At 40.9% G+C, this 72,089-nt stretch overlaps 1 long non-coding RNA gene across 1 annotated transcript; it reads right to left on the bottom strand.

Annotated features, from left to right (window-relative positions):
* Positions 1-24,655: 24,655 nt before the first annotated feature.
* LOC117509850 lies at positions 24,656-48,417 on the bottom strand. Its single transcript, XR_004560563.1, has 3 exons — positions 48,342-48,417; positions 28,851-28,854; positions 24,656-24,666 (listed from the first exon to the last, which is right to left on the bottom strand). It is a non-coding gene; the product is annotated as an uncharacterized LOC117509850 (long non-coding RNA).
* Between the last annotated feature and the right edge of the window lie 23,672 nt (positions 48,418-72,089).

The following is a 72,089-nucleotide window of genomic DNA, read 5'->3' as shown; positions in this document are numbered from 1 at the left end:
ATGCCCCCTGGACGCCTCGCTGGAGAGGTGTTCCGGGCATGTCCCATTGGGAGGAGGCCCCCGGGGAAGACCCAGGACACACTGGAGGGACTACATCTCTCGGCTGGCTTGGGAACGCCTTGGGGTTCCCCCGGAGGAGCTGGGGGAGGTGTGTGTGGATCGGGAGGTCTGGGCGGCTTTGCTTGAGCTGCTGCCCCCCCGACCCGACTCCGGATAAAGCGGAAGAAAATGGATGGATGGTTGCACCAAGCTTGTGACATCATATTCAAGAAGACTTGAGGCTGTAATTGCTGACAAAGGTGCATCAACAAAGTATCAACCAAAGGGTGTGAATAATTATGTACATGATTTCTTACCTTTTATTTTGAATAAATTTGCAAAAAAAAAAAAAAAATCATGTTGTCATTATGGGATGTTGTGGGGAGAATTTTATGGGAAAAAAATTAATTTACTCCATTTTGGAATAAGGCTGTAACATTACATAATGTGGAAAAAGTGAAGTGCTGCGAATACTTTCCGGATGCACTGTACACCCTTTGACCCTGATTCTTTTAGTCCTAATTACAGGATCACAGTAAGACAGAAGTAGTAAGTCCGACATGGGCCCTAAGGCCCATCAGTGCTTGTCCTCTGATACTGTTGTGTGACATCAATAAGAATATATGACTCCCCTCGGATGGGACACCAGTCCATCACAGGTTGTCTCCCCAGCCAAGACCATAATCCATTTACAGCTGGGTGGACTGAGACATTGCAGACAAAGGCTTTGTCCAAACATCCATTTTGACTCAAATCAGATCTTACTGACTGACTGTCCACATTTGATACAATAAAGGACAACATTTGATTTCTGTGTCCTTTTTGCAGGCCTCATCTGTTGTGTAATCCACATTGTTCCCAGAATTACAGAGGAATTTTCTACAGCTGCAGTTTTTCTCATGCACTTCATGACGCAGAGAATGCATTTGGAATCGTCTCAAGGGCAATTATTTGTAATATTTACATTGTAATGGCTTGGTCAAACAGCTGCATTTTCATTCCTTCTTATGAATGTTTATTATAGATAACATCTCGTCATAATCATTCAGATGAGCTGTGCTGAGGCAATGACTCGCACTGACCCGCAGTGTTTTTGAATAGATTATACAATGTTCACGTGTAGTGAAAATGAATGCATGCATTTCAAAATTTTCTTTGCGCACTTGCACACAGCAACAGTTTACAACAAGTTTACTCTCTGGCACGCCGGATTGCGTGCCAGTGCAGGGATCAAATATGTACAAGTGTCAAGGTACCTTAACTATGTTATGAACTTTTGTGCTGAATTATAATTTAAAATAATATTTCAGTTTGTGCAATTTTTAAGCACATCAATTTTAGGGTGATTCTTTAACTACGGGCACTATTGACCTTGTAAATGTAATTTCCACCACACCATTGCCTTACAATATAAAGCGCCTTGGGGCAACTGTTTGTTGTGATTTGGCGCTATATACATGTGCTCTGATGTCACTGTTCATCTCCACAGAAACTACCCAAACAATCTTTCATACAAACTGTTTAAAGGGACATTATAGTGTTGTGGTGGAAACTACGGCAATAGTGTAGGACAACTACATTTTGTTTAAAAAAATCACAACAGTTGTATGACATTGAATACCCCAATTATGTTTTGATTATTTTACTGATATTTTATTCAGAGATATTTTAAAACATTAGAAAAAACGTTTTTTTTACAAAGTCTGGGTGTGGGACAAGCACAAAACAGCAATATTTGCATATAATGATGCTGAAAAAAGGTGAAAAAGTCATCATAGACTACTAGAACAAATTTCTTAAAACACTTTCATTGTAAAGATAACTATAAAAGTGTGAAATTTCCCCTTTTTTCTGTTTTTCATACACTATGATCAAAGGACATATACTCAACAAAAATATAAACGCAACACTTTTGGTTTTGCTCCCATTTTGTATGAGATGAACTCAAAGATCTAAAACTTTTTCCACATACACAATATCACCATTTCCCTCAAATATTGTTCACAAACCAGTCTAAATCTGTGATAGTGAGCACTTCTCCTTTGCTGAGATAATCCATCCCACCTCACAGGTGTGCCATATCAAGATGCTGATTAGACACCATGATTAGTGCACAGGTGTGCCTTAGACTGCCCACAATAAAAGGCCACTCTGAAAGGTGCAGTTTTGTTTTATTGGGGGGGGGATACCAGTCAGTATCTGGTGTGACCACCATTTGCCTCATGCAGTGCAACACATCTCCTTCGCATCATCCGTGAAGAGAACACCTCTCCAATGTGCCAAACGCCAGCGAATGTGAGCATTTGCCCACTCAAGTCGGTTACGACGACGAATTGGAGTCAGGTCAAGACCCCGATGAGGACGACAAGCATGCAGATGAGCTTCGCAGAGACAGTTTCTGACAGTTTGTGCAGAAATTCTTTGGTTATGCAAACCGATTGTTTCAGCAGCTGTCCGAGTGGCTGGTCTCAGACGATCTTGGAGGTGAACATGCTGGATGTGGAGGTCCTGGGCTGGTGTGGTTACATGTGGTCTGCGGTTGTGAGGCTGCTTGGATGTACTGCCAAATTCTCTGAAACGACTTTGGAGACGGCTTATGGTAGAGAAATGAACATTCAATACACGAGCAACAGCTCTGGTTGACATTCCTGCTGTCAACATGCCAATTGCACGCTCCCTCAAATCTTGCGACATCTGTGGCATTGTGCTGTGTGATAAAACTGCACCTTTCAGAGTGGCCTTTTATTGTGGGCAGTCTAAGGCACACCTGTGCACTAATCATGGTGTCTAATCAGCATCTTGATATGGCACACCTGTGAGGTGGGATGGATTATCTCAGCAAAGGAGAAGTGCTCACTATCACAGATTTAGACTGGTTTGTGAACAATATTTGAGGGAAATGGTGATATTGTGTATGTGGAAAAAGTTTTAGATCTTTGAGTTCATCTCATACAAAATGGGAGCAAAACCAAAAGTGTTGCGTTTATATTTTTGTTGAGTAATAAGTGCCCATAGTCTAAGATTCACCCTTTAATGTTGTTTAATCACATGTGTCCAGATATTACTTACATGCTAATGTGCACATAATGAAGTTTTCTAACCAAGAGACTGTTGTTTTGGAGAAAAGTATTGTGTTTCTATTGCCAAAGGTTTGACAACAAATAATCAAGAGAGGACAAAGCCTTACACCCCAAAAAAGACTGCGAGCCCATATTACATACTATATCAAACACCAAAAGGAACACTGGGGCCAAGAGGACATTTGGCATAATCACGGTCATTTCCTGCACCCTGGCTGATTCTGTGTATGGAGTCTGTCAGTCTGGGTCCATGTAGATACTGCAGACATGCAGTTAACACACACGTCCATCCAGCCTGCAGCAGACCTCTAATCCATCTGCTGCAGAAGATGAACAATAAACTCCTTCTTCTGCCCGTCACTGTCCAGATGTACTTTATCTCAATCTGTCCACTCTGAACAAAGACAAAAAACACCAGAACAAGACATATCAGTCAGCATTGAGCATCCGTGACTCCTTCCACAGATGAATGGATAATGTCAAAGGGATGACCTTTCTGTCCCTCGTCTTATTCCCTTTATCTACCTCCTGTGGCTACAGTCCCAACAATACTCATCTGTTCCTGATAAGACTGATAAGCAATCAAAACCATAGTGACAGATGCCACAGGGACAGAGGGTTTTTTATACCTCATTGATTCCTTTTGATTTTACCCAGAGCGTATCTGCCCGACTCATGAACAGAGACATATTTTAGATCTTCTGTTGTCTGACGGTTTGTCTGTCTCTATTAATGAAATCTGTACAACTGTGTGTATCACTGATCATCACCTGTGTTGTTCACCTTGATGCTTCCATGTTCGGTGGACAAACCAATTGCCCCCGAGTGCCACCGGCGCACTATTAACCCTTCAACTGCCACACAGTTTTCTGCTATTTGTAATGATTCTTTGTTGTGTACACTTGATGGAAAATTTGCTCTCAGTGCCGATGAGACTCTGTCTGAATTCAACCCTACGTGCACGGAGATCTTGGACTGTGTCACTCCTCTTAGGCCAAGGTGCACTAAACCGTTCTCACAGCCATGGTTACATGAATCAACGCACACCCTCAGATTTGCTTGTAGATGTGCTGAAAGAAAATGGAAGAAAGATCATTTCATTGTATCTCAACAAATTCTTCATGGTTGTCTGTCTGATTATCAGAGAGCTGTTAAAGTTGCCAAAACGGCCTACTTCTCCACTTTAGTCACAAATAATAGCCATATGCCTCAGGTCTTGTTCAATGTTGAACTCTCTTATTAATCCTAGTCATGTCTCCTCTCTTGCGCCAACGCCTACCATTTGTAATAAATCTTTCCATTTTTTTTATCAAAAAGGTGTCTGCCCTCGGACCATTCCACCTCATCTCCTCAGAGAAGCTTTTGGCTCAGTTGAAGCTAGTATTCTGTTGCTGATCAACACCAGTCTGTGTCCCTCTAGCCCTTAAACATGCTGTGGTGAAACCTTTAATCAAAATGAAAAATCTTGATCCTCCATCTTTTTAAATTTTAGGCCAATATTTCAGCGTCTCTTTTTATCTAAGCAAGTCCTTTTGGCCTGGCCTATATGTATGAGGGCTGTCAATAAAGTATAGGTCCTTTTTATTTTTTTCAAAAACTATATGGATTTCATTCATATGTTTTTACGTCAGACATGCTTGAACCCTCATTTTTCCACGCCTGTCGGTGACGTCATTCGCCTTTGAGCACTCCTTGTGGGAGGAGTCGTCCAGCCCCTCATCGGAATTCCTTTGTCTGAGAAGTTGCTGAGAGACTGGTGCTTTGTTTGATCAAAATTTTTTCTAAACCTGTGAGACACATCAAAGTGGACACGGTTCGAAAAATTAAGCTGGTTTTCGGTGAAAATTTTAACAGCTGATGAGAGATTTTGAGGTGATACTGTCGCTTTAAGGACTTCCCACGGTGCGAGACGTCGCGCAGCACTCCCAGGCGCCGTCGTCAGCCTGTTTCAAGCTGAAAACCTCCACATTTCAGGCTCTATTGATCCAGGATGTCGTGAGAGAACAGAGAAGTTTCAGAAGAAGTCAGTTTCAGCATTTTATCCGGATATTCCACTGTTAAAGGAGATTTTTTTAATGAAAGACGTGTGGACGGATTGCAGCGTCGGCTCACAGCCGCCGCGCCGCGCCGCCACAGGAAAAACACCTCCGTTGGAAGCCTTAAGGACAAGTTGGAACATGTCCAGCTGTTAAACAATTTCTCATATACTCACTCCACTGAAAGCCATCAAAAGCCGCCTGGATTTTACAAATGGTTATCAACACGGAGGTGTTTTTCCTGTGCCGCCGCACCGCGCCGGCTGCGTCCCGACGCGCGGACCCGTCCGCACGTCTTTCATTAAAAAAATCTCCTTTAACAGTGGAATATCCGGATAAAATGCTGAATCCGACTTCTTCTGAAACTTCTCTGTTCTCTGGATGTCCTTAAAGCGACAGTATCACCTCAAAATCTCTCATCAGCCGTTAAAATTTTCACCGAAAACCAGCTTAATTTTTCGAACCATGTCCACTTCGATGTGTCTCACAGGTTTAGAAAAAATTTTGATCAAACAAAGCGCCAGTCTCTCAGCAACTTCTCAGACAAAGGAATTCCGACGAGGGGCTGGATGACTCCTCCCACAAGGAGTGCTCACAGGCGAATGACGTCACCAACAGGCGTGGAAAAACTCACGCATGCGCACGAGGGTTCAAGCATGTCTGACGTAAAAACATATGAATGAAATCCATATAGTTTTTGAAAAAAATAAAAAGGACCTATACTTTATTGACAGCCCTCGTATGTCTCTGAGCTACTGCTTCATTATACACCAACCAGAGCCTTATGGTCTTCTGACCAATTGCTGTTGTAAGTGCCAAAAACTAGACTAAAAACTAGAGGTAACAGGGCCTTTGCAGCCAGGCATTGGAACAGTCTCCCCTTCCATATTTGATTGCCCCTGACCCTAGAGACTTTTAAATCCTCCCTAAAAACCCACTTCTTCTCTCTGGTGTTTCCAAAATGACCAAATGCATCTCTAGGTTTTATTGTCTGTATTGCCTGCTGTAATTTTATTGTTATTTTAAATTTATTTATTTACTTATTATTGGGCATAACCTGGTGCCCACTTTGTACAGTAATTTGGTCGACTGCTGTCATTTTAAATGTGCTTTATAAATAAAGTTTGAGTTGAGTTGAGTTAATGGGCTAAAGATGTGGTTCTCTGTTTTCTGTTTACTTAGTTACTCTAAACCCGAATTCCCTATTTGGGTTTACAGTGTAGATATAGACTCAGTTTTTATATGGTGTGTGTGTGTGTGTGTGTGTGTGTGTGTGTGTGTGTGTGTGTGTGTGTGTGTGTGTGTGTGTGTGTGTGTGTGTGTGTGTGTGTGTGTGTGTGTGTGTGTGTGTGTGTGTGTGTGTGTGTGTGTGTGTTTGCATGTCCACAGAAGATATATATGAAACCATTCAGTGGATTTGCTTTATATTTGGTTTGAGGGTAACATCAAAATGTTGGGTTGATATCACTTTTATGGACTTAAAAAACTTTTTAAAAGTTATTGAGCTCTTTGTCCAGGATCTCAGCAACCATTTTTATAATTGTATTTAGATTTGCTATTCTGTTCATATCGATCCATGCTGTGATATTATATAACGGCTGAGTGGATCCTTGTCACTTGATTGGTGCTTTATATGTCACATGACATGGATTAATTCATCCCATTTGTGTTGCATTGCATTTAGAGTGCGGCTTGTTTCCATTTGGAGTCAAATTTGGTTCTATACGTTTGGTACCATTGCACTCTCACATGCACGCGTGCACACGTGTGTGTGTTCCTGTGCGTGCACGAGTACATGCGCGCCCACACTTGCTCGTGCATGCACATGCACACGCACCCACAAAACAAAGCCACTGTGCTGCCTGGAAGCTGTTAGCAGGAAGAAAGAGCAAAAGCTGGACTCATTTCTGAAGTAATTTTTTTCACTGCACTGAGGACATACACAGTCTTTTTTTTTTATTGTACACGCACAAGTGCTGACCAGGTTGCGCGTGTGTGCGCATGCATGCGGGGGACAACGACTCTCCCGAGACAATTTGATTGAGCTAACTGACGCTGCTAATTCTTGTAAGATATACACGCACACAAACACAAAACAAATCCACTGTGCTGTCTGTTAGCAGGAAGAAAGAAAGAAAACCTGGACTCATTTTTGACGTGATTTTTTTTCGCTGCACTGAGGACGTACATAGTCGACCGAGCCGGTTGCATGTGCGCTAGTGCGGTTGACAGGATGATTTGATTGAGCTCACTGATGCTGCTACACACACACACACACACACAAAATCCACTCTGCTGTAAGCTGTGTGGATGCATGAAGACCTGTTCACATGAAACGCTGATGTGATTTTTGGCTGGACTGAGGAAGTACACAGTCTTTTTTTTTTTTTTTAATGGAAGTCCGAAGTCAGTGCACAGCATCACTGGACTACACGTTACAGTGGAAGACCAAAATGTAAGTCCCTTTTCTGTTGTTTATAAATTAATAAGATATCAAATGACAAGGATCTATTTTAGCTGTTATATAAAACAAATAATTAATGTTTTTACATTCTTTCAATGGAACGAATATTTAATGCAGTGAAAGCTGGAACATACCATTCAACTCGGCTTAGCAGGAACATAACATTCAACTTGGCTTTGCCTCGTTGAATGGTATGTTCCACCTCATGAAATATTTGTACCATTGAACTCATAAACATTTATTATTTGTATAATATAGTATAAACTCTCATTTTTTAAACTCATATATTGTTGCTGCGACTGAAACATTTGTGCTTTATTTAATTGCTTGCATTTATATATATGTTTAATGGTTGTCTTGTTGTCATCTATCTTGTCTATTAGGACTTGTGCTGCTGCCTAAAGTTTAATAATAAAAATAATAACATTCAAACTGGACATGCTGTCTTTTTATGGACTACATATTTTAATAACTAAGACTGTAATTTTGGTCATGTTTAATGAGGTTAATTAAGGACACAGACTTGTGGCTGTGTTGATCCGGGACATCGTGTGACCCAGAGAAATTGCGGAAGAGGTGGGCATAGCCATTTTTAGGCACATTCGGGACATGTTGACATGCCCAGCTCTCCACAATTTTGCGGATACTCACTGAAAGCTGTCTGAATCTTCTGAATGGTGGAAGACATGTCCCGTGAGACTTCCAACACGGACTTGCTTTTGTTCTCCGCCATTGTGGCTTCGTCCCGACGCGCGAATTCTGCCGTACATCTTTCATTACAAAATCTCCTTTAACAGTGGAATGTGCCTAAAAATGGCTATGCCCACCTCTTCCGCAATTTCTCTGGGTCACACGACGTCCCGGATCAACACAGCCTTCACTTTGGAAATGATCTGGTCATTTCAGCCTGTCGATGGCCGCTCAGAGCGCGGTGCGCCCTCAGCCGCTGTGGGCTGTCTTTAATCCGGTTGTAATGGTCCTTAATCCTTGTGATGCCCATAGAATCTTCACCGAAAGCCATCTGAATTTTCCGAAGGGTTTCCACCTAGCTGTCTCTTGCAGTTTCTGAAAAAATTTGATGCAGCGCTGCTCCAATCGTTCAGACATTTTCCTGACAATGAAAATCCGACGAGGGGGGAGGACCAGTGCTAACTCAAAGCCTGCTAACAGGCAAATGACTCAACCGACAGGCGTGAAAAAACTCACGCATGCGCACAAAGGTTCAAGCTTAGCTGATGCAAGTGCACATGATTCAAATCCATATAGTTTTTGCAAAAAATAAAAAGGTCCGTTACTTTTCTAACAGACCTCGTAAATAAATAAATAAATAAATAAATATCTTGTCTCATGGTTTTAAAAAAACTGGCAGCTCTGGTTGACAGAATAATTCTGTAAAAAATTCAGTAAAAATATGAAATTACTTTGCAGAGCAACCTGTACATTTTTACAGTGTAAATCTGTTGTCATTTGCTTTTTAAACCAATATATCCAGCATCATTTTATTATTATTATTATTATTATTGCTAAATTAACACTGTCATGCTTTTTTTAGAATAATTGTTTCCCCGTATTCAATGTGATTTTATTATGCTGCTCTCATTCTGCTCAGGGACGCCACAGGAGTCTGGTTTTTCTAACATACATTCAACTTTATCAGAAGAATGGGCCCTTTAACAGCCTTGAACCTGAAATATTTTGTTTGGGAGACATGCACGCTCAGTGTCTGTGCCACTCTGCTGTCACACAACAGGGATGACTCTGAATATACAATGAATTGTATATCATATTGCCATATTAACATATTTTTATTGCATTTCTACAAAGTATGTTTATATGAGAAGATGTGAAATAATTAATGTTTGTTGAATAAAATGGATAATGCAGTTCATTACATTTTCAGTCTAATTCTCACCATGTGACAGTTAGTGTTTGCTTCCCGAACACAATATCCCCAGTTCAAGACCATTGTTGCCATGGTGACTTTGAAAAGTTACCTTATTAGTTACTTTATACAATTAATTTATACAGTTGCTTCATTAGCAGCTGCAGACAACTTGTTGTCAGCTGCTGAATGTAACTAATAACACAAATAATCTAACTTGGTTATTTTTAAGATTGAGTACTCAGAAAAGTAACTATTAGACACTTTGCTGATTACTTTGCTGATTACTCAGTCTTAAGAGTAACCACATTAGATTACTAGTTACCTTATTAGTTACATTACTTATTGGTTACAAGTTGTCGGCAGCTGCTAATAAAGTAACTACATAAAGCTGCTAATGAAGTAACTGTATAAAGTAACTGTATAAAATATTGAAAAAGTAACTAATAGAGTAACGTTTCAAAGTAACTGTGGCAACACTCCTCAAGACCTACCCAATTCTCATTGTTCCAATTCAAAAATTCTTGCAAATTACAATATTTTTATACTGTAAAATTTACAAGATTTTCTGTCAGTGGATTTACATATTTTTACTGTATATTTACAGAATTAGTCTGGCAACCACAGCTGCCAGTTTTGTTTTGTCTTTTTCCTATAAAAACAACATTTTTTTTTCCTTTTGACTGTGAAATAGAATATCATACAACTTGTTCATCAGAAGTGAAAATGCGAAGGGAAACAGCATCATGGCCGGTGTCACCAACCGAACAGTCCCCCTAAAAAAACGGTCCCCCCGATGACGCGATTCACGGATTAACACCTCTTTTCTGCTTCAAACTTCATTCCAGTCACCATCTATCTCAGCAACAGATATCTGAAGCTTTTGTACAACTATCATTTCCACATAAATTCAGCATTATTTCATTATAAAAGGCGGCGGAAGCAATCAGAGCGCCGCGGCTAAATGAGCAGCTAGCTGATGCGGTCACTGCACGTCGAACATTTCAAAGCGTCATAGAATTTCACCACATTTCTGCTTAAAACGGCCTCGTTTCTGCTTAAAACTGACTTTAGAATGATTTAAGAGGTTTTACCTTTATCATCTGATGGTTAATAATCCCATTAATCCATTTGATTGCTTTGGGTGAAGAGACTCCGTCTCAGATGTGCTGCTGTGGTCCAAAATGATGCATGTGCAGATGCAAAAGGCGGACCGATTTTTACAGGTGGACCGTTCGGTCTGCGACACCGGCGATGACATATTACAGTCTGCAACTGCACCACTAGATGACTCTAAATCGTACATCCTTCTGCTTTAAGCTCAAAATGAGACACATTTTGTCCTTGTGTGGTGAAGGTCAGCACATCTGGTCTTTGTCTCTTTGATATCAAACTGTGCAGCACACTCAGCTCTTATCATAAAGGCATTTTCAAGGGTTGAGTAAGACTCTTCAGAGGGGAAGAAAGACACTCCGGCTTTGCTTTGAACTTGAGATAACATGGTCTCCACATGGGGAGTGTTAAGGAACTTCTGCATGTTCACATCAAAGTCTAGCGAACACATGGCTGAATGAGTGCAGCACACTTAATAAAATGCTTTTCTAAGGCAGGGATCTCAAAGCAAACATGACTAAAAAAAACTCTTTCCAGTGTTTCAGCAGCAGATGTTAAACATCAGAGTACTCACATTCAAAGCCAATCATGAATTTGCTCTGTTACCATATTTCCTGATTGCAAATATCCTTTCGATCTCAAATTCCCAACATCTTTATGTTAATGTTTCATGGACACTGTGAGGGCAAACTTCTTAGTTATGCTTTGGGAGTAAAAAAAAAACCTCACTTGTGCAGTGAAGTGGTCTGATTTTTCCATTAGGCTTCAGACTTTGGGGCAAGCAAGACCTGATTTACACATCCTCTACACTCCTACCACTCCCCTACTTGACAGGAGCAGCTGCACTTCATGACAGATAGTCCATGTCATCTCCAGAATTCCTGCAGCGCTGCCCTGCTCTAGGCATTTCTGTCAGCACTCAATATGACGTTCTAATTTTACCGAAGCTGGCACGCACGGTCCACTTGGTATATGTTTAATGATACAGATGCACTGTTTGGACTCTGTATGAAGACCTACAAAACTGATGCAATCAGAAACATTCTGCTTCTTCTGATTGACATTTTCAAGGAAAAAAATGATGCCTGTGTTTTTCATCAGTCATATACAACTTCCAAAACAAAACCATGCACAACCAACGCCGGTCCGCCAAGGTCTTGTTAAGGCCATGCAATGAGGAGCACAGCCCTCTGGGTAATACAACTGGGGTTGTGCTGGATAGATACTCAAGACTTGGCGCCATTCCAGCACTGGACACTGTGCAGCGTATCAATGACAAAAACAGACAGGCAACAAGCGCTGATGCATAAAACATGAGCCTGGGAAAGTTTATACAACTCAGTCAGTTATCATTTTTAAATTTCAGAAAGCAGGTTGCTGCAAGCGACTGTAATGTAAATTAGCGTCTGAGTCCATCTAGTATGTCAGTAGCGGCACAAAGTGAAACATTGATACGGTGTGTCACGCTCAGGGAAGTCAGAGTAACGTTTCAGTTACTGAGGTTAAAAAAAACCTGTGTTTAATGATATTTTGTGAAAGATGACTTTGCTAAAGGAGCCTTAACTATAAGACAAACACTTTTAAACAACCATGCCGTCAAACTACTGTGCAGTCCACAAAGATACAGCATTTTTGTATAAATTCACACAAGGCAAGGCAGTTGTTTTGTTTGAGGCCATATGGGACTCATTTGGGGGGAGGGGGGGCCCTGGCATCAATTCCAGGCAGGGTTTTGATGTTGAGATAGGCACGGTACACATTTCAGTCAACATGAAACTCTTCCAAGATAAATGTGTCACTGTCATCATAATAGTGATGAAAATTCCAAACTCCGTTTCAAAATCAAGAACCGTAAAGACCCCACCCCCTGCACCCCAAATCCCACAACTCAAAAGAAATAATTGATTAGCTTGGTGCATATTTTCCATGGCACACACATAAAATAAAATGTTTTAATGTTGTTTTGTCTATAAAGTGAAGACTCGATTTTTCAGCAACTGGGTTCCATTTTTAAAAAGTGTAAAGCAAAATTATAGCTATATGGTTATGGTGGATTTCCTCAGTTCAACTTAACAGGCATATTTTTTTGTTTTCTGGTACTCTGTCCAGCTGGGACCTGATTAGTTGTGGGGCCTATTTAAGATCAATCTACTGTAAGCTACAGCAGGGTTCTAGAGGTTAAACCCCTAAACGGCTTGGGTGTACCCGCTTCTTCTTCAGTCATATTAAAGCTTTGGAAAACTGCTCTAAAAATGCATATACAGATGCCTTCTTGAACAAGAGTATATTTTGAGCTAACGTCTGACTTGTTGCAACAGGGCGTGAACTCTGTTTACCACTGTAGCTTAGTGGATAAGGAGCTGGTCCGTTAATTTGTAGATCTGGGTTTGATTCCCACTTATGTTAGCTGTCTTTGTCCTTGCATGACACAGTGGATCCACATTATCTGAGCCCACCCAGCTGTACCTTTGGCTGACTGGGATCCTAAACTCTCATCTCCTTGACACTATGGAATCTGGCGATAAGTACAGTGTCAATGGGTGTGAGGGACTATGTAGAACTTCCTTCCTTCTTCTATGTAATGTCCTATATAGGCCCTGAGGCCTGCTGGTGCCAGTGCTTACCTCTGGATTCTATAGCATCAAGTGGATGAGAGTCTTCCACCCCCCAGACGAGACGCCAGTCAGACACAGGTTACTTCCCCAGCCAAGGCCAGTACCCATTAACAGCTGGGCAAACTAAGACAATGTGTCCTTGGACATAATACTTAATCTACAGGTAAATTCAAATTCAAATAAAAAAAACTTTATTTGTCCCCAAGGGGCAATTCAAACAGCAAGAGCAGCAATATTTCAAACAACCAACAACAACAAAAAAATGAATGAATAAATAAAACTAAAATAATACCACAATGAATAAATATCAATACAGTTATAAGTGTTTCAGAAGTAAAATAGTTATATCATAAGCAAATTATTTGGGGGTTGCAAACAAAATTCACTCCTGCCAGGGAAAAAAAAGGAGAAGGATTAAGAGAAGGTGAAGAGGTGAATAACCCTGGGAAAAAAATGTTACTCTTCTGCTTTGACCGTTGGGGTTTTACATAATTATTGTATGGCCTTGCCTTACAATATAAAGCGCCTTGGGGCAACTGTTTGTTGTGATTTGGCGCTATATAAAAAAAAATTGATTGATTGATTGATTGATTGCTCTGCCGAAGTCGGCACCCTGAGGGGAGCCACTCAAATGCGGTGTGCAGAACATGTGATGGATCCTGCATAATCTTTTTAGCCAACCTAAGTGCTTTCTGATCATAAATGGTCAAAAGGGATCTAATGGGAAGTCCAATCATTTTGGTGCAGACTCTGGCTATACTCTGTAAACCAGGGCTGGGCAACTTGTTCCAGAAAAGGCCATGGTTTTCTTTGCAGCCACTGATTCCACCAGGTGATTTCACTGATTAACTGCTTCCATCTGCTCAAAGTGATATTAATCAGTGAAATCACCTGGTGGAGTCAGTGGCTGCAAAGAAAACCTGCACCCTCTTGGCCCTTTCTGGAACAAATTGCCCACCCCTGCTCTAAACCAAAGGAATTGAGTTTCCTTAGGAGATTCTGCCGCTGATGGCACTTCCTGAGAATCTCCTCTGTATTGCAAGAGAATTTCAGCAGGCTGTCGAAGATAATGCCCAGGTATTTATACTCCTCCACCAACTCCGCTGGCTTCCCGTGAATTAAAGTGATGGATGCTGCAGCCAGCTCTCTCTGTTGATTAGAAAAATCACCACCATCTCTTTGGTCTTACTCACATTTAGCTCAAGATATGAGCTATCACACCACTCCACAAAATCCTGTAGAGCTGGTCCATGCTGCTGTGAGGGACCTGAGAGCAGGGATAAGAGAACTGTATCATCAGCATACTTCACTAGGTGGCACTGAGGCAGTGCAGATCTGCAGTCATCGGTATAAAGGATGAAGAGCAGAGGTGAGAGCACACAGCCCTGAGGGGAGCCCGTCGAGGTGTACCGGAGGTTGGAGAAGAAGTTATTAACCTGGACTCTCTTGACCTCTTGGTTAGAAAATTCAATATCCACAGGACGAGCTGATCGTCCAGATGATAAAAGCAGGTAAGTTTATTAGCCAGGATATGAGGCTGCATTGTATTGAATGCAGTTGAAAAGTCTGCAAACAAAAGTCTGGCTGATGTATTAGGCTTCTCCAGATGTTGATGTACAGTATCGATGAATGCTTTTGCATCGTCCACCCCTCTTCCTGCACAGTAAGCAAACTGTAATGAATCCATCAGGTCATCAGTCACTGTGACGATGTGTTGTTTTACGACCCTTTCCATGGCCTTCACCACCAAGGAAGTGAGGGCCACAGGCCTGAGGTCGTTCAGAGTATTAATGATACTTTTCTTTGGAATGGGAATAACTGTGGAATGCTTCCACAGCTGAGGGACTGTACTGATGTCTGTGGATCTCTGGAACAGGATTTGAAACACTCCCCCCAGCTGCTCGGCACAGAACTTTAAGACGCAGCCACTGCGGTTGTCTGGGCCAGGAGAACTTCTGCCTGGTCTTCCTGAGCGCTTTCACCACCTCCTCTGTTTTAAAAATGAGTGCGTAGTCACCAGCTTTCAATGATGACATTACCTCTGCCAACAGGGTGGAGTTATCAGACTCATACCTGGTGTAAAAGGAGTTAAGGTCATCAGGGAGAGATATTGAGCTGCTGCCCGCCACCTGGATGCTTTTGAAATTGGTGGCAGCAACATTCACAGCAGCCCTGATTTTAAGGTTCCTGACTGAAATTTTTGTCCACCTTGCTTTTATATTTCAGCTTGGCAGTTTTTATGGCACACTTAACTTCCCTATTGACCTCCTTCTTTTCAATCTCTGAACCAGTGAAGAAAATCCTTTTTCTTAAGGATTTCCTTCAGTTCCTTAGTGATCCAAGGTTTATTATTAGGGAAGATGGTGACTGTTTTAGAGGGGATGATATTGTCCACACAAAAGTTGATATATGATGAAACAGTATCCACTTGCTCCTCCAAGTCCTTAGAAGGGACCAGGAGGCTGTTCCAATCTGTGGACTCCAAGCAGCCCTGCAATGCAAGGATGCTGTCACTAGTCCACTGCATGATGTTTTTAATAACTTTCCTCCTCCCCCTCCTTATGACAGGTATGTAAGCTGGAGCAAGCAGGATGGTAAGATGATCAGCATTGCCTAAAGGGGGGAGGGGGATGGATCTAAAGGCATCTGGAACAGAACCATAGCATTTATCCAGTGTCTTCCCCTGGCGCGTGGTGCAAGTGATGTACTGCTGAAAACTTTTGTGTGATTTCTCAAGAAAGCAGTGATTAAAATCACCCAAAATTAATTTTGGAGAGTCTGGTGAGATGTGTTCCAGCCTGTTTAATGAGCCTGTAATATGTTCAATGGCTGTGGCTGCATTTGCTCTGGGGTGAATACCGTATTTTCCGGACTATAAGTCGCACTTTTTTACATGTTTTGGCCGGGGGTGCGACCTATACTCCGGTGCGACTTATAAATGAAAAATATACCGGTAGGATCTCAATTAATTTACTGTAACAAAACAATTTTACGTGACAGAGTCGATCTATGTTTTAAAATGGCCACCAGAAAAGGAAATGCAATGCATCATGGACACTGTAGTATGGCGGCCGTCCTATAAGTCACGCTGGTCGCGATAACCAATCAGAGAACAGAACGTTGGACGCGTATTCCTCACCTCACCCACAGCGTGTGAAGCTGACGAATACGGTGCTTGCTGTTATTCCGGCATGGCGAACAAAACAGCTTCAACCCTTGGATATCAGTGTGAGCAGAGTGTTTAAGTTGACGCTGAGAGCTGCATGGGAGCACCGGGTGAGCGACGGTGGAGGATTAGCGTGTGCACTTGGAAGGAGCTGGCGTCGAAGATTGTGAATAGCGTTTGAAGCAGACGAACATGGTGTTTATTCCGGGACGGCTAACAAAACAGCTTCAACCCTTGGATATCAGTGTGAGCAGAGTTGACGCTGAGAGCTGCATGGGAGCACTGAGCGACGGCGGAGGATTAGCGTCTCCACTTGGAAGGAGCTGGATCGACAATGCTGGGTGGTCATGAGCTGCGCAGGTAGGTGCTGCATGGTTCGGCTCGCAATGTGGTCCGCAAAATACAAACATATCTGTAGGTAAAATGCAGCTCACGAGAGGGCACTCAAGGCTTGTGTGACTGTTCCTGCGACTTCTGACTACCATAGAAAAAAATTTCAACGTTACTGATAACTTAACAAGACAACGGAGAAGGCCCGAAAAAATGCCACCAAAAAGAAAATCATACTCTGCAGATTGTAAGTTACGACTGGTGAAATATGCATCTGAAAACGGTAGCCGTCACAATATTATCATCTGAACTTTTCATGTTAAGTTAACATACCTGTATGTCCATGGGACTTATAGTCCAGTGCAACTTATTTATGGTTTATTTTTCTTTATAATGGATAAAGTGGCTGGTGCGACTTATACTCCGGTGCGACTTATAGTCCGGAAAATACGGTATAAACCAAAATGATAAAAACTGATAAAACCATGAGCAGGTCTATATACTGGCAGGTCAGCTCCTTATCCACTCAGCTACCTGCTCTATTGTTTACTTTTATTATCTGGACACCAGTTGGTGCTGTGAAGCACTCTATAAATACATGTTGATTGATTGATTGATTGATTGATATTTACAGTTTTTGCCAATTGCTTACACAGATCTTGCAAAATCTGGCTCAGTGTCAAACCTCTATACACAAGCAAGATAAGACACAACACTTTTAAAACACCTCGCAGCTCTGTCAAAATGAAACCCTACAATCAAAACCTAACAATCCCTTCTAAAAATATAATTCTAGCAACAAAATGATACACACCTGCACCATTTTGAAACACTTTCAAATCAACAGCAACACATTGATGTGTTTTACACAAAACACTGTCAAAATATGTTTATTTACTTTTTCCTCAAACAAGAGCTCAAAGTTACAGTATTTAGCAACAAAAGTGTTATTTCCCTGTTTTGTGTTTGTTTGTTTTATGTTTTTTTTTTTGCAAAGAAATAGAAATTTCTTACAAATACTCAAAGAAAGACAGAGTGCTGTACAGTTCAAATTCAACACACAAATCAAAACAATGAAAACAAATTTTTACAGTACTGTAGTTTACATACATGTACAGTAACATTAGAATGATGTTGCACTTGACAGCACTATCCACTGTGTGACGGCTGAGGTTTGGGTGGACCCTTTGTCCAGCTTCCCTCATTGTCAACAGATCTGACATGCAAAATTGTAGAAGAAATGACAATTATAGATGATGTTATAGAAATTTTAACAGTGGAAATTGTACAGGAAACATCTAAAAATATTCTAATCAGTTGTATATACAGAGCACCAGATTCTTGTGTTGTGAAATTTACAGATAAAATAATAGAATTATTCCATCAAATCAAAAATAAACCACTCTTTATGTGTGGAGACTTTAATGTTAATGTGGAAAGTTCCACTTGCCAAAGAGTAAGTGATTTTGTGAATTCAATGAACAGCTTGGGCTTATTCCCTTTGATAACAAAACCAACCAGAATTACATCACAAAGTGCAACTGTAATTGATAATATATTCACAAATAGAACAGATGAAATTATTAAGAATGGGATATTGATGACAGATCTCAATGATCATTTACCAGTTTTTTCAATATTTAAATATAAAAATAGGCATAAAAAACTGATATAAACTTTAAAAGAGATACGTCAGAAAAAGCCTTAGAGGCATTAAATTATGACCTTAATAATCAAAATTGGGAAGAAGTTTATGTCAGTGATGTTAATGTAGCATATAGTTCATTTATGAAAATATTGATGAAATCATATAATAAAATTGTAAATTAATAAAAACTAGTAAGAAAAGAGTAGATAAACCATGGCTGACCAAGGGAATAAAAAACGCTTGTGTAAAGAAAAACTATTTATACAGGTGCTTTTTAAAAATGCAAACAAAGGAAACAGAATACAGATACAAAAAATATAAAAATAAACTATTGACAATAATTAGGAAACAAAAAAAAAGATTATTATAGTGAACAATTGAATAAGAGTAAAGATAATATGAGGGCAACATGGGGAATTATAAAAAGGGTGATGGAAAGTGATGGAGTGAAATCAACTTTTCCGAACTACCTTGTCAAGGAAAATAAAGAGATATATGACATAAAAGAAGTTGTAAATGAGTTTAATGATTATTTTTCGAAGGTGGGATCAAATCTGGTGGGAAATAAACCAATAGTAGAAGATAAATTAAATACTATTGTAAATACGGTCAATAGTATTTTCCTTGACAATGTGGAAAAAGATGAAATAAGGAATATTGTAAAAAACTGTGTAAGCAAAAGATCAACTGACTATGAAGATTTAGACATGATGACTGTAAAAAGTATAATAGAAACTGTTATTGAACCATTCACTTACATTTGTAATCTGTCTCTGTCAACAAGAATTTTTCCAGAAGAAATGAAAATTGCCAAGGTAGTCCCATTATATAAAAATGGAGACAAATATAACGTTTCAAATTACAGGCCAGTGTCATTGCTTCCACAGTTTTCTAAAATTATGGAAAAGGTTTTTGTGACAAGGTTGGATAAATTCATTGAGAAACATCATATTTTAAAGAATGCTCAGTATGGATTTAGAGCTATGGCAATTATGGAATTAACAGAGAAAATATCAACAGCAATAGATAAGGATTATTTTGTAAATGTTTTTATTGATTTGAAAAAAGCTTTTGATGTTATCGATCATTCAAGATTGCTTCATAAGTTACAACAATATGGAATAAGAGGGATTGCACATCAATGGGTAAAACGCTACTTAGAAAATAGAAAACAGTTTGTTCAGATAAATGATACTAAATAAGAATTGTGTAATATTATGTGTGGAGTACCACAAGGATCGGTACTTGGACCTAAACTGTTCATTTTGTATATTAATGATTTTGTGAATGTGTCAAAGGTACTTGGTAGCATTTTATTTGCTGACGATACAACATTATTTTACTCTGGATCAGATATACAGGAAGTAGTACAGGTGATAAATACAGAGTTGGAAAAAGTTAAATATTGGTTTGATACAAACAGATTGTCACTTAATCTTAATAAAACAAACTTCATATTGTTTAATGACAGAGTTAAAAAAAATGAGGTGTCAATAAAAATAGATGGAATGGACATTCAAAGGGTAAAAGAAACGAAATTTCTAGGAGTTATGATTGATGAGGATTTTGCATGGAAGTCACATATAAACTACATAAAAGGAAAGATAGCGAAAGCCATTGCTGTTTTGCATAAAGTTAAATATTCATTAAATAATTATGGATTATTAACATTGTACAATTCATTGATTGTTCCATATTTGACTTATTGTGTAGAAATCTGGGGATCAACATGAATAACTTATACACAACCTTTATTTATTTTGCAGAAAAGAGCTTTAAAAGTGATTAGCAACAGTCGATTTAGAGATCCATCTAATCCATTGTTCATTAAGTATAGGGTACTTAAATTTCATAATTTAGTTGATTTGAAATTATTACAAACAATGTACAAAGCGAATAACAATACCTTACCAATAAACATTCAAAATATGTTTGAAAAAAGAGTAAGTAGTTATAATTTGAAGGGTATAGAAGTCTTTAACAAACCAAGATACAGAACCAAGATAAAGGAACGGAGTATTGCAGTCAATGGTGTAAAATTATGGAACAACCTCAGCAAAGAAATCAAAGAATCAAGGTCACTTAAATTATTTAAAAAACATATTAAACTTGATGTATTTCAAAAGTATGAAACTATGAAATAGGTCAGTGGACTGTGACAAAGCTAAAACATAAGCTGTTAATAATGTTTAGAATGTTTGAAGTTTAAAATGTAATCTGTTAGGGGTGTAATCTTATAAATAATGGTTAAAATTAGGAAATAAGTTGGTGGCATGTGACAAAATCATAGAAATGTAATTAATCGTGTGTCGATTGATGATGCTTTGTGAGACTGTATTGTAAAAAAGGGGGCAGAGTATATAAGACTTGTTCTTCTAAACTGCTCCTTTTCATTCAGTGGTTTGTGCTGTTTTGTTGATTCTGCTTTTCTGTTTTTTATTTTCTTTTAAATAAATGAAATAAATGAAATGAAATGAAAAATCAAATCAAATCAAATCAATTTTATTTATATAGCGCCAAATCACAACAAACAGTTTCCCCAAGGCGCTTTATATTGTAAGGCAAAGCCATACAATAATTACGGAAAAACCCCAACGGTCAAAACAACCCCCTGTGAGCAAGCACTTGGCGACAGTGGGAAGGAAAAACTCCCTTTTAACAGGAAGAAACCTCCAGCAGAACCAGGCTCAGGGAGGGGCAGTCTTCTGCTGGGACTGGTTGGGGCTGAGGGGAGAGAACCAGGAAAAAGACATGCTGTGGAAGAGAGCAGAGATCAATCACTAATGATTAAATGCAGAGTGGTGCATACAGAGCAAAAAGAGAAAGAAACACTCAGTGCATCATGGGAACCCCCCAGCAGTCTAAGTCTATAGCAGCATAACTAAGGGATGGTTCAGGGTCACCTGATCCAGCCCTAACTATAAGCTTTAGCAAAAAGGAAAGTTTTAAGCCTAATCTTAAAAGTAGAGAGGGTGTCTGTCTCCCTGATCTGAATTGGGAGCTGGTTCCACAGGAGAGGAGCCTGAAAGCTGAAGGCTCTGCCTCCCATTCTACTCTTAAAAACCCTAGGAACTACAAGTAAGCCTGCAGTCTGAGAGCGAAGCGCTCTATTGGGGTGATATGGTACTATGAGGTCCCTAAGATAAGATGGGACCTGATTATTCAAAACCTTATAAGTAAGAAGAAGAATTTTAAATTCTATTCTGGAATTAACAGGAAGCCAATGAAGAGAAGCCAATATGGGTGAGATATGCTCTCTCCTTCTAGTCCCCATCAGTACTCTAGCTGCAGCATTTTGAATTAACTGAAGGCTTTTCAGGGGCTTTTAGGACAACCTGATAATAATGAATTACAATAGTCCAGCCTAGAGGAAATAAATGCATGAATTAGTTTTTCAGCATCACTCTGAGACAAGACCTTTCTAATTTTAGAGATATTGCGCAAATGCAAAAAAGCAGTCCTACATATTTGCTTAATATGCGCATTGAAGAACATATCCTGATCAGAAATGACTCCAAGATTTCTCACAGTATTACTGGAGGTCAGGGTAATGCCATCCAGTAAGGATCTGGTTAGACACCATGTTTCTAAGATTTGTGGGGCCAAGTACAATAACTTCAGTTTTATCTGAATTTAAAAGCAGGAAATTAGAGGTCATCCATGTCTTTATGTCTGAAAGACATTCTTGCAGTTTAACTAATTGGTGTGTGTCCTCTGGCTTCATGGATAGATAAAGCTGGGTATCATCTGCGTAACAATGAAAATTTAAGCTTATGCTTTCTAATAATACTGCCTAAGGGAAGCATGTATAAAGTGAATAAAATTGGTCCTGGCACAGAACCTTGTGGAACTCCATAATTAACCTTAGTCTGTGAAGAAGATTCCCCATTTACATGAACAAATTGTAATCTATTAGATAAATATGATTCAAACCACTGCAGCGCAGTGCCTTTAATACCTATGGCATGCTGTAATCTCTGTAATAAGATTTTATGGTCAACAGTATCAAAAGCAGAACTGAGGTCTAACAGAACAAGCACAGAGATGAGTCCACTGTCTGAAGCCATAAGAAGATCATTTGTAACCTTCACTAATGCTGTTTCTGTACTATGATGAATTCTGAAACCTGACTGAAACTCTTCAAATAGACCATTCCTCTGCAGATGATCAGTTAGCTGTTTTACAACTACCCTTTCAAGAATTTTTGAGAGAAAAGGAAGGTTGGAGATTGGCCTATAATTAGCTAAGATAGCTGGGTCAAGTGATGGCTTTTTAAGTAATGGTTTAATTACTGCCACCTTAAAAGCCTGTGGTACATAGCCAACTAATAAAGATAGATTGATCATATTTAAGATCGAAGCATTAATTAATGGTAGGGCTTCCTTGAGCAGCCTGGTAGGAATGGGGTCTAATAAACATGTTGATGGTTTGGAGGAAGTAACTAATGAAAATAACTCAGACAGAACAATCGAAGAGAAAGAGGCATCGAGGGCCGAGACACTGCAGGTTTTCCATGCAACCATTCACCTCAGCAGGTGGGTTGCTGAGGAGCTTCTCCTCTGAACATAAACACCTGGTTGTCAATGAAATCACCTGCTGAGACAACTGATCATTAATGAAATCACCTGCTGAGGTGACTGGTTGCACGGAAAACCTGCAGTGTCTCGGCCCTTTATGGCACATGATTGCCCACCCCCAGCCAAAGATAACGATATGTCTTTGGGATGGTTATGAGTAATTTTTTCTCTAATAGTTAAAAAAATGAAAAATGAAAAATTGTGAGGCCGTGGTTGATTACATGGTCCACCAAAGTTGCTCGAATTTCATCTGAAACATTTCTCCTTCTTGCTCTTCCTTGCCTTTGTCATGTCCACATATCTGTCTTTGTCTTCCTCTGCCTCTTTCTCTGGGTGTTACCGCCTCCATGATTGCAGATTTGACAAAATGTCTTACCTGAGCTCTATTTGTAGTACCAAAGGTCAGACTGATTAGTGGTGAGTTTTCTGTGCGAGTGTTTTCAGATGTGTGCATAAGTACCAGATGTGTTTTGCATTTTTATTAAAAGTGTTTTCCCAACGATAAGGTATTTTATCTTTGAGTTCAGTGTCTACTGTGTGTAATGTTCTGCAATAAATGTGCTGTAGAATTGCAAGCAAAGTGCAAAGCAGAAAATGTGTTTAAGGTATTGTCACATTGTGTTTTAGCTATTATTGCAAGAAGTTTTGGATTTGACGTTTTAGTCTAAGCATTCAATTTTTGGGTGTAAGCAGTTGGCAAAACTGTAATACTGTAGAACTAATATTCATAGGGATGTGTAAACATAAACGCAACCCCCGAGTATCACTGGTTCAGAATTCAAAATACACACACAGTAATGGTAAGATAGGAACTCCATGGGTTAACTCGCAGTGTTACCGTCTTTTGGACTTATTATTATGATATAGCTACAAATATGTAAACCCCAACTTAACCAACTATTCTTTGGTGGGACCTGAGCTGTTATTGAACCAGTTATGCCTGAAACACACTACACATCGCACTAGACACACACACATGAACAGAAGTTTTATGAATTTGTGTATTTACACCTGGCAGCATTTCAGCTGCAGTTCAATCTCTCCACATAAATTGTCTTAAGATATTCCACACTGAATTTTCTGTGACCATTTTGGATTTGAATTGTGCACATTCAATTTGGACTTTTGTGTGTGTGTGTGTGTACAAACACAGGGGCATGTGGTTATTTAACTTTTTTAAGTGGTCCATTTGGCTGACCCAGCTGTCACCAGACAGCACACCTCATATCAAGCATTTAACAATCTATAAACTTAAAAATAGAAATTTAAAACTTGAAAAACTTTGCCATAGCTTTTTTATTTATATAATCCATATCCTGTGAGTCACAGAGCTCTCTCTGCGTTTAGCTGCAATTTCAGACACTGGGCAGCAGACATGTGACTGTTTCAATGTGTGGGACTTTCATTACTATAGCAACTGATGTGGAAAAGACATCAAATGAGGACTGCGACACAGACACACAGATCGGATCTGGTCACTTGCTGTATATAATATGGACAGTCAATCAGTGAGATCAGATATGCAATAAATCTAGTGTATTGCTGTATTTGAAATGATTAAATCATAGAGTTCACTTGAATCTTCTGTCTGTCTTCCATCCTCCAGGTCCCCATCTCACAATGCAGGCTAAACAAATGAAACGTCTTCTTTAAACAGCAGAGAGCATGTTGTAGCTTTTGTTTCTGTCAATGACTCTTTCAACCCGTAACTTCAGTCTACCAGCAGCTGCACACCCGCATGGAGCAGCTTCTTTCAACAAGACACTGCCTGCTTCCATCAGAGCCAACAGGCTGCTGCTCCAAGGCTTCACATATTGATCAGCGGAGATACAGGAAATCTTAAACAAGGACCAAGATATCAACTTTCACAAGTGCACACAGTAACTCTTTTAACATTCACACTTTGGGTCTCAGACTGTTGAAGGACACCTTTATCTGCTCTTATGCCTTCAGGGGAAGTCCTAACATGATGCATTTGTTTCTGTTATCAATTTGTATTCATGATTTCTAAGCAGGAGCTGCATGCTTGAAGGGAAAGAGGATACCTTCACTTCTGGTGGTAGCAGCTGTTCAGAGAGAGAGAGAGAGAGAGAGAGAGAGAGAGAGAGAGAGAGAGAGAGAGAGAGAGAGAGAGAGAGAGAGAGAGAGAGAGAGAGAGAGAGAGAGAGAGAGAGAGAGAGAGAGAATGCAGCTGCAGACTGGTGATCTGATGGTCGGGGTCCACAAGCAGATGGGGGCTTCAAACTGCAGCGTAACTTGAGAGTCCTTTTGAAATACCCACATATGACTGACACAATAAATAAAATCTATTGTTGTACTGAGAGTCTTGGACAAAGCAGACAAGAGAAATGTTCGTTTTGCAAAGCTCTCATTATCAAAGTATATATTGTCTCATATATTTAATCTCAAATTTGTAGATTACATTTTCATGTTCTTCAAAACTACACAGCGTAAAGGCCTTAACATTAGGAATGTATTATTTTATATATAATATGTTATAAATATTTGATCCATTTGTTTTGTTTTGTTTTTGTTGTTTTTTTTAAGCTACTTCTGCGGGTTACTGGCTGATTAGCTGATTATTGAAGGCTACAGTTTAGGGTTGGATTCCAGCTTTTGTCCAAAGATCTCTGGTTTCTAATGACCAAAGCACTTTGGCATCTGAAAAGAAGGAAACCTAATACTTGGAATAACCCCATCCCTACTACCCCCACCCCAATTAGATATCATTTCATGATACTCACTTTCCAACCTTTACTTTTTGGTTTAGCAGGAACATATCTGTCTGTCTGTTCTTTGCAATATTTCTTAGTGATATTTGTTAATTATTACATTTTTAGAACTCAAGACCTGACAGTCGAGATGGTATACTTCTTCTTTATATATATATATATATATATATATATATATATATATATACGAGGGCTGTCCGTAAAGTATAGGTCCTTTTTATTTTTTTCAAAAACTATATGGATTTCATTCATATGTTTTTACGTCAGACATGCTTGAACCCTCGTGCGCATGCGTGAGTTTTTCCACGCCTGTCGGTGACGTCATTCGCCTGTGAGCACTCCTTGTGGGAGGAGTCGTCCAGCCCCTCGTCGGAATTCCTTTGTCTGAGAAGTTGCTGAGAGACTGGCGCTTTGTTTGATCAAAATTTTTTCTAAACCTGTGAGACACATCGAAGTGGACATGGTTCGAAAAATTAAGCTGGTTTTCAGTGAAAATTTTAACAGCTGATGAGAGATTTTGAGGTGATTCTGTCGCTTTAAGGACTTTTCACAGTGCGAGACGTCGCGCAGCGTCATCAGCCTGTTTCAAGCTTAAAACCTCCACATTTCAGGCTCTGTTGATCCAGGACGTTGTGAGAGAACAGAGAAGTTTCAGAAGAAGTCGGTTTCAGCATTTTATCCGGATATTCCACTGTTAAAGGAGATTTTTTTAATGAAAGACGTGCGGGCGGATTGCAGCATCGGCTCGCAGCCGCCACGACGCTCCGTCACAGGAAAAACACCTCTGCTGGAAGCCTTAAGGACAAGTTGGAACATCTCCAGCTGATAAACAATTTCTCATATACTCACTCCACTGAAAGCCATCAAAAGCCAACTGGATTTTAACAAATGGTTATCAACACGGAGGTGTTTTTCCTGTGCCGCCGCGCCGCGTCGGCTGCGTCCCGACGCGCGGACCCGTCCGCACGTCTTTCATTAAAAAAATCTCCTTTAACAGTGGAATATCCGGATAAAATGCTGAAACCGACTTCTTCTGAAACTTCTCTGTTTTCTCACGACGTCCTGGATCAACAGAGCCTGAAATGTGGAGGTTTTAAGCTTGAAACAGGCTGACGACGCTGCCTGAGAGCGCTGCGCGACGTCTCGCACCGTGAAAAGTCCTTAAAGCGACAGAATCACCTCAAAATCTCTCACCAGCTGTTAACATTTTCACTGAAAACCAGCTTAATTTTTCGAACCATGTCCACTTCGATGTGTCTCACAGGTTTAGAAAAAATTTTGATCAAACAAAGCGCCAGTCTCTCAGCAACTTCTCAGAAAAAGGAATTCCGACGAGGGGCTGGACGACTCCTCCCACAAGGAGTGCTCACAGGCGAATGACGTCACCGACAGGCGTGGAAAAACTCACGCATGCGCACGAGGGTTCAAGCATGTCTGACGTAAAAACATATGAATGAAATCCATATAGTTTTTGAAAAAAATAAAAAGGACCTATACTTTACGGACAGCCCTCGTGTATATATATATATATATATATATATATATATATATATATATATATATATATATATATATATATATATATATATATATCCCACAGAACCAACTGAAGTGCGCGAGTTGTCGTTTGGTGGGGAGGTACAGAGAACCTTCTTGCACATGCGTGAATTTTTTCTTCTGCAAAGCGCATCAGTTGCTAACAGTCAGCCTTAGCATGAACACACGTACTGACAACCTGTCAGATTCTCATTTGCTATAACATGATGGAAGGAGTTGAGCAAGGGTATTGCATCAAATTTGCTAAAAGCTTGGTGATACCCAAGTGGAAACCATTTGTAAGCTTCAGCAGGCTTTTGGCAATGATGCCACAGCCATGACACAAAGGGTGATATAACCACTTCAAAAATGGATACACATCAGTGGAGAGCGAAGCATGTTCCGGTAAGCCTTCCACAAGCCAAAATGACCAAGGGACTGGCAGAATATGGACTTTTGTCATAGATGACCATAGTGTCACCATCCAAGAACTTGTGAACAAGCTGCGGATAAGCACAGGGTCAGTTCATTCCATTCTGATAGAATATTTGGGCAGGTGGAGAGTGTCCGCAGAATTCATGCTGAAGCTGCTGATGACAGAGGGGAAGCAACTGTGACTAAAAGTCTTGCACCTGCCATTCTGCTTAGCTGATTCAGGCTTTCCTGGCCAAACACAACACTCTTGTGACTCATAAGGCTGTCCACTCTCCTAATATGACTAATATTTGATTTTTGGCTGTTCCCCAAGATTAAAATGAGACTGAAAGGTACTCTATTTGAGTCACAAAAAGACAATGTGGAGCATGACAGCCCAGCTTCCAAAACAGGACTTCCAGAAATGCTTCCATTAATGGCAGAACCGCTGAGAGAAGTGTGTGCAATCTCAGGGAGACTACTTTGAAAGGGAGTAGGACTTCAGACCCCTAGGTGAGTACCTGTATTTTTCACTGCAAAAAGGTTGGATACTTTTTGCATGCACCTTGTATACCTTGGTGAAACTGAATCACAAAGAATTAATTTGCATGAATTGATGTCCAACATTTAAGGAGTTACCCAACTAGTTATTTTTATTCTGTTCACAGCTCAGTAACAGAAAACCACAATTTCTGCACTTTCAAAAAGTTATTTTCATCAATATAAATCTCAGGTTCTGATTAACAATTGTGAAAATGAGCCAATCCTGAATGAGAGCACACCGGCTTTTAACACAGCTGCATGTAAATCCACCTGTGTTACCCACATCTGGACAAGAGTTACTACAGCCATAATGTGGAGGTGGTTTCACTTTTACCGCTTCAATTATAGTTTAAAAACATGACGCCTGCATAAGTGCCTGTTTGAATTTTCACTGATCAGGGATAAAAACACACAAAGGAGAGTTGTGGAGGAAAATACACTCTGCACGTTGTGCAGCGAGAGCCTATCCCACCATCAGCAGGAGATGTTTTACGGGCAGCATTTTAAATGACCGGCTTGTTAAACATCAAGTGGCAGGCGGCTCTGGCCTCAGGATCCACTGGACTGCAACATCACTGGCTATTTTCACCCTCTTCGGGGCTTTATTTGACATGCCAGTGTGTAGACAGGGTGGTTTCAAGACACAATAATCACAATTAGCTTAAGCCAAAACACTAGGCTCCCACCTGCGAGTGGTCATTAGGATATAGGTGGTCCTGGGATATTTAGCATCTCTACAACATCTCCAAAAAGAGAGATGAAGGTTAACTTTAACACATTTAAATCAAGTTCCCTGAAGTTTTAATAACTTTTTAAAATGTGCAGAGACTCTGTGCAGCAATATTTCATGCAAGAAAAAAAATCACATATTGTGTTCAATCACATCAAAGGCTTTATTTTAAAACTTTAACACAGAAAATATATTTGCAATTTGTTTTATTCAAAGGTCACAAAGAGCACACAGAAAATAAATGATCCCTTGAGATGAGAGATGCAGTCATGGAAAGTTCGGGAATGTTGTCTTTGATGATAATGACACAGATGGAACATCAGGAGCTGGGAAAGGTCAAGCAATCCTTCCAGACGCTGATTCATTTTATTGCTCTGTTAGTTGAATATTTTCTCAGTTTGAACTATAAGCTTTCCATTTTCAGCATCCTGCTAAAATTAGTTTTTCTCTGCCTGCTCTAGTTGTGTTATCACTCTTCTGGAAGTCACACAGTTTTAATCTTGCAGCCCTAAAAAGAAAAGTTAGGTATTTCTCAATGACTATGAAAAAATTGGTTACTTTTTCGTTTCTTTTTGGGGGGGGCGGTATAATGAGTGTTGGTGGGGTAGTAGACACAAGAAGCTGATCTATGGACTTTTTTTTTTTTTTTCCCCAATTTGGCCTCTTTTGTAAATACCGCCATTTTCCAACATTTTTCACAATTTGTCACAAAAAAAAAGAAATTGGCTATATCATATTGCAGGGGTGGCCAAGTTCGGTCCTCGAGACCCACCTTCCTGACACTCTTAGTTGTCTCCCTGCTCCAACACACCTGAATCCAATGAAAGGCTCATTAAAAGTCTGCTAATGAGTCTTTCATTGGATTCAGGTGTGTTGGAGCAGGGAGACAACTAAGAGTGTCAGGAATGTGGCTCTCGAGGGCCGAACTTGGCCACCCCTGCCGTATTGTCAAAGGGTTGGTGATAACCTGGTTGAACATTGCTGGAGGAATATAGTCTATTATATAACGACTGAGTGGATCCTTGTCCTTTGATTGGTCACATGACATGGATTATTTGTCCCATTTGTGTTGTGTTGCATTTAGTGCGCAAATATGGCTGCATTTACCATGCAAATTTGGTTCCATATGTTTTGTACCACTGCACGCGAACCCCGCCCACGCACACACTATGGGGGCAGCATTTAGCTAAACATCGCGGAGCTTGTTTTCCTGACGGACGACGATTTGAATGAGCTAATTGACAGTGTTAATTCTTCTAACACACAGACAAAAAACCCAAATCCACTATGCCATAAGGTGTCTGGGGGCACGAAGAGCTGTTAGAATGAAAACCTGGACAAATTTCTGACACAATTTTTCGCTGGACTGAGGAAGGACATAAAGGGGAGGTGATGGTCTAGTGGTTAAGGTGTTGGACTTGAGTCCAGAAGATCATGGGTTCAAATCCCAACCTGACTGGAAAATCACTAAGGGCCCTTAGGCAAGGCCTTTAATCCTCTATTGCTCCCGGTGTGTAGTGAGCGCCTTGTATGGCAGCACCCTGACATCAGGGTGAATGTGAGGCATAGTTGTAAAGTGCTTTGAGTGTCTGATGCAGATGGAAAAGCGCTATATAAATGCAGTCCATTTACCATTTATAAAGCCCTTTTTTGGAAGTATCACAGACTACATCTATTTTCCAAGTTGACTGAGAACAATGTTGGATTCCTGTGTAAAGTTCATGTTGGACTGTTGATGTCAAAGCACCAGTGACGCACACCAAAATGTAAGTCTCTTTTCTGTTGTTTATAAATGAATATAATATCAAATGACAATGATCTATTTTAGCCGTTATATAAAACAAATAATGAATGTTTTTACATTCTTTCAATGGAATGAAAATTTCATTTGGTGAAAGATTGAACTTATAAACATTCATTATTTGTATACTGTGTGGCCCTTGTAACAAAGTCTCATCAAAGTCTAACCATATCATGCTCAGCCCCGGCTCAGGATTTAGGTATTAGTTCATTAATTTATTTCCTCTGTGTTTCTCTAGTTTTATTTTCCATATGTTCATACTTTGTCTTTTAAGTCTCTGTTCAGTTTTGTTTATTGCTTTCCTTTGTGTATACTGAAGTAACTGGTTCATGCGTTATCATTTAGTTTTGCAGTCATTTATTCAGGATTTTCTGTAGTAGTTATGTATTCTTTGGTTTTGCTTTATTGATCTTCAGTGTCTTATTGTCAGGTTGTGTTCTGCTAATCTTGCTAGTCTTGGGTGCTAGTCTTCTGTTATCATTTATTGTGTGTCACTTATTCATTGCTTTATTATGTAGTCACCGGTTTTGTTTTCTGCTCAGCATTTATTCTCTGTTTAACCAATAGTTTGTTTTGCCACTTTTTTGTATTCACTTTTCTGTATTAGGTTGTATTGGTTCTGTATTAATTATCTTGATATCTACCCAAGTATTATTCCCACCAAGTTTGGCCAAAATTCTTTTTTTTTAATCCATTATTTTAAATGTTCTTGTTCAGACAGACAACCACACAGGACTGATTACAATACTCTGCTTCTCCATTCTGCTAGATAAATATTGCACAGAATAATTATTTAAACTCAGATAAAACTGAAGTTATTGTACTTGGCCCCACAAATCTTAGAAACATGGTGTCTAACCAGATCCTTACTCTGGATGGCATTACCCTGACCTCTAGTAATACTGTGAGAAATCTTGGAGTCATTTTTGATCAGGATATGTCATTCAAAGCGCATATTAAACAAATATGTAGGACTGCTTTTTTGCATTTACGCAATATCTCTAAAATTAGAAAGGTCTTGTCTCAGAGTGATGCTGAAAAACTAATTCATGCATTTATTTCCTCTAGGCTGGACTATTGTAATTCATTATTATCAGGTTGTCCTAAAGGTTCCCTGCAAAGCCTTCAGTTAATTCAAAATGCTGCAGCTAGAGTACTGACGGGGACTAGAAGGAGAGAGCATATCTCACCCATATTGGCCTCTCTTCATTGGCTTCCTGTTAATTCTAGAATAGAATTTAAAAGTCTTCTTCTTACTTATAAGGTTTTGAATAATCAGGTCCCATCTTATCTTAGGGACCTCATAGTACCATATCACCCCAATAGAGCGCTTCGCTCTGAGACTGCAGGCTTACTTGTAGTTCCTAGGGTTTGTAAGAGTAGAATGGGAGGCAGAGCCTTCAGCTTTCAGGCTCCTCTCCTCTGGAACCAGATCCCAATTCGGATCAGGGAGACAGACACCCTCTCTACTTTTAAGATTAGGCTTAAAACTTTCCTTTTTGCTAAAGCTTATAGTTAGGGCTGGATCAGGTGACCCTGAACCATCCCTTAGTTATGCTGCTATAGACGTAGACTGCTGGGGGGTTCCCATGATGCACTGAGTGTTTCTTTCTCTTTTTGCTCTGTATGCACCACTCTGCATTTAATCATTAGTGATCGATCTCTGCTCTCTTCCACAGCATGTCTTTTTCCTGGTTCTCTCCCTCAGCCCCAACCAGTCCCAGCAGAAGACTGCCCCTCCCTGAGCCTGGTTCTGCTGGAGGTTTCTTCCTGTTAAAAGGGAGTTTTTCCTTCCCACTGTCGCCAAGTGCTTGCTCACAGGGGGTCGTTTTGACCGTTGGGGTTTTTACGTAATTATTGTATGGCCTTGCCTTACAATATAAAGCGCCTTGGGGCAACTGTTTGTTGTGATTTGGCACTATATAAATAAAATTGATTGATTGATTGAATATTTCCTAGATTTTTAAAATCGGGTAGACCAGGGGCCTGTACTATGAAGCGGGGTTAACTTACTCAGATGTAACCCAGGGTCAACCTCTTAAACCGGGGTTGACAAAACCTGGTTTTCTCAAGTGGTGTTAATCGGTACTACGATGCTGAATAAGATGTTGATTTGTTGAACCTGTGTTAACCTAAGTGGAGTATGTGCGCGTTCACATAAAAGGGGCAGGTTGCAGCGCACGTCACCATTTTTCAATGATGGCGCAGTCACCTTACTTTACCGGAGATGAATGCACGATTATTATGCGGAGCTACGAGGAATTTAAATTAACGTTAAGGGGGAAATCGAACACATCGTCTGCCAATAAAGCAAGACAGGCTTGTTGGAAACGTATTGCTGATCGGGTAAATGCATAAGAACAATTCAAAGTGCCAAACGCACCTGGCAGCAGGTGAAGATGAAATATAAAAACATCCTTCAGAACGGTAGGTTTATATTCATAGCTTGATAAGCCCCACTTCGCCTAATTAATGGACAAGCATTAGACCTATTTTGATATTAGTAATTACCCACGATTGCATAAAACCCTTCTTTGATTTGCATTGCAGATAAATGGCCAGGGAAAATGACAAATGCATCCAACAGTTTAGATAGAGCAAGTACTACCTTGCGAATCTCAGATGTTCAGCATCACCAATGGAATACATAAATTGTCCACTGGCAAAATAGGCACAAGACACATTATCTGCTCGATCGTCTGGGCATTGCTACACTGTAAAAAAACAAACAAAAAGACTTATTTTTACAGGAAAACGCTGGCAGCTGTGGTTACCGGGGAATTGCTGTAAAACATACAGCAGCACAGTAGATAACATTACAGACATAATATGTATATGGATTTACAGTGAATGAACCACGGCTGACTCACATTAAAGGAACTGTTAAATCTACAAACAAGAGCTCTCTTTTTTTGTGCATTTAACTGCTGTATTTTTTATAGGAATTCCCCTGACCACAGCTGCCAATGTTTTCCTGTAAAAACAACAGTCTTTTTTTACAGTGTATGATGGGTGATGTTACAGACTTCTGGCCCGATCAGCTGACAAAGATGACGAATTCCCTCGGCTGAGAATCAATATCTTTCATAGAGAGTATCGTCCAAGTATGTCAGCGGATTCTGGCAGTCTTTAAACTCTCGCCCTGTGAAGAGAGCCCTTCACAATTTGTGCCCCAATATCAAACGGATCATCCAGGTAGGCCGGCATTGTCTTCAGAGTGATTGAAGGTGGATGGACAGTACTTATAAAGGGAGTGGTTAAGCGAAAACCTCAAGCTAATCCTGGAACATAACCTGCTCGGAGCAGGTTTGCCGCATGGCGTAAGTTGCCGTGGCAGCATGCCTCGGTGGAAACCTATCCACCTTTCATAGTACGGGTTAGCCGGGAAGTTACTCCACACGTCATCAACTTACTCCCGAAGTTATCCTGATAAGCCAGTAACCCCGCTTTGTAGTACAGGCCCCAAGTATCTGAATAGGATAAGGAGTTGGCCTTCCAATTCGTAGAACTGGGTATATGAATCCAGGTCACACCTGTCTCTTGTCCTTGGACAAGACATTTCACCTGCGTTGTCTCCGTTGACCCAGCTGTAAATGGGCTTTGACGATTCTCATCTGCTTCACGACTTGGAATCCACGGATAAGGGGGCATGAATGGGACTATGTTGGACTTACTTCGTCATGTTTTTAACACCCCGTTTACACCGAGTCCACGACTGAGTTGCAATCAAAAAATGGCCTGTGCTCACCGTCACTCTCACTGACTCCCACTGGGGTTGCAGGCTGGCCACAATGGGGTCTCTCTGGTAGGAAAAAAGATCCATTTTGGTAGCCATCACTCCCCATCGGTCTCCAACAGGTGTACGAGTGTACTGACCTGTATAAAACACTCGTAGAAGTTGAAAGAGCAGTTAACAGATTCATAGGTCTCATAACCGGTCTTGAGAAACTTTCTCAACTCGCCCTCAACTTGATCCTATGGGTCGTAATAGAGTCTCAGTTGACTCTGCATGGGGTTGCATCAATGATCGTGGATATTAACAAATTTATCACTCGCACAATTCGGTTGCAATGCAAGCTTGGTGTAAATGCAACTAACAAATCCCCACAGACCAGCCATGACTCGTGAGAGTTGACAAAATGTCATGATCTTGTAGGTCTTACTTAGGTCTCAGTCTGGTGTAAACAGGGCATAAGATGTCAGTTGTGAAGAAATTTCCTCAAGAGCAAGGAGAGAGAAGGTAAGTCATATATTGTCCATGAGGTCCATTGGGCTGGTGATTCTCCACAGGAACAGTAGCATGGTGTGTCCACAAGTAACATTACTGACTATCCCCCAACTAAGGCTGGTGCACATTTGGTGGGACGATGCAGATGAAATGTTTTGTTCAAGGGCACAGACACACAGCCTGAAGCCCACACAAGCAATCAAACCAGTTCTGCGGCAGAGGTGTTGGCCTATGTGGTTCACTGGTAAGGAGTCCTTTAAAACATTCCAGAAACTAGATTTTGTTGCTGGTGGAGGATTACTATGTCATACATCCCCCCCAACATTTCCCTAAAATTTCGAGTTAATCTGCATAAAGCATTTAAGGGTGATTCTTTAACTACGGGCACTATTGGCCTTGTAAATGTAATTTCCACCACACCATTGCCTTACAATATAAAGCGCCTTGGGGCAACTGTTTGTTGTGATTTGGTGCTATATACGTACATGTGCTCTGATGTCACTGTTTATCTCCATAGAAACTACCCAAACAATCTTTCATACAAACTGTTTAAAGGGACATTACAGTGTTGTGGTGGAAATTACGGCAATAGTGTGGGACAACTACATTTTGTTTAAAAAAAATCACAACAGTTGTATGACATTGAATACCCCAATTATGTTTTGATTATTTTACTGATATTTTATTCAGAGATATTTTAAAACATTAGAAAAATGTTTCTTCACCATTCATTTTTATCATTGAAGATCAAAAGTCTGGGTGTGGGACAAGCACAAAACGGCAATATTTGCATATAATGATGCTGAAAAAAGGTGAAAAAGTCATCATAGACTACTAGAACAAATTTCTTAAAACACTTTCATTGTAAAGATAACTATAAAAGTGTGAAATTTCCCCTTTTTTTCTGTTTTTCATACAATATGATCAAAGGACATAATAAGTGCCCGTAGTCTAAGAATCACCCTTAAACTTGTGTGAATTAACACAGACAGTCAGATAGAGGTCCTCTCTGGTGGACAAAGATCAATCTACTAGGTTGATATAAGACTCACATCAGTGGCATCAACTTGCATTCACTCTTCAACAACCAATAGTCATTCTCCATAATGGAATGTCAAACATGTGACCAAAAAGTAATTCTCTTATCTGTTGTACAATAATTCACCTCCTGTCAGACTAATGTGACATTTTATGGAGACTTGCTCCTGTGAAGCATAACTTCTTTACTGCGTCCCGAGCAGTCCAGTTGATGGATGTGATTTCCAGCTTGTCATTTTTGCCCCAACCATCTCCTCATTTATTTGGTGGTTCTAAATTAAACAGTGCGCTCGTCTGGCAGCCTCAGAGACACGCTGCACTCTGAAAAATTTAAACTGTAAATATAACCTGAACATGAAGCTCTGTGTGTGGGGCTTACACAGCATTCTCAAAGCAAACAAAGGCAGGAACTGGGGCTCAGATGATGAACTGCACAAGGAGTCTACCTCCACACAGGAGTTTAACAAAGTTGTGCACAGATAGGGAGCCATCAGAAACTTCTGCAGATCAGTCATTTTAAAGACAGTAAGCAGTCTGACCTTTGACCCAGTGACCTTGACCTTCATCCAGATGATTGCTGTCTGGGTGACCTTGCAGGGACAGTTCTGCAATCAAGGACCAAAGGCAAAGTGTGCACTAGACGTGGTCCAGATTGTGTTGACAATCAAATTGCTTGACCTTAATATTTGCAAAAATAAATTTTTAAAGGCAGTTTTAGATTTAAACTTCATTAACAAATCACATTTGGTAGAAATCAACAAAAGGACAGTATCTCAACAAAGATACAGGAAGATAATTCCAGAACCCACCTTTAAATGTGTGTCAGCTTTGATGCAAACTGCAGTGAAAAACCTTTGACAAATTCATCCTGTCCTGAGCAATTCCAAAACCCACCTCCAGATGTGCACCCAATTTGCTGTAAATTGGGGAGAAAAACTTGGATTTGGCCTTTGAATCCAATGAACTTGACCTCCATGAATGACCTTTGACATATTTGACCTTGCCAGAGCAATTACAGAACCCATCTACATATATTAGTGCAGTGGATAACTGGAAAAAAAAAAAATCCTTCAAATGGTGATGCAAGCACAGAAAAAATGACATTATATTTAATGCAAGCTGAGGTTTAGTACACAGGTAGGCAGTCAGTGAGGAGGCAGAGGTAACAGGCAGGTCAAAAAACAAGCAGGGTTCAGATGCATGTAGAGACAATGTTGCCAGGGCTGAGACAAAATGACTAAACACATGACTAAAGCATGATAAACTGAAAATAAAACCAGTGACTAAAGTATAACACACAGAAAAGAGATAATCAGAACCAAACTCAGACAAGACTTAAGAAGTGGCTAAAATAAAACAACTGCTAAACAAAGGTCGGGCCAGACCGTGGATCAAACAAAGGGGACAAAACCATAACCATAACAGGAGCCATGACGGGGCAGAACCATGACACCTGTACGTCGGTGAAGAGGCGAGCAGGGTATCCCATTTTCCACAAATAAAAAAAGTTGCAGGTCATCAACTGTCATTGACAGTATGGAAACTGTACATTTACTTTGACTTGTATTTCAGTGCAGCGAGTATGAACCTCATATTTCATGTTGTATGTGGTCATCCTCATGAAGTAACAGTCAAGAGTTAGAGTGTACAGATTGTCCACAGCAGCTGGTGGAACTCCTTCAGAGCTGTCATTAATGACTTGGTGGCTCCCCTCATTAGTCTTCTTCATGCACAGTCGCTCACTTTTTAAAGGCTGCCTGCTCCAAAAAGATTTGTTCTGTTTCCATTCACAAGTCTGTGAGTTAGCGAAGTGGTGATAGCAGGGTATTGTGTGTGTGTGTGTGTGTGTGTGTGTGTGTGTGTGTGTGTGTGTGTGTGTGTGTGTGTGTGTGTGTGTGTGTGTGTGTGTGTGTGTGTGTGTGTGTTGTCAAGATGACTCCAAAACAGCTGGACGGATTTCCTTTAGACTTGGTGGAGATATGACTTAGAGAGATATCTAGAGGTGATTAAATTTGGGAGTAGTTTGGTCAAAGGTCAAGGAAAACATGGTCGGACAAACACCTTTTGGGGGGTATATCTCACCAACCAAGAAGCTTAGAAGAAGAAAAAACAAGGAAAAGAATAAAACAGATTAAAAAAATAAAAGCTATTAATAAAAAGAGAATAAAAACAGGTTTTAAGTCTTAAAAATGTTACGAACTCCGACTGCCCCACAGTCATAGGAAGACTGTTCCAAAGACCGGGTGCACAATAAGAAAAAGCTCTTTGACCCGCTGACTTCTTCTTCACCCTGGGAACACAGAGTAGTCCCACATCCTGCAACCACAAAACCTGGGCCAGCACGTAGGGTTTCTCCAGATCGGCCCGATAAGACTGTCAAAATAAATAAATAAAACTGGCTGTGATAGTGATTTTGTTGTGTTATATCAAAGAGTTTAAAGTGCACAACTGTGCAAGCCATAACTTTGGTTTTAAAAATTTTATTTATTTAGAACAAGTTTGAGATATGTGTTTTTATCATGAGATTAAAAACCATATTTTCAGAATTTTTTTGTATGAGAAAGGCAGAATTTCTTTTTTTTTCTCTTTCTTCTACATTAATTTTTTTCAAAAGATAAAAATGATGGCCCTGCCCACAGATACAGTACATGAGTATTTTTTGAAAATGTAGCTTTTTCCATGTGTTTTGTCCTTTTGTTCACATGTAAACTTCATTTTAAGTCACTGAAAATGGAACTTTTGGAAAACTCCTTCCAGGGTGCAAACTTTTAGAAACACAGTTTCAGAGTTTACTAGCATGTTGCCCGTGGGGATCCACAGGCTCTACATTGGGTAGTGTTTATAAAATAGGTAGATGACATTTTTCAGTGGTGGTAATAACTGATGCAAAGTTTCTATAATGATTTGGAATGGTATGTGAGTCCATTCCATTGTTCATTGTTCACTGTTGTTATGCAATATCCATAATTTCTCCAAAAATATTAGCCCGATCAACGTGCTGGTTTGGCGCCGTTCATCCTTGACCCAAAATACATAAGCATACCAAATGGCAAAAATCAGCTCTCCCTTTTTTCTCTCTGTTCGAAGGTACACACATGCACGCACACATAGACGTACACAGAGGCCACTTGGCTTTTAATATATACCTGATTTACCGCCGCCTCCTGGAATAGCGAGTGAGTCCACAATTTAATTATCGACGTCCATTCTTCACTGTTGTTACCTAATATCCCTAATTTCTCATATTAGTCCTATCAACTTTCCACTTTCGCAGTGTTTATCCTTGACTCAATTAGTGTTGGATCATTTGTAATTTCGTAGGGGGGAGGGGGGGTTGTTTTCTTTTTGTTTTTTTGTTTTTTTTGTAAAAGCAAAAACTCATGTGATTTTGAAAAACATATCATTCATTCATTCATTCATCTTCAACCGCTTTTCCGGGTTTGGGTCGCGGGGGTAACAGCTCCAGCAAGGGACCCCAGACTTCCCTTTCCCATGTCACATTAACCACATCTGACTGGGGGATCCAAAGGCATTTCCAGGCCAGTGTGGAGCTATAATCTCTCCACCTAGTCCTGGGTCTTCTCTGGGGTCTCCTCCCAAATGGACGTGCCTGGAACACCTCCCTAGGGAGGCGCCCAGGAGGCATCCTTACCAGATGCCCAAACCACCACAGTTGGCTCCTTTCAACGTGAAAGAGCAGTGACTCTAGTCCGAGATCCCCACGGATCAGTTCAATTCAATTTCAATGTAATCATCTTATAATGTGCCAAATCACAACAAAAGCCATCTCAAGGTGCCTCACACAGAACAATTCAATATAAAAATTAAATAAATAATTAAAAATGAATACAAATTTCAAATACATAATTAAAAACATAAGTAAAAGAATAAAGCAGATAAAAAAAAAAATCAAAACTATTCATAAGAAAGAGAATAAAATGGGTTTTAAGTCTTGACTTTGGATGACTGAACTTCTCATCCTATCTCTAAGGGAGACACCAGCCACCCTCCTGAGGAAGCCTATTTCGGCCGTTTGTACCTGCGATCTAGTTCTTTCGGTCATGACCCAACCCTCATGACCATAGGTAAGAGTAGGAACAAAGATTGACCAGTAGATCGAGAGCTTTGCCTTTTGGCTTTTCATCACAACAGTATGGTAGAGCGAATGCAACACCACCCCTGCTGCGCCGATTCTCCAGCCAATCATGCACTCACTCGTGAACAAGACCCCGAGGTACTTGAACTCCTTCACTTTGGGCAAGGCCGTATTCCCTACACAGAGGCAATCCATCGGTTTCCTGCAGAGAACCATGGCCTCAGATTTAGAGGTGCTGATCCTCATCCCAGTCGCTTCACACTCGGCTGTGAACCGATCCAGTGAGTGTTGGAGGTCACAGGCCAATGAAGCCAACAGGACCAAATCATCTGCAAAAAGCAGTGATGAGACCCTGAGCCCACCAAACTGAACACCCTCCTCCCCCCGACTACGCCTTGATATCCTGTCCATGAATATCACAAACAGGATTGGTGACAAGACGCAGCCCTGGCGGAAGACAATTTCCACCAGAAACAAGTCCGATTTACTGCCGAGCACCCGAACACAGCTCTCGTTTTGTGAGTACAGAGATTGGATGGCCCTGAGAAGGGACCCCCTCACTCCATACTCCAGCAGCACCTACCACAGTATCTCCCGGGGTACCCGATCATACACCTTCTCCAAGTCCATAAAACACATGTAGACTGGGTGGGCATACTCCGAGGCACCCTCCAGGTCCCTGTGAGAGTAAAGAGCTGGTTGGTTGTTCCACGACCAGGTAAGATTTTGCTTTTACCAAAAAATAAATAAATAAATACACAAATTTTTCTTTCATGACAAATTAGCCTCTGTGATCAAAGCTATACACACGCACGCATACACGTACACAGAGGCCACTTGGCCACATAGCCTTAACCTTTTTTTAAAGTTCCAGAGTGTGCACACTTTCTATCACCATTATTAATTACAGACGCAGTGACTTAAAAAACTGTGATGATGGTTCCTATTCACAAGAAGGAACATCTAGCTTTTTTGTTGAGTTACACAAAACAACACAACCAGGATTCTAAAGTAGATTAATAGAGTCCTGTTTCCCTCTATATCTTTTCTTTGCATTTTTCATTGCTATAGAAAGCCGCTGCCAACAGCTATTCCTGCTAAATGTCAGCATATTTCAGCATCTTTGCATCAGGTCTCTGCTGTTTCATTTCCAGTGCTACAATTCACAGAGACGAGAACAGTAGAAACCATGTGCAGTATGAATGCATGTCACTCTGTTTTGTGTTGACGTGTACCAGTGCCTTATTACAGGAAAAAGCATATGGCCCAATCCAATAATTACATAAAAATAAGACAACATCAAACATTCGGTCTGATTTGAAGCATAAGCAGAACGAGATGAAGAAATTCTCCCACACTGTTTATATTCTACTAACCCGTCTTTTCCCCTGTGAAAGACAAAGCCCAAAAGCAAATTCTGGCAGCACAGACGCTGTGTTATTAATGATCGACGAGAGAGTGGTTCAAGTGGAGAACACATTTCATGAGCCAGAAGAATAAGGACTGAGGTTTCTGGTTTGGGGTCATCTGAAGAGTCAAGACCAAGCATCCCTCATGGAATTCCCACAGGACGTTATCGCTAAGAGCGCAATTAGTGAACGGCGGCCTCAGTTTTTCTGAGTCTCTCTGACTGTGGATAGAATTCACACCTCTATTTTGTGTCAACATGCCAGATGTGAGCAACTGAAACGAGCACATTTTTGGAGGAAGGTGGTCTGTTCTTTGCTTCATATGCTGCATTCAGTAGAGGTGGGCGATACCAGGAATTTTGTTATTGATCCGATACCAAGTAAATACAGGCCCAGTATTGCCGACATCGATACCGATACTTTTTCATACACTCAACAAAAATATAAATGCAACACTTTTGGTTTTGCTCCCATTTTGTATGACATGAACTCAAAGATCTAAAACTTTTTCCACATACACAATATCACCATTTCCCTCAAATATTGTTCACAAACCAGTCGAAATCTGTGATAGTGGGCACTTCTCCTTTGCTGAGATAATCCATCCCACCTCACAGGTGTGCCATATCAAGATACTGATTAGACACCATGATTAGTGCACAGGTGTGCCTTAGACTGCCCACAATAAAAGGCCACTCTGAAAGGTACAGTTTTATCACACAGCACAATGCCACAGATGTCGCAAGATTTGAGGGAGCGTGCAATTGGCATGCTGACAGCAGGAATGTCAACCAGAGCTGTTGCTCGTGTATTGAATGTTCATTTCTCTACCATAAGCCGTCTCCAAAGGCGTTTCAGAGAATTTGGCAGTACATCCAACCAGCCTCACAACCACAGACCACATGTAACCACACCAGCCCAGGACCTCCACATCCAGCATGTTCACCTCCAAGATCGTCTGAGACCAGCCACTCGGACAGCTGCTGAAACAATCGGTTTGCATAACCAAAGAATTTCTGCACAAACTGTCAGAAACCGTCTCAGGGAAGCTCATCTGCATGCTCGTCATCCTCATTGGGGTCTCGACCTGACTCCAGTTCGTCGTCGTAACCGACTTGAGTGGGGAAATGCTCACATTCGCTGGCGTTTGGCACGTTGGAGAGGTGTTCTCTTCATGGATGATGCGAAGGAGATGTGTTGCACTGCATGAGGCAAATGGTGGTCACACCAGATACTGACTGGTATCCCCCCCCAATAAAACAAAACTGCACCTTTCAGAGTGGCCTTTTATTGTGGGCAGTCTAAGGCACACCTGTGCACTAATCATGGTGTCTAATCAGCATCTTGATATGGCACACCTGTGAGGTGGGATGGATTATCTCAGCGAAGGAGAAGTGCTCACTATCACAGATTTCGACTGGTTTGTGAACAATATTTGAGGGAAATGGTGATATTGTGTATGTGGAAAAAGTTTTAGATCTTTGAGTTCGTCTCATACAAAATGGGAGCAAAACCAAAAGTGTTGCGTTTATATTTTTGTTGAGTATAGATCCAAAGGATCCAAAAGACCTACGATAGAATTTCGCCAAACATTTTACATGACAACAAAATACTTTATTATCACAATCAACATTTTTTTTTAAAAAATATCACTCAACACAATTTAAAACAAAATCTCCTGAGGTAGAGTGCTAACAAACCACAATACAAGGGCACGCTGCTCTGTGTTGTGTGACACAGCGCAGCGCTGCTCTTACAGACAGAGAGTAGACTTTGATGAATCTGCGTGTGCAGCAGTCAGTGCGTGCGGGAGAGAAAAAAAGCTTGGGTATCGATCATTTTACACGAGAATCGTTCAATGTCAATACCAGCGTTGGTATCAATATTATCGATATTGGGATCGATCCACCCACCTCTAGCATTCACATGTTGAGTGGAGATGAACATCGGCAAAGTTGTGACAGTGTTTTCACTGGTGTGTGAGTGGAACAAGTGTCGCCAGGTTTGTCTCTAGTAATTTTTCAATTTATTTCATTTATATAGCACCAAATCACAACAAAGTTGCCTCAAGGCGCTTCGCACAAGTAAGGTCTAACCTTACCAACCCCTAGAACAAGCACACAGGTGACAGTGGAAAGGAAAAACTCCCTCTAATGATTTGAGGAAGAAACCTTAAGCAGACCAGACTCAAAGGGGTGACCCTCTGCTTGGGTCATGCTACCAACACACTTGACTCTACGAATATACAGGAAATTTTAGGAGTCCATGCTGGTGGACAGAATGGGAGGCCTGCAGAAAAAGATACCCACTCCCACTTCTGGATGGAGCTGCACCTCAAACAGTGAGAAAAATACAGAATCAGGTGGCAGAAAGACAACAAATACAGTATAATTAGTCAACATTAAGCAACAAGAAAAACAGAAGAAATACTAAGGTGATCATCGCCCACTAGCCCTAAGCTTCACTAAAAGACCCAGACTTTATATAAAGTTGAGACTGCAGCACGCTCCATTTATTAATAAAATGAATTTAAAAGGGTAGAAAGCATAGTACCATACTATGCCAGTATGCTAACCATACAAAACAGAAAATGAGTAAGTCTTAAGTCTGGACTTGAAAGTCTCTACAGAATCTGACTGAATCTGAATTGATGAATCTGAATTGATGCTGGGAGATCATTCCAAAAAACAGGGGTGTGATAAGAGAAAGCTCTGTGACCTGGAGACTTTTTATTCACCCTAGGGCAGGGGTAGGCAACCTGTTCCAGAAAGAGCCATGAGGGTGCAGGTTTTCTTTGCAGCCACTGACTCCACCAGGTGATTTTACTGATTAATATCACTTTGAGCAGATGGAATCAGTTAATCAGTGAAATCACCTGGTGGAGTCAGTGGCTGCAAAGAAAACCTGCACCCTCATGGCTCTTTCTGGAACAGGTTGCCTACCCCTGCCCTAGGGACACAAAGTAGTCCTGCACCCTGAGAACGCAGAGCCCGGGCCGATACGTAGGGTTTAATTAGTTCAGCTAGGTAGGGAGGTACCAGTATGTGAATAATGTTGCTAAACCTACAAGATAAGAAGTGTTTCAGGACGGGTGGGGATTGATGATCCTGTGCAGTTCTGATGGTACTCCTTATGCTGTCCAAAAGTGTCCGTGGAAAATGGCTTAAAACATTCTCAGACATCAGACTTTCAAGGCTTGTGGGAGTTATTAAAATATGACCTAGAAGTCTTCATGGGTCCCTGGTCTGAGATCTGAGCCAGTATCACTTAGTCAAGTTTGGGTTTGGATGTGCTGAGGGATCAGAGTACACACACACTGTCAGCAGGGATCAAGTGTGTGTCACAGGGGAGCGTAGAACAGCAGAGTGCAGGGTCCTTGCATGAGCTAATCACAGTTACGACACTGAGGAAGAAAAGTGTGGATTTGGACGATGCTGTGAGGCTTGAATACACAGAATGCATCAATCACATGTCCCTGACTCTCTCTCATTCTTCAGTAACTTATAACAGTTTACGGATCTAAAATTTACAATTCTCCCTCATGGTGACTCTGACTGCACTAACATTTAGGTGACAGCTTGCACACCGAGTTAAATGATGTCTGTTTAGCTGTTGAAGAGTTAGAGGTTTGCACCAGGCAGCCTCCTGCTCCAGCTGAATGTTTATATTCATTCTGGACACCGATCGCCTTCAACCGACATCAATTCCAACAAGAGAGACACAACCACTGAGCGTGAGTGTTCTCCTGTAAATATTTCCTAAGCTGTACATTTGCCAGTTGCCCTCCTGGGCAGTGCTGAAGTTTTGAAAGGAACGGGCTAAAGTGTACACAGCAACTCTTTTTGGAGCAGACAATGAACAATATGTTCCAGAATAATTATTGTTTCAGGAAAAGGAAAAAAAATAATAAACAATAAAGAAAAGACAAGAAAAAACAATAAAGCAAGGTTTTAACACTTTCAAGAAAAAAGATTTAGTCCCATTAATGAAAATATAATATAATATAATATAAGAGATAACTGTATGTGTGCACATGTCCCTCTCCCGTCCAAACGACACCTCAGAATTGAGCCAAACTTGCACACATATACTGTGAGATACGAGACGTGACATCGGCTATTGAGCACTTTAGTAGTAGTAGTAATAGTTAAGGGGAGGAACAATGTTGTACTGCAGAACTGGCACACATAATAATAATAATAATAATAATAATAATAATACATTTTATTTGTAATGCACTTTACATTCATGGAATCTCAAAGTGCTACAGAGCAGAGACTAAAAACAAACAATGTACAGGGTCAAAAACAATAAAATATATTCATAAAACATAACCAGACAGATAAAATCAAACATTTTAAACATTTTAACATTTTTAACTTTTTAAAAGGCCCTTTTTAAATAAAAATGTCTTGAGGCCTTTTTAAAATGCCCCCACAGTCTGTGGGGCCCTCAGGGTCTCTGGAAGGGCATTCCAGAGCTGTGGGGCGACTACCTGGAAGGCCCTGTGTCCCATGGTGGAGAGCTTGGATCTGGGCTGGTGCAAGCGGTAGGTAGACATGGTGGAGCGGAGGGTTCTTGGGGCGGTGTGTGGCGTGAGGAGCAGTGATGCCGGTAACGCGTTACTCTAATCTGACCACTTTTTTTAGTAACGAGTAATCTAACGCGTTAATCTTTCCAAATCAGTAATCAGATTAAAGTTACTTCTTCATGTCACTGTGCGTTACTATTATTTTTCATTGTGGGTCGATAGCAGCATTAAACTTGGTCCGTGGGCAGGAGGTCGGGGTTCAACTGAACTACACACTTTAAGCAAGCTGTGAGCTTTTCACCCACGGTTTTTTGCAGCTGCTCGACTCGTCGTCTCCTCTTAAAGCACGGTGATCAGCACACCTGCACTGAGCTTTACAAAGACATTTTTATACTTTTTTCCTCCTTTATTTAGAATTCTGAGCTGAGCCGCTCCATATCTGCACGTTAAAACAGCTGATCCTCCGCGACGCATCAACAACTAACACTATTTTCCACTCAAATGCACCTAAACTCTCTTTCTGAGGACCACATGATGTGAAAACACAATAAAACTCTCTTACCTGTAAATCTGGTCACGTTTTCTGCATAAATAAATGTTATCCATTCTTTGTGCTCAAACGCCAAAGTAGGGGCGAATCCAGATGGAATGGGGGCGTGCGGGAGGGATGTGCCCCCCTCACAACACCCCTAGATTAAAGGTCCAGTTTTGAAGCCTTTTTTTACTACAACTACTAATACTACTTAAAATAATATTAATTTTGACAAGTAAAATATTTAGAGAGAATTTAAATGTTAGAAAAATGCTAGAATGAATTTAATAGTTACATTTATAAACAATGTAGGTTCGAAATTGCAAGTTTTACTGTTACAGTGCTGTCAACAGTTAAATATGAGGTCAAGAAAGAGGTCTTTATTTTACTTTTTATAAAACAAGTATTTATTTTCATTGAAGTCAAGAAAGGGTGACTATAAAGTAAGTTTTGGCAAAACAGGTATCATTGTCATGTTGAGGTGGCAGAGGGTTGTTGTCGGCAGCTGGGAAAAGTAACTAAAAAAGTAACTAGTAATCTAACTTAGTTACTTTTACAATTGAATAATCAGTAAAGTAACTAAGTTACTTTTTCAAGGAGTAATCAGTAATCAGTAATTGGATTACTTTTTCAAAGTAACTGTGGCAACACTGGTGAGGAGTTCACTAAGGTAGGCAGGGGCAGTTCCATGAATGCATTGGTGTGTAAGGAGACAGAGTTTGTACTGAATTCTTTGTTGAATGGGCAGCCAATGAAGGGATCTGAGGACTGTAGTGATGTGGTCATATTTGCGCCTCCTCGTCAGGACCCGGGCAGCACAGTTCTGAATGTGCTGCAGCTTTTGTAGACTTTTGCTGGGGATCCCGACGAGGAGGGCGTTGCAGTAGTACAATCTGGAGGAGACAAAGGCATGGATCAACTTCTCTGCGTCAGATTGGGAGAGGGAGGGGCGGAGTTTTGCGATATTTTTAAGGTGGAGGAAAGAGACCTTGCAGAGGTGACGAATGTGAGAGTCGAATGTGAGATGTGAATCAATTCTGACACCAAGGTTTGTAACGGATGAGGACAGGGAAATGTTATGGTCAAAGATCGAGATACTGTTTAGGTTTGAGAAGGACTGGGTTTGGTGAGGGGTACCAATAAGGATGGCTTCTGTTTTGCTACTGTTCAGTTGAAGAAAGTTGTCAGAGACACTTGTGCTGCAGAACTGAGCCAAACTTGGCACAAATACTTTGACATACGGGGAGTGACATAGGCTACTGAGGACTTTAGTAGTGGTGTAGCTGCTTCACTCTGTATTGTGATTGTGACTGATGATTCCTCCCACTCACTCCAGGATGCAAATGATCTCCAGCATGGGAGGCAGATACTCTGACCATTCTGCTCAAAACCCAAGCTCTGGCCTGAGTGGGCAGAGTATCCTTCGGCTTCCAGAGTGAGGCGTATGACTACTGTTGCACAGCGACTCCTGCTGGCCTCCATCACAGTAGCAGCAGCAGTAGTAGTAATATCAGCTGTCTCTTCTTGAGGCACCAGCTCTAACAGTTCTCTGGAATCCGGGATAGGTGGGAGGTGATAGCTTTGTTGGTAAAGGTGTTTTATTTCAGTCTCTGAATCAAACCTGCCCTGGGGTGTGTAATCGGCTAATATAATATAATATAATAGATTAGATTTACGAAGGGCAAATGAAAAATTATGAGCCTGACCCAGAAGAAAGCACAACTGAATTAATGTCATGCTTTATTTTTCAACACAATCCCATTAAGTCGCACTTTTTCGAGGGTTGCTGCAATGCCTTAACACCCCTTCACACATAACACGAAGTTGGGCAAATCAGCCCAAAACAGTCCGAATCAGGCCGAACAGGTGAAACCCGAAAAATTCCAGCTGCAGATGAGAGGGACAGACAGTCGGACAGCCGTGTATGGATGCTGTACACAGTGATGGTTCTGTGCACAATCGTGTGCATGCGCACAAACATAGTGTGACGACGGTGAAAGGTGTGATACCACATCGCGCTGTCACAGCAGTGGCAGCAATTAAATGTTGTACAAATGTTCATAAATCGAAGAAAGTTTGTAAGGACAAAATAATGAGAGACTACAGAACATTATAAGAACAATGAATGTACCGATCAAATGTAAGACAATCATGTTACTAGTAATGATGTTTAATTGATGCTTGCTGACTTGATGCTCGGACAGCGTCTTTGTTGGAATTGAGGAAACAAATGGATTTCCTTTTGTCTGTTAAAATATTTAATTCCTGTTATAAAGAGCAGAGAATACAAGAATTATCGTCCTTCTGTTCCTTTTTGTTCATCCATCATGGCCATGAAAAATACAAGAAATTAATGAAAGTATGAATGAGATAAAACAAAATTAAATAAAAACATCCCTGCTTTGCCTTTCGCTGATGCGGCGGCTGCGATGTGGAGCATGGCAAGCCGCAGGAATGCAATTAGTGCCCACGGGCCGTGGTCAGCTCCTTCCCTCATGTCAACCATGGTCCCCTGACAAACTAATAACTGTAGTGGGTGTGATCATGTGTGATCAGGTCAAAAGGGCACCCTAGTCTTGTTTGAACCCTGCATGATATCGCCGGATTTGACCACTTATGGGGACCTGCGCTCCGTTGTGCAATATATACATAGCATAAGTTCACATGGAAAAATGGTGTACTGTTTTGTTTTCAGCTGCAGTCACCAAAGCAGTCATGAAAAGTATTTATTTTTCAGTTCCCAGTGGAGAAGAGAAGATGAGGCAGATGGGAAAGGTCATGTCCGTTAAGTGTTAACCTACACAGCTAACCAGAGTAGCTATGTTCTCTTGCCTGCAAAATCGCCTCGACATGTTTGAGCTTCTGGTCATAAACAAACCGCAACAAATGTCCACTTTCCCACCACATCATCACTTTTTCTTTGCATTTTCACTTTGCATGTAATTTGCCCAAAAACCCATTGAAAATGCCCTGGTTTTTCCCACAAGTAGAGAAATTATGAGCCACCCGCCCTCAAATGAGGCTGTGGTGCCCTATACAGACGTCACATCACCGTTGAGAGCCACAACCCCCTGTCTGGAGCAGCTCACATGAATGGGCTCACTGTCACTCTGTCACTGTCCACACTGGTACACGCGTGTCAGCTGCTATCCATTTGTCACTGCACTCTCATGTCTTTCCTCATCTTTGTTCTCATTCGTCCATACCCCGTTTTGGTTGTGCCTTTGTCTCACCCATTTGTCACTGCACTCTCTTGTCTCTCACCAGTTGTTTCCCATCTTTGTCTCGTCTGTCCACACCTCTTCCTGAATACTTCCCACACCTGTGTCAAATTTGTCCTTGATTATCTGCCATGTATTTAAGCCTCATGTGTTTTGTCAGTTTTTGCCAGTTTGTTGTGATCTTTGTATCCTCATTCCAGCCTTTCGCCTGTTCCTGTTTTTTGCCTTGCCATGTATTGACATTGTTTTTTTTTTTTTTTTTGGATCTTGCTTTTGCATCAGCCCTTGTTACAACCCCAATTCCAGTGAAGTTGGGACATTGTGTAAAATGTAAATAAAAACAGAATACAATGATTTGCAAATCCTCTTCAACCTATATTCAACTGAATACACCACAAAGACAACATATTTAATGTTCAAAAAAAAGGTGGGCCAGTGGGATGTTTACCACTGTGTTACATCACCTTTCCTTCTAACAACACTCAATAAGCATTTGGGAAGGTGGAAGGTGGAGGTAGGTGGAATTCTCTCCCATTCTTGCTTGATGTATGACTTCAGTTGTTCAACAGTCTGGGTTCTCCATTGTCCTATTTTGCACTTCATAATGCACCACACATTTTCAATGGGCAACAGGTCTGGACTGCAGGCGGGCCAGTCTAGTACCTGCACTCTTTTCGAAGCCACGCTGTTGTAAAACGTGCAGAATGTGGCTTGGCATTGTCTTGCTGAAATAAGCAGGGACGTCCCTGAAAAAGACGTTGCTTGGATGGCAGCATGTGTTGCTTCAAAACCAGGATGTATCTTTCAGCATTGATGGTGCCATCACAGATGTGTAAGTTGCCCATGCCATGGGCACTAACACACCCCCATACCATCACAGATGCTGGCTTTTGAACTTTGCACTGTTAACAATCTGGATGGTCTTTTTCCTCTTTTGTCCGGAGGACACAACATCCATGATTTCCTAAAACAATTTGAAATGTGGACTCATCAGACCACAGCACACTTTTCCACTTTGTGTCTGTCCATTTCAAATGAGCTTGGGCCCAGAGAAGGTGGCGGTGTTTCTGGATGTTGTTGATGTATGGCTTTTGCTTTGCATGGTAGAGTTTTAACTTGCACTTGTAGATGTAGCAACGAACTGTGTTAACTGACAATGGTTTTCTGAAGTGTTCCTGAGCCCACGTGGTAAGATCCTTTACACAGTGATGTTGGTTTTTAATGCAGTGCAGCCTGAGGGATCGAAGGTCGCGGGCATTCAGTGTTGGCTTTTGGCCTTGCCGCTTACATGTAGAAAGTTCTCCAGATTCTCTGAATGTTCTGATTATATTATGGACTGTAGATGCTGGAATCCTAAATTCCTTACATTGAGAAACATTGTTCTTAAACTGTTGAACTATTTTTTCATGCAGTTATTCACAAAGTGGTGATCCTCACCCCATCTTTGCTTGTGAATGGTTGAGCCTTTGGGGGATGCTCCTTTTATACCCAATAATGACACTCACGTGTTTCCAATTAGGTGTTCTTTGAGCATTCATCAGCGTTCCTAGTCTTTTGTTGCCTCGTCCCAACTTTTTTGAAATGTGTTGCAGGCATCCATTTCAAAATGACCAAATATTTGCACAAAAACAACGTTTATCAGTTTGAACATTAAATATCTTGTCTTTGTGGTGTATTCAACTGAATATAGGTTTAAGAGGATTTGTAAATCATTGTATTCTGTTTTTATTTACATTTTACACAATGTCCCAACTTCATTGGAATTGTGGTTGTACATTGTCTCTCTGTTACTGATCCCTGTTTGTTTTTGACCACGCCTTTTGCCTTGCACCTGCCTGTACCTCTACATCACTGCTTGTCTACCTGTGTACTGAACCTCTGCCTGCTTCAAAGATAAAGTCCCTTTTTACTTCTACACCTTGTCTGAGAGTCTCCATTTTGTGTCTACCCACTTCCTGAGCCATGTTGCCTCATGGCATGATAGCAAAATTCTCACCACAGATAGATATTATGGCATGGAGGACTCCATGAAATTTTGGAGGTGATCCGGATGTAGATTCTGGATCAAGTTATCACTTTGTATAAGTTTTTAAAGATTATGTCAAAACTGCTCCACAGATTCTCACCACAAATTTACACCACAGATAGATATTAGGCCATGAAAGACTCCACTGAATTTTGGAGGTGATCCAGATCTGGATTCTATATCAGGACTGTATGCTTCCTTTTGTCAGATTTTGAGGATTACATCAAAACTACATAACGGATTTTCACCAAATTTTCACCACACCGTGGTGTTGGGCCTTGGAAGACTTCATCAAATTTTGGAGATGATTTGGATCTGGATGAGGATTTAAATTTGTAGACATTTAAGGATTAAGTCAAAACTAATTCAGGGATACAACATCACAATGTAAAACCAAGATCAGGAAGACATTATTTTGTTTCAGTTTGTGAATTAAATATCAAATAAATTAAATAAATCAAATAAATTAAATAGTCACTGTTTAAAGCAATGTCACCACATTTTTAAAATAGCAGAAATACAATTGCAGCTGGGTGTGTTTTTCTCAGAAAGTGAGAACACCTTACATACTGTTTGTGGCGTTAAAGGCTAAAATGATAAAACCATGAATAGTTTTGAATGCAAGATCTGACGACGCATATGATTTTTAGGCATTCAGCCCATGGTTTTCTCTAACAGCTGTTCAGCCAGGATTTGAGTGTCTGGCCTAGTTAAAAAGGCGTTTCTCTGTAGCCTACATTAACTGCAGCACGGGTTTGGTGAAACTCCCCCAAAAAGTCAAGTGTGCCTTCTCATTAACATAAATCAACTTTACAAACATTTAGCAATGTGTACCATCTTGAACTTTTATCCGATCCAGACTGCAATGTGTGTTCATAACATATTAGTTACATTTACAAATTAATTTTTCTGAAGATAAATAATCAGTTGCTCTGGTTTTGCTGACGGGAAAATATGATGTTGCGCCATCGGAATGTCTCCCCGCATGTCTTGCCAAATCGGAGCTGGAAACACTTAGTAGGGAACCTGTGTGTACTAGGAACTGCTAATAATTTGCTTAAGGGAAGCCACATCTGGTCGGAGCGCTGAGGCAGAGGTTAACGGTGTCGAAACTGGGACGCTGCTCGTTGCCAGTTGCAGGCTGAGAATGAGGCCTAATGTTAAACAAAAATCTTAACTACAGGAAATAAGGCTGTTATCATAACATAATCATTTGCCTTGGAAAACAACCAGACTAAAATTGCCTCTTGTTTACTATTATTGAGTAAGGCCAAAAGTTTATGGACACATAAATCACAAATCCTCTGCAAAAGCAAACGCAGCCACCCGTCTGTTTATTTTTAGTACCGTGGCCAAAAAGCAGAGCAAATAAACTCAACAAGTGTTACAATACACCAGTTTATTTACACAACTCTCAGCTTTGTTGGAACATTTACTCCATAATCCAAAGAATTCCGCCTTCTGAGCTACTGTGTCCAGTAAGAAAGGGAAAAAAGGGATCAAATGAACAATGGTGAATATTAATGAGATGTATTTATGATTTTTTTTTTTTAATGCAGTTTACAATATGTGTTTTGTATCCAATCTGGAAACACTTGAATGTATTCCAAACTTCTTGAAATTGGAGACAAAAGGGAATATGTGATGTATAAGACCCAGCTAAATGTGTTTGTGTATGAAAAATAGACGTTTCTGGTCCCAATGGTCTACTCTGTGTTCTCCAAACATGAGTAAAATCTGTCACAGGCGCATGACTGCACTCAGACCTTTGATTAAAATAAGTAAAGTAAAAATAAATATTAACTCTACATCAGTGGCAAGGCCTTTAATAATGTACATATGACAAAAGTCTTTCAAAAATGGATTCATAAGTTGTAAAAGACTGTCATAAAGGCAGGTGCCATGACTGTAGCACTTGTTTCTTTGTTTGCCCCAGTAATGATATATAGGCACCTCCTTGGCCTTTTCTAGACATTGGGGTCATCAATACTGACACATGTGCTGGTTCATGCTCAGAGGAACATGCCACATGGCCAAAATGTAGCTGACGCTGCCTCACTATGCAACTTATACCTTCATCTGAGTAACCACTCTTTTGACACAGAACCATTTCAGTAGTACCCAAGGATTCTTCAAAGAGACCTGGTAGCAATGGTATCCAGTCATCATCTTAGGTCACTGGTTAGCATTCAGGTCTCACAAGCACATAGTAACCCTGGACGCACAAGAATCCTAAAGACTTGGACCTTCATTTTCATGCGTAGGTATATGCATCACAAAACACCTCTGTCTAGGGACCTGATGACTCAGCAAAGACTTCCAAGCCCTTTCTTGACCTCTAAGACCAAGAAGTCAGTCATGAATGTCACTACTGAGATACAGTAACTGAGTCTCTCTACAAATTCAACACTTTCACTGTACACAGATACACCACTGATGGGCCCATCTCAGAAGTCATTGAAAGCCTGGATCTTAGGCTTGATCTGGGACAGTAGCAAAGCCAGACATTCCAACATTTCACTCATCTTCTCAAATGCTGCAATCGGGACATCCATTGATTCTGCAAAAATCACATTATTGTCTGTGAAATCAAGGTCAGCAAACCTCTCCTTTCCAACAAAGGCACTGAAGTTACTGTTTTCTACAACCCTTCCCAAAACTCATTCAATGCAAGAACCATACAGAGCAGTAGTCAGAATATATCCCTGATGAACTCCAGAGTTCACTCAGAAGAAGTCAGACATTGTGCGACTGTTCTGCACACCACTCACAACACCTGTGTATAGGTTAGCAATGAGTTTTCATCAGCCTGGTCACCCAAATCAAATGCTTTGGAGACATCAGCACAAGTTGCAAAGTATCACTGCCAGAGTCGGATGACAAGATTTTCTTCCAAGCAACAGAGTCTTTCAAATTGAAACAAAATTTGTTTGCAATGCCAGGAGAAATGCCTTTCCACCTGCCTGCAGGAGTATCCTTGGAGATTTCCCCACTATCAGATGTCTCACAGTCATTGTGATCTCATCAAAATTTGGTAATTCACATATGGATCAGCCGCCATGACCCCTATATTGCAGGTGTCAAACATCCTGGTAGGAATATCAGACTGATACAACCACTCAAAGTAGCTGGTCCAATGAGACAGAACATTAGAGACTTCTCATCTCATCTTCAACCACTTATCTGGGATTCGGTTACGGAGGCAACAGCTCCAGTAGGTGACCCCAAACTTCCCTTTCCCGGGTCACATTTACCACCTCTGACAGCGGGGTTCCGGGGCATACCCAGGCCAGTGTGGAGATATAATCTTTCCACCTAGTCCTGGGTCTTCCCTGGAGTGTCCTCCCAACTGGGCATGCTTGGAACACCTCCCTAGGGAGGCACCCAGGAGGAATCCTTACCAGATGCCCAAACCACCTCAGCTAGCTCCTTTCAATGCGAAAGGAGCAGTGCCTCTACTCCAAGCTCCTCACGAATGACTGAACTCCTCACCCTATCTCTAAGGAAGACCCCTGCCACCCTCCTGAGGAAACCCAAATTCAGTTGCTTGTATCCGCGATCCAGTTCTTTCAGTCAAGACCAACCCTCATGACCATAGATGAGAGTAGCAACAAAGATTGACCGGTAGCTCAAAAGCTTCCCCTTACGGCTAAACTCCCTTTTTGCCACAATAGTATGGTAAAGTGAATGCAATATCCTGCCACACAGATTCTCCAGCTAATCTCATGCTCCATTGTCCCTTCATTCATGAACAAGAACCTGAGGTACTTGAATTCCTTCACTTGAGGCAAGACCTCATTCCCTACCAGGAGAAGGCAGTCCATCAGTTTCCTGCTGAGTGACATGGCCTCGGATTTAGAGGTGCTGATCCTCATTCTAGCTACTCCACACTCAGCTGTGAACCAATCCTGTGAGTGCTGGAGGTTACAGGCTGATGATGCAGGACCACATCATCTACAAAAAATAGTGATGAGACCCTCAGCCCAACAAATTGAAGACCCTCATCCCCTGACTACACCTCGATATCCTGTCCATGAATAACATGATAAGGTGCAGCCCTGGCAGAGGCCAACCTCCACCAGAAATGAGACCGACTTGCTGCTGAGATTGGATGGTCCTGAGAATGGACCCCCTCACTCCATACTTCTGCACCACCATCCCCACAGCATCTCCCAGGGTACCCCATCAAGTAGACTGGATGGACATACTCCCAGGCCCCCTCCAAGATCCTTGTGAGAGTGAATAGTTGGTCAGTTAGGGTTGTTCTCACATTGTTCCATCTTTGATCTGAGGTTTGACTGTCGGCCCAAACCTTAGTTTCCAGCACCCTAGAGTAGACTTTACCAAGGATGCTGATTAGTGTGATGCCCCTGTAGTTTGCACATACTCTCTGTAGTTGGTACACACTCTCTGGTCCCCTTTTTTTAATTCTAGGGACCACCACCCCAGTTTGCCACTCATTCAGCACCGTCCCAGACCTTCAAACAATGTTGAAGAGACGTCCCTCCACACCCAGAACCTTCAGCATTTCTGGATGGATCTCATCAAAACCCCTGGGGCTTTGCCACTGCAGAGTTGTTTGTCTACCTCAGTGATGTCCACCATGGAAAGTGATGATGATCCTTCATCAGCTTCCAGCTCTGCCTCTGCTACAGTGTGCTCCAGTCTGATGCAGGAGTTCCTCAAAGTGCTCCTTCCAGTGCCCTATTACCTTCTTAGTTGAGGTCAACAGAGTCCTATCCTTACTGTATACAGCTTTGTTGGTTCCTGTTTTCCTCCCCTGAGGTGCTGCACAGTCCTCCAGAAGCACCTTGATGCCAACCAAAAGTCCTTCTCGGTGGTTGTTCAAAACTCTTCCCACACCAACTGCTTTGCCTCTTCCACAGCAGAGGCTGCCACCCTTTAGGCCTGCCGGTATCTTGCAACTGCCTCCGGAGTCCTCCAAGATAAGATAACCTGGAAAGACACCTTCTTCCATTGGTCGGCTTCCCTGACCACAGATGTCCACCATGGTGTTTGAGGGTTACCACCCCTTGAAGTACCCAAGACCTTCAGTCCACAGCTCCATGCTGCAGCTTCAGCAATGGAAGCTTTGAACTTTGCCCATTTTGGTTCAATGCCCCCAACCGCCACAGGGATGCCCGAAAAGTTCCACTGGAGGTGTGAGTTAAAGGTCTCTTGGACAGTGGGCTCCTCCAGATGCTCCTAGTTCACCCGCACTATCTGTTTGGGCTTACCAGGTCTGTCCAAAGTTCTCCCCCAGCCTCTGATCCAACTCACCACCAGATGGTGATCAGCTCTGCCCCTCTCTTCACCCGGGTGTCCACAACATGTGGCCTTAGATAAAATGATACAATCACAAAATCAATCATCGACCTTCGGCCTCGGGTGGTCTGGTACAATGTACACTTATGAGCATCCTTATGTTTGAACAAGGTGTTCATTATGGACAGTCCATGACTAGCACAGAAGTCTAACAACAAATGACCACTCGGGTTTAGATCAAAGAGGCCGTTCCTCCCAATCACACCTCTCCAGGTGTCTCTGTCATTGCCCACATGTGCATTGCAGTCCCACAGCAGAACAATGGATTCCCCCACTGGAGCCCCATGCAGGACTCCAGCCAGGGACTCCAAAAAGGCTGAATACTCTGAACTGCTGTTCGGTGCATAACCCCCGCAACCCGAAGGTGCAGGAAGGTGACCCTCTTGTCTGCCAGGGTAAATTCCAATGGAGCAGCACTTAGCCAGCTGTTCGTGAGTAACCGCACACCCACCCGGTGCCTCACACCCTGGATAACTTTCAAGAAGAAAAAGGTGCAACCCTGATCAAGGACAGTGTTTCCAGAGCCAAGGCTGTGCATGGAGGCGAGGACCACCAGATCTAACTGGCAGCACTCCATCTCCTGCACAAGCGTCGGCTCCTTCCCCTACAGCGAGATGACATTCCACACCCCCAGGGCTATTTTCTGCCACTTAGGTCTGGTCCGTCAAGGCTCTAAACATTCACTGCCCCCCATGGGACAGCGTATCTGACCTCAACGGATCCCCCTGTGGGTGGTGAGCCCACGGGATGTAGATGGAAAGTCCACATTGCTTCTTCGGGCTGAGCCTGGCCAGCCACCAGGCACTTGCTGACAGGCCCTCTGTCCAGGCTTGGCTCTAGACGAAGTCCCCGTGCTTCCTCTGGGTCAGGTCACATTCCCTCTGCGTCATTTGTCCATGGAGTCTTTGTGAACCATTCTTAGTCTGGCCCCTTGCCTGAGACCAGTTTGTCATGGGAGACCCTACCAGGAGCATGAAGGCTCAAGACAACACAGTTCTCTCAGACAAGGCAAAGATAACGCAAGACCAAATGCATTGAGGTATGGGAAAATACATATAAAACTAATACTAATCCAATATTTTTCTTCCAAAAGAAAGCTGTAAGAATTACCTTTAACAAATCACATCGTGAGCCAACAAATCCATTGTTTGCTTGTTTACATGTTCTAAAATTCAGGGACTTGGTTGATTACATTACAATACAAATTGTAATGTATGTCATTATGTGTGTGCGTATGTACTGTATGTATGTATGTACATATATATATATATATATATATATATATATATATATATATATATATATATATATATATATATATATATATATATATATATATATATATATATATATATATATATATTATTGTGTAGATATGTATTTATGAAATTGTGTTTATGTGTGCATGCGTGTATATATTTCTTTTTTTTCTTTTTTTTTTTGTATAAGGGGTGGGTATTTATAAGCTTTGCTTCTGCCCTCACCCTTTCGGCCACACGCGATTTTTGTAAAAGTAAACAACTTTGTAAAGTTGTTTTGATATGAATTTTTTTGTTGAATTGTGTGCCCAATAAACTTATTCATTCATCACAAGGTGATGGTTCCCGGAGAGGGTTCTCTCAGGAGTGAAACATAAATGACTTCAAATTTGAAATACCTCCTTCAATGGACATTGGTTACATTGTTAACTCCAATACACCGGGCAATACACAACCACAACAATAGGGCATATCTGCAGATCAATGCATGATAGAAATGTTTTTACTTGAGTTTCATGATTAGAAGTCCATAATCCAAAATACAGTCAAAAAAGTGTTCAGGAAGGAGAGGTGTATCTCAGACTTAACAAACCTTTTGGATACTACATTCAGGATCTGTGTAGTTGATGCCCAGAAACAAGGATCAAACCAGTGTAATGTTTTTGGCCCTCTGCTGTGATAATGGAATCAATAATTTGGTTCTTGTGTCAGAGTGTAGTTTTACATCAGAAACAATAGTGTAGCAGAGAATATTTAGACAGGAATCCTGCAAATAGTGATAAAAGCATCAAATTCGGCAGAAATACTCCTCAGACAATCTTCTTTTGAAAAAGCAGATTGGCCACTTGAATTTTCAGTGGGTGGTCAGGTAGGGGTCAATTTAAGAATTACACAGAGGTCAAAATTAAAAAAATGCTCCAATCATATTGAAAACTATACCACATTATTTGCCTGATCATAAAGATTCCAAAAAGCTATAGTTTGAACTATCTGTGACTGAATTCCATGGAGTTACGGGATAAAAACAGCAAGAATGGTGACAAAGGTCAGTTTCATTTTGTACAGGGGTCAAAAGTTAAAGTTGCTCCAATTTCAGTAAAACGTGATGCAAATTAGTAGTTGAGTTAATACGGTTCTAAAAATAGTTTGGACCATGTATCATCCTTACTTATGTTACAGGGTAACATATGTCACATGTCATAGAATCCAATGGACGTAGACCTTGTTTGACCTTTACTTTGGAGACCAAGCATTCAACACTGTCAACACTATTCCATTTATTAATCCTATTAGCTCAACCAATAATTTGCATCACTTTTTACCAAAAGTGGAGCAACTTTAACTTTTGACCCCTGTACAAAATGACACTTAGCTTTATCACCATTCTTGCTGTTTTTATCCCGTAACTCCGTGGAATTCAGTCACAGATAGTCCAAACTATAGCTTTTTGGAATCTTTATGATCAGGCAAATAATGTGGAATATTTTTCAATATGATTGGAGCATCTTTTAATTTTGACCTCTGTGTAATTCCTCAGTTGACCCCTACCTGACCACCGACTGACAAGTCAAGTGTCCAGTCGATTTTTTTTTTTCTTTTTTCAAAAGAGGAGTGTCTAAGGAATATTTCTGCCGAATTTGATGCTTTTATCACCATTTGCATGATTGTTTCATTTATCTGCTGCACTACAAGGTAAACCACATCCATATGAACTGCGGCATATTTGAAGATATCAAATAATGAGTCCAGCGACCTGCACTGCCACGCTCATTCTTAGTTCTGACTCTGAACATCATTTAGAACCCCAGGACAGCACAACACACTTGTTACTGCAGCAGAGCTGCTGAAGGAGGCGTAATGTAAAACAAAAGACCAGCTGGCAACAATTAGATTAAGAAAGCATGCTAAAATTTTCCAAAAACAGAGTAAAAATCCATGCAGTTCACATGCACTCTGCAGCATATCAGTTTTATGTGAGGAGTGGATGTTTCATTTAGTTTGTTTTGCAATTTTTCTGCCAAAGAAGAGAAATGTTTTCATAACGTTGCTCAGAAACTATTCAAGATAACCAAAAGAAGACACTTTTAGAGATCAACTGCATGAAAATAAGGAGGATAGTTCACAACCCCATTTACCTCTGAGAACACTTTCTCACATAATTTTGGCCTTCAGAACACTTTTGATTTATTTGTTCTGCTATATACAATAATATCACAGCAAAAATGGCACCTTTGGATCTCTTTGAAGGATCCTTGGAATGACTTTGTGTCAAAAGAGAACATGGAAGCAGAAGATAAACTCCACTCACACACTCAATAGAGCACGTACGTCTGCAAAACAATCATATGATCAGGAAGTCAATGAACATTAAACTTCTTTTTCTGTCACATTTCCATTTGGAAGGTATGCTGAAGCTGCAACTATGCGCTGCTTCTTATCTATGACTGATGCATTCATGACTGTGGTCACAGAACATGGTTTTTCAGATCAGAAAAAAATACCACTAACTTTACTATACAGTGCATCCAGAAAGCATTCACAGTGCATCACCTTTTCCACATTTTATGTTACAGCCTTATCCCAAAATTCTCCTCACAACACCCCAAAGTGACATAATGAAAAAGGTTTTTTTTTTAATTTCTGAAAAATTATTAAAAATGAAAAACTAAGAAATCGCGTTACATAGGTATTCACACCCTTTGTTCAATACTTTTTTGATGCACCTTTGTCAGCAATTACTGCCTCAAGTCTTCTTGAATATGATGCCACAAGCTTGGTGAACCCATCTTTGGGCAGTTTTGCCCATTAAATGGTAAATGAACTGCTTTTATATAGCGTTTTTCCACCTGCATCAGATGCTCAAAGCGCTTTACAATTATGCCTCACATTCACCCATTCACACAGACACACTCACACAGGGTCACTCAGGATGTTACCATGCAAGGCGCTCACTACACACTGGGAGCAACTCAAGGATTAAGGACCTTGCCCAAGGGCCCTTAATGATTTTCTGGTCAGGCTCGGGTTTGAACTGAGGATCCTCTGGTCTGAAGCCCAACACTTAACCACTAGACCATCACCTCCCCATTCCTCTTTGCATCACCTCTCAAGGTGACTCACGTGCTCTTCAGTGGCAGGAACTGGGAGACTAGTCAGGATTGAGGTAAAGATGAATGCAGCAATGTACAGAAACATCCTGGATGAAAACCTGCTCCAGAGTGCTTTTGACCTCAGACTGAGGCGACAGTTCATCTTTCAGCAGGACAATGACCTTAAGCACACAGTCAAGATATCAAAGGAGTGGCTTCAGGACAACTCTGTGAATGTCCTTGAGTGGCCCAGCCAGAGCCCAGACCTGAATCTGATTAAACATCTCTGAAGAAATCTGAAAATGGATGTGCCCCGACGCTCCCCATCCAACCTGATGGAGGTTACTGCAAAGAGGAATGAGAAAAACTGCCCAAAGATATGTGCACCAAGCTTGTGGCATCATATTAAAAAAAACATTAGGCTGTAACTGTTGCCAAAGGTGCATCAACAAAATATTGAGTAAAGGGTGTGAATACTTATTTATGTGATTTCTTAGTTTTTTAATTTTAATAACTTTGCAAAAAAATTCAAAAGAACTTTTTTTCATGTTGTCATTATCGGGTGTTGTGAGTAGAATTCTGAGGAAAAAACAAAACAAATTTACTCCATTTTGGAATAAGGCTGTAACATCACAAAATGTGAAAAAGTGAAGGACTGTGAATACCTTCCAGATGCACTGTAATGACATCCATTAGGGATATGCAGTGATTCAGAACAGTCTCCCAACAAAACATGCTGTTAGAAAGTCTTTTAAAAAGTTAGTATCCAATGGATTTTGCCAATCTGAAACTTACCTGTCAAACCAATACTGAAAGGTAAAAATAAAGTCTATAACTTTCTCAACATCAGAATTAATTGCTATTGCTAACAGATGTGGGTGGAATACATTACCTCATTGGCCAAAACTATGTCATCTGTGCAACACATACAGAAGAAGTCACTTCCTACATTTACATAGTGAGAAAATATTAAACCTACTCCTATGAAGATGTCGTGAGATGATACCAACATGGCATTGCAAAGGTTAAACTCTTGATACAAGATGCAGTAATTTGTCTTACTATCAATTACAACAACTCACCATGTAGACAAGTAAAGTGAGTTACAATCATTGTCTCCGACCAACAAAAACAGATGTAATTCTGTTTGTAAAAAGGCCACCACATGGCTTCTACTCATGTATTGCAGAAAAGCTATTCGCTTCGGGCAATACTGCACTCATTTCTTTTAACAAGGGTTTGCAGACTTACATGCTCGAATGTGTAGGAAGCGAAACACAAAGAAGAAGTATTGCAGCAGTAAAAAGCTGACATAGACTATAAAATTGGTTCCAGTTTTGAAGAAAACCTGATTCAAATCATACAGTAATGTTTAACCGGAGATGGAACAGCACTTCAGAAAAACAAAGTGAGAGAGACATAATTGCGAGCGCAAACCTGTGACGTGTGTAAGGTTACTCCTATCTAACACAGCCAAGTGTTTCATTTGAACTCCATTAAAAGAGCTCGTTGTGAAAACATAAGTGCACAATATGTGCCTGTGAATTCAGATCCAAGTTCTGACTTTTTTATCCCCCACTGGCCAAGAGGTACATTTGGGAGATATTAAAAAATTGTTTTTGTGTGTTTGTTAGTGTCTCCATCCGTTTCTGTAGATTTAATCAATCTCTCAACAGATGTACTTCATAATTGTCATGATATTCATACCAAACCCAAGTCTGATGTACATGTCAGAATTTGAAAACACCCTCACAATTTTATGGACATAAAACTATAAAACCTTTCAAGCTTGTAGCTAAGGCCGGTCTCCCATTGCTGATTTTCAGTTCCTACTGCCATGTACATTTTGAAAATAAAGTAATTGGGCCTGGTTGTCCACAACACCAGTCTAAAGTTGTGTGTCATAGTAATAATCATGATTATACACCAGGTTAATGCCAATTATAAGCGACATCCAGCCCCATGACACGGACGTTACTGGGCATGCTCATAACGGTACTCTGTGGAGTCTATGTGCTAATGTCTGTGGTGATGCCAACATGTTACTACAAAGCTAAAATATACCCGTTAAAATCTGAAATTAAATTATTGTGTCTATAAACACATATACACAGACCAAACACTGCACTGTGTTTCCTGTTCTGGTCAATGAAATAGCTCTGCTCCAAAACAGAAAACAATCTGCATTGTAACTTAATTTCAGCTTTTAATTGCAACCTGGCATCAAAGTGATTGTGCAGTCAAATCCACACTGAAGTAGAAACAATTTATTTTGAGATGTAATGATAAAATAGAAACCAAAGCTGTCTGTAAAATTAAAGTAAAATGTGACTATTACTCCCTACTTGTACAGAGTGGATCCAATGACTCACTTTTGTAGATCAAGAGGTGTCACAACATCACAGTTTTTTTTTTATTATTTTAAAATACTTCACAATAGGTCACAATGTTCTGCAACCCCAGCGTAGCACAGATTACACACTATAGCAAGCCCCGGTTGGGTATCAGATTTGCTTTTTGAGCCACTGAAATACAGTATCAGGTACCAGAAATTAGCAGTCTATAGTTTATTTTTGTGAAATATACAAACATGAAACATGACATTTTGGCCATATTTTGCCAGAAGGCATATGGGAGACTGAACCCTAGATTTGATCAGTTTTCTTGTATAAAAATTTGCATTTGGCCCATAACATGAGACTGTGACACATGATGCATCAGTCAAAAAAGTTCACTGTGCATAGCTTCTCCAGTCACAACCACAGAAGCCTATAACTCTTTCAGAGTTGTCATGGGTGTCTTAATGGCTTCGATGAGGAAGCGCTGGCATTTTACTACCATTTAAGACATAGCAAAGGGACAAACACTCAAATGTAAACAGCTGTAAACACTATCTTTGAATGGAATACCACGTGGGTGTAAAAAATAAAAATAAGGGATCACAGTGATGATAAATATTCCAAACCCGTCTTCCAGTTTATCACATTTATCCATTTTGTCAGGACCACAAGGATTCAAGTGTGTATGCTAAAAAGACATTTGCACATGGATGCTTTTCTCACCTTGTCAGATCATATTCATGCAACTTCATAAAGACGAGGTTTGCAGCAACATTTTTGCATTTTGTTGTTAATCTTATTTCAAAGCTGTAAAAGAGGACAACTTTTATTTATTTATTTTTTTTTGCTTAAACTGCTTCAAGTGTTCCAAATAGGCTGTCTTGTTTTGGGGGTGGGACAGGCAAACGTCTGTGTGAGCCAAACCGGTAGGTTTGTGTCTGCAGGCCTATCTAAACCATCTGAGGGGACTGAAAGCACAAAGTTGTACCCAAATCTACAGATTCTTGTGGGAGTTCATTTCCCCCAACCTCCTCCTTCCAATGGATTCCAGATGTTTTGCAGACGAAAGTGAATTTAAAGGGGTGAAGGGGTGCTGGGAGTTGGGGGGGGGTACTTCTTTTTCCTGCACAGTTTGTATAATGTACTATGTGTATGTATCCTACCTAAAACTCCCTATAGTCCCCTCCCTGCCCCCCCCCCCCCCATGGCAGCACTCCAAGATCATGCAAAGAACATGTGTCTTAAAAGTTTGAATGAGGAAAACATAACATTTTACTGTAAAACTGTTAAAGATTTTGTATATATGTTATCACTGTTAAACGTTTGTACATTTGTCTTCTTTCTCATGAGAACGGTGTTGTGCTGTTTTGCACTTCACCCTGAGAATGTATGTGTTATTCAACCTTGTTTAGCTTTGTCTTCTTTCTCATGAGAACGGTGTTGTGCTGTTTTGCACTTCACCCTGAGAACGTACGTGTTATTCAACCTTGTTTTAGCTTTGTCTTCTTTCTCATGAGAACGGAGATGTGCTGTTTTGCACCTGTCTTAATGCAATCCTGAGAATTCAATTTTGTTTTAGCACTCTGGGGTCAATCTGAGCTGGGAATGAAGGACTGGATGTACTTATTGTTATAACATAACTTTGTTTTCGCAGCCTCTAAAGCAGGCCAGACTTTAGTGTAGCCTTGGTGTACAGCCTGGCCGCACTCCGCGCGTAATATTTGATTTTCTGTCTCACTGGTGTTTCTTGACTCTGTTTGTCTTGTTGAAGGTTTTAAAAAATGTTTGGAGGAGAAAATACCCAACATTGACTGGGGGCTCGTCCGGGAGCTCAACAACACCGGAGGTGTCCGGCGGAGGTCGTCAAGTCCAGACGTAAATCCTTGGCCAAGGTCTGATCGATCGATTGATCGTGTCTGCAATTGTCGACCACCGTTGGCATCGTCTGGTTGACGAGATTTTCCCGAAGAAGACAGACAGGAAGTCGAGTCAGTGAGTAAAATTTCTTTGTAAACAGTACTGAGTGAGTGGTGATCAGATCACATAAACAGTTAAATTCCGCAAGCGATGATACAGAATCGTCTGTTAATGCAAAGCAGTTAAACTCTGTAAGGAGGGTGCGGACTCCTCTGTTTATATACGCGTACCGGTAGGGGATAAAAGTGATCACATAAAACAGTTAAACTCCGTAAGCGATGATACAGAATCGTCTGTTAATGAAACACAGTTAAACTCTGTAAGGAGGGCGGACTCCTCTACGGTTGCGAGGGACGCAAGTAGTTAAATTCCGGAAGGAGGATACGGACTCCTCTGTTTTAATACGTAAAGGAAATCCCGGGTAGAAATATGTGCACTGTAAAAAGGTAGTTAAATTTGGCAGGGACGGCGGAGTCCCCTAAGGCAGGACATTAGTTAAATTTCACGGGAGGGCGAGCTCCCCTGACATAAGAATACGCGTACGATTATTAGGAGTGTTTCTATGTGTAAATAGTGTTTTGCGCAAGTGTAAATAACTGTGTGAAAGTGTAATACTTTGGACAACGTTAGTGACAACCGTGCGTGTGGAAGCAGAGGCAAGTGATTCCGCTTCCTACGGGGAGGTGAAAGGAATCAACCACACGACGGCAAATTAATTGTCACGTCCAAAGAAAGTGTGAAAACTTCAGATTTAGAACACCCTAGGTGTGCCCCTGTCTGAAGTCCAAATTATAACAAGGGATAATAAAAATGGGGGGTAAGACGTCTAAAAATAAGGAAAATTTATCAACTGACGACTGGAAAGTTATGGAGGCAAAAAATCCAAAAGCAACAAAGAAATTGGAGACCTGGATAAATAAACATGACTTTGACGGACGACTGAACCTGATCAGCATACAAAAGCTGAAGAAGGAGTTAGAACGGGAACATAAAGGTGATGAGAAAAAGATGCAGAAAGTAGGGGCAGATTTAGTGGCATTTTGGGAGGAGGAAGCAGAGAACAGACAGAAAGGAGCAGAGAAGCGACGATTAGAGAAAGCAAGAAAAAAGAAAGCTGTAGGTAAGGCAGAAGAAGATGTGATAATTCAGCACAGAGAGCCAGAACAGCCTCAACAATCACCGCCGGCTGGATCGTCGGTGGCAAAGAGACCTTTATCTCCTCTACCAGAGGATGACGATGTACCGCCACCACAGTATGATTGGCAGTAAAACCTAAGGTAAAAGAGAAAAACCAGAAAAACCACAAACACGCAGTCAAGCAAAAGTGCCTACAGCCCCTCCCATGGTGGAACATAGTGATCAGGGAGGTGCCTATCCTATGATAGAAGTACCAAATCCTCGTGCAGAAACAGCAGGACAGCTACCAACCATGCTCGTTTATCGGACATGGAATGCTGATGATATCAAAGCAGCAGTCGACATGATACCATCGCCACATGTCGATATTGAGGGATTTATGCAGGATATAGAAAACATTAGAACATCTTACCACCTTAATGGACCTGAAGTCCAACAGGTGTGGATGAAAGCATGTGGCCCTAAATGGAGTCAGGTACGCGGAGACTGGAATCCTGCAGATCAACAAGGCGTACCACTGACACATGATGATCTAGTCTTGAAAACAAGAGTGGAAGCTATGATTACACGTGCAAAAGGAGTGTTAGGACCAAAGATAAATTATACTGAAATTACCAGGACAACTCAGAAAGAAGGAGAGCCATGGACAGAGTTTAGGTGCAGATTTGAGAATGTGTTTAGGGTCCATAGTGGCATATTGCCAGAAACACCTGTGTATGAACAACAATTGAAAAACGCTCTGATCCAACATTCCAATAAGGATATAAAAGCTTGGATACAGAAACATTGGATTGGATTGCCTACAGGCACATTGGAAGACACACATACACACTGCTGTCATGCAGAAGAAGTCTTAAAGCAGAAAAAGACAAGAAACAGCGACAAAGGAGTGTATGTAGCACATGGAGATGACGAAATATATTACCAGCAGGGTAACTTAAGACAGCAGAAGCAGTGCAAACGCCCCAAAAAGCCATGGCAAAATAGACAAGGTGGACAGCCACAACGTCAAGGACCATGGCAACCACAACAGCAGCCCAGACAGGGAGGGCCACCACGTGGTCCCCTGATTTGTTGGAACTGTGGAAGAGAGGGACATATGTATAGAAATTGTCCGAATCCACCTACTGAGGGAGCAGCAGGAGGAATTCCACAACGGAATAATCCTCCTCAGCCACAGTATCCACAATGACTAGAATCCATAATCCATGATTCCACATCATATAGGCAGTCTGATTGCGATATGGATCTGTGTGCCTTGCTGGGAAATCCGGTACCAAAACCAGAAGTGACTTTGTTGGTAAATGGACGACCAGTGACATTCCTTTGTGATACAGGAGCATGTAGAACCACATGTAATGACAACATACCTGTCCATCAATTAAGCAACGAACTCTTTAGGGTTCGCTCTGCAAATGGACAAACATCAGACGTCCCTATCACCAAACCCATAACGTTGACAGATCCATTTGGCCTGACGTGTACTATGTCAGTGTTAAGCATGCCACAATGTCCAGTTAACCTCCTAGGACGAGACGGATTGACTGCATTGGGCTTGTCCATAATTGTGGAACAAGGGAAATTAGTTGTTGAACGCACAGGAGGCGTTAACATAGTAAGAGAAGAAAGCGCTGACCCCACATTCCACTATTACTATACATTTGACATCTCAGAAGAAGATGCTGCAGGATGGGGTAAAGATGTCGTCTTGCAAGCGACAGCCCTACTAAAAAATCCTGAACAACAGATGTCACCACCTGACCTGCATGTCACAATGTGGCATAAAGATCCTCCAGGTCCGGATGGTGACTATGAAACTAAATTGAAAAATGTTTCACCTGTGAAACTGACAATGACCGATTTGATTCATGATGGCAACTCAATAGCCGTCATAACAGTAACAGGCGCCACTGAAGATGTATCAAAATTGAAATTCACAGGTATGCCATTACATATGTCACTTTGTAAGCCATATTTGACAGAATGGCAAGAATTGGGACTGACAGTCATAACAGCTTTGTCAGCCTCTGATTGGAGCAGAGTTGGACCACGAACGGAGTTCAGTCCATCAACTAAATTGTATAAAGTGCCAGTTAATGTCTCATTGGTGCTGACAGCTGGAACACACATTGATGTGTCCACTTCACAATCCTGAGTGTTTCAGTTGAGTCCTGAAGAAGATGATCTTCTCTCTTCAGTACCGTCAGGATTGTGGACAACAGGTCCTTCAGACGTAGGACTGATTAAAAATGCACAACCTGTAGTTATAAGGCCAAAAACAGAATACAGACCATGTGTAAGACAGTATCCATTGAAACCTGATGCAATTGAAGGAATCAGGCCAGTAATAGAGGATTTATTAACAGCAGGAGTAATAGTGCCATGTCCAGATTCACCATGTAACACACCCATATTTCCTGTGAAAAAGGCTCCGCCCTCAGTGGGGTGGAGAATGATTCAAGATCTGCAGGCAGTAAATGCTGCTGTGACTAAAAGAGCACCATGTGTCCCAGATCCACACACCTTGTTAAATTCGCTGAGACCAAATTCTAATAGTTTCTCAGTAACTGACATAAGTAATGCATTTTTCTCTGTGCCAGTACACCCAGATAGTCAATTCTGGTTTGCTTTTACCTTTAAAGGACAACGATATACATTCACCAGATTACCGCAGGGTTACGCAGAGAGTCCAACTATTTATTCTCAAGTCATGTCAGCATGTTTAGCCAATTTCGTTCCACCGGCAGATAGCCAACTATTAGTGTATGTTGATGACATTTTGATTGCCTCTGACACACGAGAAAACTGCATAACTGACACAGTAGCATTATTATGTTTCTTATTTGACAATGGCCACAGAGTGAGTAGAAACAAAGTTCAGTTGTGTAGGGATAAAGTAAAATATTTAGGACATGAGTTATCAGCCACAGGGCGCACGATCCTGTCTGATAGGAAGGAAGCAATTTTGCACGCTCCAAAACCACAAACCAAAAAGCAGATGATGTCATTTCTTGGATTAACAAATTACTGCAGGGCATGAATTCCTTGCTATGCAGAGTTGACTAGTCCACTTTCTGATTTGATGTACAAAGATGATATTTCAATGTCAACCGTGTTGGAATGGAACAAAGATGCTGAGGAAGCCTTTGTAAAAGTAAAACAAACATTAGTGTCATCCACAGTTTTGGCACTACCAGATTATAGTAAACCATTTACTCAAACAGTTGATTGTAAGAATAAGTTCATGACTAGTGTTTTGGTTCAAGTGTATGGCTCAAAATTGAGGCCAGTTGCCTACTACTCATCTAAATTGGATGCAGTAGCAAGTGCTTTACCACCATGCGTACAGGCTGTTGTTGCGGCCTCTATGGCTGTTCAAAGTAGCAGTAATGTTGTTCTATTCCATCAGTTGACATTGAAAGTTCCACATGCAGTCTCTGCACTTTTGTTGCAGACAAACATGAGCCTTTTGTCCCCAGCAAGACATCTTTCGTGCATGTCCTTGCTATTATCACAGCCACACCTTACGATAGAGCGCTGTACAACATTGAATCCCTCCACATTGATACCTTTACCTGAGGATGGTGAGCCGCACAATTGTCTTGATGTAGCAACAGTTTGTACAAAAGCACGCCCAGACCTCCGGGACACACCCATCCCAAACAGTACAATCGTGTATGTGGATGGTTCTTCCACCAAAAATGCTTATGGACAAACACAATCTGGATATGCTGTCGTCACAAATTCAGAAGTATTAGATTCTGCTTCATTGCCATCGTCATTTTCAGCACAAGCAGCTGAATTAGTTGCTTTAACTGCAGCTTGCTATCTGTTTCAAGGTACGGCCGTATCAATTTATACAGACAGCCAGTACGCTTTCAGCACAGTGCATGTGTTTGCAAAACTGTGGGAAGAGCGTGGAATGGTGACATCATCTGGAAAGCCAGTGACTCATGCCACTCTCCTAACTGCCCTACTGCAAGCTGTGAAGTTGCCTCAACAAATTGCTATATGCAAATGTGCGGCTCACACTAAAGGCTCTGACAGTGTTTCAAAAGGAAATGATTTTGCTGACAGAGTAGCAAAAGAGGCAGCAGCAGCTTCTTCTATTTTTGTTATACAGGAAACAACTCCAGATTTGTATATAGGTCGTACACTGCTTGCTGATATGCAACAGCAGGCAACAGACAGAGAAAAACAAATGTGGATAGCTAAAGGCGCTACGTATGCAAATGACTTGTACGTATGACCACAAAAGAAACCCATATTGCCAAAAAATATGTTTAAATGGGCAGCTATTATGAGCCATGGCGTGACGCATGTCTCATCAGGGGGTATGATATCGCAATTGCAATCTATTTTTTGTCTTTATGGTTCGATGCATATGCAAAACAGCATTGTAGAGCATGCATGATATGTGCAAAACACAACTCACAAGGCAATTTGAGACCCCAAAGAGGTAAATTTCCAACACCACAATATCCCTTTCAAGTGATTCATATGGATTATATACAGCTGAGTAAACATGAAGGGAAGGAATTTTGTTTAGTCATAATTGATGCCTTCTCAAAATGGGTAGAATTGTTCCCTACAAAACATGCAGATTCACTTACAGTGGCTAAAGCATTATGCAAAGACATCATCCCACGATTTGGAATACCAGAAACAGTCTATTCAGATAACGGAGCGCATTTTGTTAATGCAATAGTGCAATACGTAGGAGAAGCACTACAGGTTAATCTCAAAAATCATTGTGCTTATCATCCACAAAGCGCCGGATTAGTGGAAAGGATGAATGGAACAGTAAAAAACAGACTTAGAAAGACAATGGAGGAAACAGGCAGACCATGGACACATTGTGTAGATTTGGTAAAAATGTATATAAACATAACTAGTACCATGGGGTTGACACCGTATGAAACATTGTTTGGCAGAAAATATCGATTGCCATATTATGGACAAATTTGGGATGTACCTGAGGAAGCCAATTTGGCGGATTACATGAGAAAAATGTTAGAAGGACAACGAGGGAGAGTTCCAAACACTGATGATCCCATTTCTCCACAGGAGGACCCTAAAGTGGTACCTGGAGACTGGGTGTTGATAAGAAGCATCAAGAGAAAACACTGGCATTCACCTAAATGGGAAGGGCCCTATCAAGTACTACTCACAACACCCACAGCTTTGAAAATTGGGGAAAGAAGTACATGGATTCATTTAACTCACTGTAAGAAAG

The sequence above is a fragment of the Thalassophryne amazonica genome, chromosome 5 (assembly GCF_902500255.1).
Source record: "Thalassophryne amazonica chromosome 5, fThaAma1.1, whole genome shotgun sequence".
Lineage (NCBI taxonomy): Eukaryota > Metazoa > Chordata > Actinopteri > Batrachoidiformes > Batrachoididae > Thalassophryne > Thalassophryne amazonica.
The sequence above is the reverse complement of the archived record's forward strand: the minus strand, read 5'-3'. Positions and strand labels throughout refer to the sequence as shown.